The 70,960-nt window shown below is 35.3% G+C and overlaps 8 protein-coding genes and 1 long non-coding RNA gene across 9 annotated transcripts; 4 read left to right on the top strand and 5 right to left on the bottom strand.

Annotated features, from left to right (window-relative positions):
• Positions 1-5,966: 5,966 nt before the first annotated feature.
• Positions 5,967-6,356, bottom strand: LOC132034816 (uncharacterized). Its single transcript, XM_059425169.1, has one exon. It carries the CDS (start codon positions 6,354-6,356, stop codon positions 5,967-5,969), a length of 390 nt encoding a protein of 129 aa, XP_059281152.1.
• A 9,698-nt stretch (positions 6,357-16,054) lies between these two features.
• LOC132035347 (uncharacterized) lies at positions 16,055-17,197 on the bottom strand. The gene is made up of 3 exons (XR_009409221.1): positions 17,066-17,197; positions 16,895-16,970; positions 16,055-16,437 (listed from the first exon to the last, which is right to left on the bottom strand). It is a non-coding gene; the product is annotated as an uncharacterized LOC132035347 (long non-coding RNA).
• A 26-nt stretch (positions 17,198-17,223) lies between these two features.
• Positions 17,224-17,607, bottom strand: LOC132034815 (protein SOB FIVE-LIKE 5-like). Its single transcript, XM_059425167.1, has one exon. It carries the CDS (start codon positions 17,605-17,607, stop codon positions 17,224-17,226), a length of 384 nt encoding a protein of 127 aa, XP_059281150.1.
• An 8,188-nt stretch (positions 17,608-25,795) lies between these two features.
• On the bottom strand, positions 25,796-29,953 carry LOC132035346 (putative nucleobase-ascorbate transporter 10). Its single transcript, XM_059425606.1, has 14 exons — positions 29,830-29,953; positions 29,583-29,680; positions 29,283-29,459; positions 28,761-28,861; positions 28,561-28,636; positions 28,313-28,372; positions 27,877-28,052; positions 27,620-27,716; positions 27,355-27,441; positions 27,219-27,277; positions 26,984-27,075; positions 26,576-26,653; positions 26,337-26,497; positions 25,796-26,243 (listed from the first exon to the last, which is right to left on the bottom strand). The coding sequence occupies exons 1-14, from the start codon at positions 29,951-29,953 to the stop codon at positions 26,025-26,027; spliced, it is 1,605 nt and encodes a 534-aa protein (XP_059281589.1). The 3' UTR covers positions 25,796-26,024.
• A 4,082-nt stretch (positions 29,954-34,035) lies between these two features.
• On the top strand, positions 34,036-35,647 carry LOC132033480 (uncharacterized). The gene has a single exon (XM_059423461.1). It carries the CDS (start codon positions 34,322-34,324, stop codon positions 35,405-35,407), a length of 1,086 nt encoding a protein of 361 aa, XP_059279444.1. The 5' UTR covers positions 34,036-34,321; the 3' UTR covers positions 35,408-35,647.
• Positions 35,648-40,939: 5,292 nt separating this feature from the next.
• LOC132033477 (exocyst complex component EXO70I-like) lies at positions 40,940-44,328 on the top strand. Its single transcript, XM_059423458.1, has 2 exons — positions 40,940-42,045; positions 42,852-44,328. The coding sequence occupies exons 1-2, from the start codon at positions 41,239-41,241 to the stop codon at positions 44,193-44,195; spliced, it is 2,151 nt and encodes a 716-aa protein (XP_059279441.1). The 5' UTR covers positions 40,940-41,238; the 3' UTR covers positions 44,196-44,328.
• Positions 44,329-45,299: 971 nt separating this feature from the next.
• LOC132033478 (F-box protein At3g12350) lies at positions 45,300-48,358 on the top strand. Its single transcript, XM_059423459.1, has 2 exons — positions 45,300-46,396; positions 47,665-48,358. The coding sequence occupies exons 1-2, from the start codon at positions 45,521-45,523 to the stop codon at positions 48,136-48,138; spliced, it is 1,350 nt and encodes a 449-aa protein (XP_059279442.1). The 5' UTR covers positions 45,300-45,520; the 3' UTR covers positions 48,139-48,358.
• Positions 48,359-49,206: 848 nt separating this feature from the next.
• Positions 49,207-51,481, bottom strand: LOC132033479 (LIM domain-containing protein WLIM1-like). Its single transcript, XM_059423460.1, has 5 exons — positions 51,181-51,481; positions 50,398-50,494; positions 50,281-50,324; positions 50,107-50,196; positions 49,207-49,684 (listed from the first exon to the last, which is right to left on the bottom strand). The coding sequence occupies exons 1-5, from the start codon at positions 51,313-51,315 to the stop codon at positions 49,469-49,471; spliced, it is 582 nt and encodes a 193-aa protein (XP_059279443.1). The 5' UTR covers positions 51,316-51,481; the 3' UTR covers positions 49,207-49,468.
• A 5,642-nt stretch (positions 51,482-57,123) lies between these two features.
• On the top strand, positions 57,124-62,068 carry LOC132033476 (GPN-loop GTPase QQT1). Its single transcript, XM_059423456.1, has 10 exons — positions 57,124-57,270; positions 57,984-58,028; positions 58,161-58,240; positions 58,840-58,914; positions 59,825-59,928; positions 60,027-60,183; positions 60,302-60,389; positions 61,031-61,103; positions 61,200-61,331; positions 61,770-62,068. Exons 1-10 carry the CDS (start codon positions 57,179-57,181, stop codon positions 61,842-61,844), a joined length of 921 nt encoding a protein of 306 aa, XP_059279439.1. The 5' UTR covers positions 57,124-57,178; the 3' UTR covers positions 61,845-62,068.
• Positions 62,069-70,960: the final 8,892 nt, after the last annotated feature.

Raw genomic sequence — 70,960 nt, 5'->3', positions numbered from 1 at the left:
CAATGTAGTCATGGTGCAAAGAAAGGTAATAAATTTAGAATGTGTGTCGATTATAAAGATCCGAATGAAAGATGCTTTCGATGGATTCATTCCTCGTATGCCTCACATCGATCGAATGATCGATTCGATGGCCGGGCATGAGATGTTAAGTTTTCTCGACACTTACTCCGGGTATAATCAGATCCGGATGCACCCGGAGGATCAAGAGAAAATCGCCTTTATTACCCGATACGGGACCTACTGTTATAATGTCATGTCATTCGGATTAAAAAATGCCGAAGCAACTTACCAACGCCTAGTAAACCGGATGTTCGAAGAACAGATAGGGAAAACAATGAAAGTTTATATTGATGACATGCTAGTCAAGTACCTGGAAATAGAGGACCATTTAAAACATTTGCAGGATACCTTTGATGTTCTTCGCAAATAGTGAACCCGGAGAAGTGTGCCTTCGGTGTCCGATCGAGCAAATTTTTGGGCTTCATGATGTCAAACCGGGGAATTGAGATCAACCCGAACAAGATCAAAGCCATTGAGGATATTGAGGTGGTGAATAATGCCAAGGCCGTACAGAGGCTCACCGGAAGGATAGCAGCTTTAAGCCGTTTCATTTTGTGATCATCGGATAAAAGTCACCGTTTCTTCTCACCGCTAAGAAAGAAGAATGACTTCGTCTGGACACCAAAATGTCAAAGGACTTTGCAGGAATTGAAAAGGTACTTATCGAGCCTCGCCTTCGCACACACCGGGCGTGCACGAATAGTTATTTCTATACCTCGCCGTGTCCGAGTTAGTGGTAAGCGGTGTTTTGCTCCAGCAAGCAAGCACGCAATTCCCAATCTATTATGCGAGAGAACCTTGAGACGCGGAGACTCATTATCCACACCGAAAAGTTGGCTTTGGCATTAGTAAGTGCATCGAGAAAGCTAAAGCCTTACTTTCAATGCCATCCGATATGTGTAGTAACTACTTACCCGCTGAAAAATGTGATGCATAAACCGATGTTATCGGGTAGACTGACCAAATGGGCTATAGAGATTAGCGGGTATGATATCGAATATAAGCCTAGAATAGCTATTAAATCCCAAATCTTAGCCGATTTTGTGGCAGACTTTACCCCCGCCATGATCCCCGAGAGAGAAAGAGCTCTTCGTCGACCTCGGGAAGGCCGGTATCGGTCTCTACATACAAACGGGCATCGAACCCCGAAAGGCTCGTGGTTGGGCATTGTTCTTAAAACCCCGCCCCTATGATGTCATTAGACAATCGATCGAACATAAAATTGACTAACAATGAAGCCGAGTACGAGGCTATGATTGCAGGTTTGGAATTGGCTCGGAGTCTGGGAGCCCAAAAAATTAAAGCAAGATGCGACTCTTTCTTGGTCGTGAACCAGGTGAATGGCGTCTTTCGAGATCAAGAATGAGCGAATGCAAAGGTACTTAGAGAAAACTCAGGTGATATTACACCGATTCAAAGAATGGACCATGCAACACGTACTCTGGGGGAGAGTGTAACAACGAACCCGACGTGGCCAATTCGTGGGCTCTTTCTTGGCGAAGCAAAGGAATTGACCCCGATCGTAGTCCAATGATGAACTCGGCGGTAGAAAACGGTCGCCGAGATAAATACAGTGGGTCTAACTTGGGATTGGCGCAATAGACACATCGACTACCGCGATGGGAAGCTCTTGAGTGACCCAAAAGAATCACGATCACTTCGGACCAAAGCAGCTCGGTTAAGGTAGATTTACGGCTCTGACTGTATTGACGATCTTTCTTCAGACCCTTTGCCAAATGTTTGGGCCCGAGAAATGTATTACGTGACGAGAGAAGTCCACAGGTACCGCGGTAATCACTCCGGAGCGGAAGGATTGGTTCGAAAAATTATCAGAGCCGGTTATTACTGGAAAGGGATGGAGGAAGATGCGAAAAATTTTATCCGGAAATGTGATGGATGTCAAACGCACGCCCTGATGATTCACCAACCCGCAGTCGGCCGCACCCGCGATTTCCCCCCCCTCGTCGTTCGTGAAGCCGGGACGGACACGTCGGTCCTCTGCCGGGCACCGTGGCTCGTTTCATTCTCGTTTATGACCGACTACTTCTCAAAGTGGGTTGAAGCGCAGGCCTTCGAAAAGTTTAGAGAAAAGGAGGTTATTGACTTCATATGGGACCATATTATCTGTCGATTCGGCATCCCGGCTGAGATAACCTGTGATAATGACCCTCAGTTCATTGGCAAAGAAGGTCAATAACTTCCTCGAAGGGTTCAAGATTAAGAAGATAGTGTCGACTCCATATCACCCGAGTGCAAACGGGCAAGCAGAATCCACAAACAAAATAATAATTCAAAATATAAGGAAAAGGCTTGAAATGTCGAAACATAAATGGAGGGAAGTTTTGCCAGAGGTATTATGGGCTTACAAAACGACGTCAAAGTCCAGCACAGGAGAGACACCATTCTCGCAAGTCTACGGGGACAAAGCTCTAATTCCCGTTGAAATTGGTGAACCGAGCCTCCGATTCCAATACGCCACCAACGGGTCAAATAAGGAGGCTATGTCCGTAAAACTCGACCTGGCGGACGAACTAGCGAAAATGAGCTGGTTTGTTTAGCGGCTCAAAAACAAAGAATGGAGAGGTACTCTAACCAGAGGACTAATCTTCGACATTTTCGAGTTGGGGACTTGGTACTTCAAAAAGTTACTTTGAATACCAAGGACCCCAATAATGGGAAATTAGGTCCAAACTGGGAAGGGCCGTACAAAATAACCGGAGTAACGGGCAAAGGATCGTACCAACTGAAATCCATAGACGGGCAACTACCGCTAATAATGGAACGTGGCTCATTTGAAGAAATACTATTGCTAAGGTATGGGCCGTTGACCCTTGTGATCATTTTTTATTAACCTATCCTTTTTTACAGAAGTGGTATCGAGATTAACCCCGAGGGGGTGGAGTTAGGTCTAAAAACACGTGTTGCATCTCGGAGTGGGTTTTTCGACAAGGTTTTTAACGAGGCAACAAGTACAACGTGCTACTTTACGAAAACAAGGCAAAATACCCGGAAGCGGAGGGTCTACCCTTCGCTGGGGACTCAATAGTGCTTACCTAATCATATTGCTCGGATAAACACTAGGGGACTATCATACCCACATCAAGGCCTATCCCGGAAAGGTAGAATGAGTTCAACATACCGAAGAAGATGAAGAAACGAAGAAACAAGGCCTATCCTGAAAAGGTCTTCGAAATTTTATTTTTCTTATTTTTGTGTAAACCCGAACCTTTTGTGTTAGGTTTCAGTTTAAGGACCAAACGATCAAAACGAATCGTGTCCAGCTAGTATTTGTTACGGCAAAAATAGAAGGAAACAGATGAAATCCTTATATTACATACTTACAAGCACCGGCAATATAAAGAAGCTTTATGAAAGCATACGTCTCAAACACGTCTTTTTATTAAATACCGTATACCGGGGATTATTGTCAAAATTTGGCAAAGGCAATAAGGTCAAGATGAACCGAGCCCAAAATCTTTTAACACCCTCGAGTGGGGACAGTCGTCTCAAAATTTGACGAAGGCAGGAATTCAGGTATCCGAACCTAATCTATTATAAGTAGACGGTCGGAAAAGGTTCAAACAAATTAAAAACCTCAACCCAAAATGCTCAACGTGATTCGGAGACGTCTGAATTCACAAAGTACAAATTAGCCCCGTGAGCAAACCACTCTATAAAATCCTCAGTCGAAAACGTACTGAGCAGAGGAAAAGCCAATACTCAATGAGTTAAAATAGGCTCAATTCGGATAAAGAGGTAGCTCCGAACCTTGGCTATATTCCATACGATATGATCATTTAAGGCAAAAATCGTAGCATACGTTCGAATAAAAGAATGAAGAAAACAACAGCCAAAAAAGAAAATATGCATTTCATATATAAACCAAGGCTTTATACTTAGACTTTCAACACAAGTCAAAACAAAAACAAAATGAAGAGAGAGGCTCGTACAAAAAAGCCCTAGTCTACCTCAGACAAGGAACCGAAATTTTCAGAAATCGTTTGCTCGGAGTCTTCAGAGTCGGCATCAAGGGCTTTCTTGGCCCTGCCCTCGATTTCTTTGGCTTCGAGTATCCGGGCCTGGATGTCTGATACGCTTAAATTACACCTAAATTATGGCGTAAGGAGGTCGGTGTCAAATATAGTAACCCAACTAGGTTGTAGTCGAATCCCACAGGGAATATAGTGTGAAATAAGTACTAATTATATATGTTACTAATCTCTAAAGTCTTTCGTTCTATTCTGACTAGGGTAGAAAAAGGGTTTAGTTTGTATTCGCTATTTTGAAGTATTTGGAAATTGTTTGGATTAGAAGAACCAAAGTTGTGTTCCCGCTGTGATTAGATGTTATTCTATGGGTATCAATATGATATATTTCTAATGGGTGGTGGTTATGTATGCACTTAATCTCTAATGCACTTCATAATATTTTCCAATAGTTAGAAAGTATTTCTTTTCATGATTTTCCCAAATATAGAAAAGTTGCAAGTATAACCGATTAAATATGCCAAGTAGAACTCATCTTATCCCTAAGTGAGTTCATTAAACGAGGGTTAGCCGCCCGAGTCCTTGTTATATTATTTCAACTCAAACCCTAGTTCATCTTTTCAAGTAAAACTAGGGTTTGTGCATAAGTAAGTGTTTGCAACCACTAACTAACAATGAATATGAAAAATAATAAAACACATCACAACCCATTATATATATATATATATATATATATATATATATATATATATATATATATGTATGTGTGTGTGTGTGTGTGTGTGTGTGTGTGTGTGTGTGTATAAAATGTTAGACACCCACTGCATAGCACCCATCATTTGGGTCCACAACTTTGATTAAAGAAACTACTCACACATATTGGTCACAAAAGTAGTAAGCAATAATGGAGACATAAAGCTTACAAAGTGTAATAAAGATGGTGGGAATGAAATTTTTTTGTCTTCACTAAGCTCTAAAAGTGGTGTATTCAATGCTCAACCACCAATGGAAAAATGTTAAATGTTGGAGAAAAATCAGATGAGGTGTGTTTGTCGTAATGCCCTTTAACTCGGTGGAAGACGATGCACTCACTCCACGAGTTTCAAATTTCAGCCATCAGTTATACCCAAAGAATCAAACATCCACACAAACCACTTAGTCAGAATAAACTAACAACAACAACATAGCGAAGACGAGCAAACAACTATTATGAACAAGTGAACAAGCAATACATGATCTACATACCTTAAAATTGAAAGAAGACTTGATTTTAGAACTTAAGAAATGATGAACACACAAGTAGCCACTACTAGGGTTAGACACAACAGAAGGAGAGAGTAAACTAGGGAGAGAATAATGGTAATGAGGGGAATGGAGGTTGATGGGTGTATTGAAGAGAGAGGGAGGGGTAACGGTTATGGGAGAGGAAGAGGTGGAGAGAGAGAGAGACGTCGTCGGGTTATATTTAAAAAACACTAATCGACACGGCAAAAGGACCAAGCGATGAATGGTTCGACGTTCCGTCGAGTGAAACGTCGCGCCCCGTTCATTTATTTATTTATTTATTAGGGAGAAAATCGCCCGTCGAGCTGACCGTCGATCAGTTCGATGGAGCGTCAAACCTGTCGTCAAAATGCCATTATTTCCAGTGATGATCTTTCAGGTGGTCCACTTCGACGGTGCATTCTACGGCTCGTCGAACTGATCGACGGTCCGTCGAAGGCGCGCCGTTCATCTGCTTTCCTGGCAATATCTGGATTTAACACTTAGGTTCCTAGACACATCAACAAACATCAAAACAACACCAAAAAAAAAAAAAAAACCAACAACACGAAAAACATAATGCAAAAATGAACATGGGTTGCCTCCCAAGAAGCGCACAATTTAACGTCGCGGCACGACGCAGTACCACTTTTGGTGTCAAGGTCCGGTGCCATGTTTCAACTGGTGAGCATTGACAATCTTGTCCCCATCAACCATCCAATGGTAGTGCTTTACCCGATGGCCATTCACCATGAAAGTACGAGTCCTATTGTCGGACTTCAATTCCATCGAACCATTGGGTGAAATACTCACCAAAGTAAAAGGACCGGACCATTTGGATTTCAATTTGCTCGGAAAGAGCTTTAACCTTGAATTGAATAGCAACACCGAATCACCCGGTTGAAAATCTCTCTTCAAAAGTTTGACATCATGATAATGCTTCATCTTCTCTTTATACAAAGCCGCACTCTCATGGGCATGATACCGAAACTCATCCATTTTATTCATTTGAAACGGTTGCAACTTGCCTGCTTCGTCCCAATCCATGTTCAATTTTTTTAATGCCTACAAAGCTTTGTGTTCAAGTTCAACCAGTAGATGGCGAGCTTTGCCAAACACCAAACGATAAGGAGAAGTACTAATGGGCGTCTTGAATGCCGTTCTATAAGCCCAAGAGCATCATCAAGCTTTAATGATCAATCTGTTCGATTTGCATTAACCGTCTTAGCTAAGATACTTTTTATCTCCCAATTGGAGACTCCGACTTGCCCACTAGTTTGGGGATTGTAAGGAGTTTCCACGCTATGCTTCACTCCATATTTCTCCATGAGATTAGTGAATTGCTTGTTGCAAAAATGAGTGCCACCATCACTAATGATTGCCCTAGGAGTGCCAAATCTTGTGAATATGTTCTTTTTGAGAAAAATTTGTGACACTCTTGCCAATATTATTGCGCAATGCTACCGCTTCGACCCACTTGGACACATAACTGCAACAAGGATGTAGCGCAGGCCACGAGAACTCACAAATAGGCCCATAAAGTCGATGCCCCACACATCAAAGAGTTCAACCTCTATGACAAAATTCATTGACATTTCGTGCTTCCTCCCAATTGACCCTTGGCGTTGACATTGATCACAAGATTTCACCATCAAATTTGCATCATGATAAAGGGTGGACCAATAATAGCCACATTCAAGCACTTTGCTGCGGTGCGGTTCCCCTATGACGACCCCCCCCCCCCCCCACTGGAAAGTCATGGCAAACCTTCAAGATTTTCATGGCCTCGAATTCAGCCACACATCGCCGAATGATGTTGTCGGCACAAGTGCGGAATAAATAGGGCTAATCCCAATAGTATTGACGACTATCTCTCAAAAATTTCTTCTTTTGATAAGCTTTGATGTCGTCGGGGATAAGACTCGTCACCAAGAAGTTGGCGATATCCACATACCAAGGAGCAACTTCACAAGACAGCCAAAAGTCTTTTATCGGGAAAAGTATCATTTAATTCAAGATCTCCACTCGGTCTCCCGGCTTCCTCAAGCCTAGATAGATGACCCGCAACTTGGTTTTCACAACCTTTTCGATCTTTGACTTCAAAGTCAAACTCTTGCAATAATAAAACCCAACGAATGAACCGCGACTTTGCATCTTTATTTGTCATCAAATATCTCAATGCCACGTGATCCGTGTGAACAACCACTTTGGATCCCAATAGATAGGCCCGGAATTTCTCAAAAGCATATATAATGGCTAGAAGTTCTTGCTCAATAATGATATAATTCATTTGAGCACCATTGAGGGTTTTACTAGCATAATAAATTGGGAGCATGATTTTGTTGTGCCTTTGCCCCAGCACCGCACCAATAGCAAATCCGCTCGCGTCACACATGAGCTCAAATGGCAATGACCATTCCGGAGAGATAATAATTGGAGTAGAAGTAAGCATTTCCTTTAACTCATTAAATGCCTTAAGGCACTTCTCATCAAATGCAAACTTAGCCTCCTTTTTAAGAAGCTTACACATCGGATTGGCGATCTTTGAGAAATCATTGATAAATCGCCGATAGAAGTCGGCATGTCCCAAGAAGCTACGAACTCCTCTGACAGAGATAGGTGGAGGAAGCTTGGCAATAACATTAATTTTTGCTTGGTCTACCTCAATACCCTTCTCAGAAATCCTATGGCCAAGGACAATCCCTTCCTTCACCATGAAATGACATTTCTCCCAATTAAGTACAAGGTTAGTTTCTTCACACAGCTTCAATACCTTACCGAGATTGGCAAGGCATTCGTCAAAAGAGTCACCAACAATCGAAAAGTCATCCATAAAGACTTCCAAGAAATCTTCCACTATATCCGAGAAAATAGACATCATGCACCGTTGGAATGTAGCCGGGGCATTGCATAAACCAAAAGGCATTTGGCTAAAATCAAAAGTGCCATAAGGACAAGTGAAAGTGGTTTTCTATTGGTCCTCTAAGGCAATGTTAATTTGGTTGTAACCCGAATATCCATCCAGAAAGCCATAATAAGATCTTCCGGCTAGCCGATCAAGCATTTGATCAATAAAAGTCATAGGAAAGTGGTCTTTACAAGTCGCGGTGTTGAGCTTTCGATAGTCCATACGCACTAGCCATCCTGTGACTGTCCTTATAGGAATCAACTCATTCTTGGAATTAGGGACAACGGCGATGCCCCCTTCTTTGACACACATTGCACCGGACTCACCCATGGACTATTTGCAATTGGGTATACAACACCTGGATCCAACCATTTGATAATTTCCTTCTTGACCACTTCTTGCATAGGAGGGTTTAGCCTTCTTTGATGCTCTACACTCGGTGAACTATCTTCCTCGAGTTCGATTCTATGTTCATAAATACCGGAGGGAATCCCCCTAATATCCGCAATAGTCCACCCAATAGATCTTCGATAAGCCCGCGACACTTCAAGCACCTTTTGAGTTTGTTCCTCATTTAACAAAGATGAGAGAATAACCGGTAAATAATTATCTGGGCCAAGAAAAGCATACTTTAAAATGAGAGGGAAGTAGCTTGAGCTCAAGTTTTGGAGGCTTAATAATCGAAGGCTTAGCCGGAGGAGTGGTTCTTTTGTCAAGATCAAGAGATAATTTGTTTGGCTCATAAGAATACGAACCCTGACCAATAAGAGAATTTACCATTTCAACATACCCTCCATGTCATCCACCTCAAAATTCACCAAAATAGCCGAAAGTGCTTCGTTAAAGTGCTCCTTCTCTCACTTATGCTCCACTGCTTCGTCTACCACATCGAAAGAATCAATGACTGAAATGCTCTCATAAGCACTTGATAATTTTAACCCCTTGCCAGCTTGGAAGGTAACCTCTTCATCATTTATCTGGAATTTTATTTCATTCCTTTCCGAGTCCATTAAAGCTCTCCCAGTGGCAAGAAATGGCCTTCCCAAGATAATTGAGACTTCTTTGTCAACCGCACAATCAAGGATGACAAAATCCGCCGGCAATAAGAATTCTCCCACTCTAACAAGGACGTCATCAACAACTCCTACCGGTCTCTTGATGGTTCTATCGGCCATTTGGAGACGCATGATTGTTGGTCTAGGTGTCCCCAACCCGGATTGTTTATAGATGTCTAGTGGCATTAAATTAATACTAGCCCCATTATCACACAAGGCACGAGCAAAATCATGGTGACCGATGGTGCAAGGGATAGTGAAAGCCTCAGGATCTCCCTTCTTCTCAACCTTTGAGGACGAAATAATAGAGTTCACACGGTGGGTAACTTCCACCGTATCATGCTTGATTGGTCTTTTCTTCGTCAACAAGTCCTTCAAGTACTTAGAAAATTCCGGCATTTCTTGGAATGCATCAAGAAATGGGATATTCATTGACAACCCTTTCAATTGGCCATAGAAGCGTTGGCACTTGGCATCCTCCGTTCTTTTCAAAAATCTTTGTGGGAACGGGAGAAGAGATTTATATGTTTGAGTCAAGGGTTTAAGTGCCCCCGTGACCTTGCTCTTTTGAGTGCTACCCTCGGTAGTATTTTCGACACTTGGCACCTTATCACCCTCGAGAACAATAGGGTATTCCACCTTCTCTTTCTCAACAATAATAGGCATTTCAATTGGTGCCTCAGGTTCTTCTTCAATAACCTCATCACCAATCGGCTCGACAATAATAGTTTCAACTATCCTCTCATCCACCGCATAAAGAATTTTCCCATTTCTAGTAGAAATAGCTTTGCATGAGGCAATGTGATTACCTCCACTACCCCTTGGGTTCGAAATTGTGTCGCTAGGAAGGCCTCCTCTTTGTGGTGGATGTTGCTCATGAGAAAGGTCTCGCATTTGTGACTCAAGTTTTTGAATCGAAGCGATGTGAGAGCCTACCACTTAGGTCAAATTCGCTATCTTCTTATCACTTTTGTTTTGGTTGTCCAAGATCTTTTCAAGCATAGATTCCATTCGAGAGGTCCCTTGATAATTGGAAGGACCCTCTCGCCAATTTTGAGAGTTGGAAGAACGACCTTTCGGTGGAACATAGGCATTAGAATTCTGATTACCATAATTGTTGTTGTTGTAATCCCTCCTATCCGAACCACCATACTCATTTCGACCATATTGATTGCTTTGTTGTTGGGGTCTCCATTGCTTTTGATAACCCCTTTGAGAGTTATCGATATAATTAGCATCCTCACGTTGTGGTTGCCCCTCTAGATAAGTCTTCTCCGAGATTGATACATTCTGGGAGCATGAGATGGCATTTCTTCAACAACATTCACACCCTTAGATTCTTTCTCCGCAAGCCTCTTTAACAAAGAACCACTATGGTTTGCACCGAGAAAAAGCATGATCTCGCTCATGATTTTCTTTGGCCACCGCGGCAACAGAAGGACTACCATATGAAAAAACTTCACTATCATTGGAGTGCCAAGCTTGATTGTGGGTGGTGAGCTTATCGAGTAATTGGGTGATGTTAACAAATGACTTGTCCATGAAGCATCCACCAAAAAGATTGTGACAATGTTAACCGATTCATCGTATCTAAACCCTTGTAGAACTTCTCGAGAATAGCATCCGAAAACCCATGAGTTGGAGATTGAGCAAGATAGTACTTGAAACACTCCCATGCCGAATATAATTGTTCCCCGAGTCGTTTGAACTCAAAGATCTTATCTCGAAGTTCAAAGCTTTTTGCTCGGTGGAAACCATTTCTTCAAAAATGTATTGGCTAGCTCGCTCCAGGTGTGAATAGAATTGCTGGGAAGCTTTTCATACCATTCCCTTGCTTGGCCAGCCAAGGAATATTTGAAGACCCGTAACCGAAGTGCATCAGCAGAAACAACACCTTAGGATTGTTGAGCACACACATGCAGGAAGTTCTTCAAATGTCGGAGTGGATAATCCTCCGAAGAATTTCAGAAATAACCCTCAAGTTTCAACAGCTGATAGATAGAGCTATCGATTTTGAAAGTAGCATTTTCAGTCCTAGGAGGGACCACCGCAGAAGCATAATCAGCTTTATTAATGAATTCCGCAAATATATTCTCATCTTCCTCCTTTTCTGGTGCAGGTGGGTTCACTTGGAACCCACCTTGGTTTCCTTGATTTCGATTGTGTCTTCATGCCATTTTCACTCGATTTACCAGAAACAACAAACAAGTTGTGATGGAATAGAAAAAGTTTTAAAGAAAAGTACACAACAATTAGTAATTTCAAAACCGTATTCTCCGGCAACGGCGCCAAAATTTGATACGCTCAAATTAAACCTAAATTATAGCGTAAGGCGGTCTATGTCAAATATAATAACCCAACTAGGTTGGGGTCGAATCCCACAGGGAATACAGTGTGAAATAAGTACTAATTATATATGTTACTAATCTCTAAAGTCTTTAGTTCTATTCCGACTAGGGTAGAAAAAGGGTTTAGTTTGTATTCGCTATTTTGAAGTGTTTGGAAATTGTTTGGATTAGAAGAACCAAAGTTGTGTTCCCGCTGTGATTAGATGTTATGCTATGGGTATCAATATGATATATTTCTAATGGGTGGTGGTTATGTATGCACTTAATCTCTAATGCACTTCCTAATATTTTTCAATAGTTAGAAAGTATTTCTTTTCATGATTTTCCCAAATATAGAAAAGTTGCAAGTATAACCGATCGAATATGCCAAGTAGAACTCATCTTATCCCTAAGTGAGTTCATTAAAAGAGGGTTAGCGCCCCGAGTCCTTGTTATATTATTTCAACTCAAACCCTAGTTCATCTTTCCGAATAAAACTAGGGTTTGTGCATAAGTAAGTGTTTGCAACCACTAACTAACAATGAATATGAGAAATGATAAAACTCATCACAACCCATTATATATATATATATATATATATACACACACACACAATGTTAGACACCCATTGCATAACACCCATTATTTGGGTCCACAACTTGGATTAAAGAAACTACTCGCACATATTGGTCACAAAAGTAGTAAGCAATAATGGAGACATAAAGCTTACAAAATGTAATAAAGATGGTGGGAATGAAATCTTTTTGCCTTCACTAAGCTCCAAAAGTGGTGTATTCAATGCTCAACCACCAATGGAAAAATGTTTAATGTTGGAGAAAAATCAGATGTGTACAAAAACCTAAAATGTTCTTTAAATAGGCTCCAAAAAATGCACATCGGCAATTAGCAAAACGCTCGTGGCGAATCGACGGACCGTCGATCGCCCGACGGGCCGTCGATTCCTTCGTCTTTTAGTTCTTCAGTTTGATGGTCCATTCGACGGTGCCGTCGACCAGTTCGACGCTCCGTCGATTCTTTTGTCTTTCTCTCTTCTGATGGACAAGTTTGTTTGATGAGACAAACGACGAAATGTCGATCCATTCGACGCTTCGTCAATGGCTCCGTCCTTTGTCCTCTTCAACTTAGGCCATCACTGGAAAATTCAACTTATCGACGCTCCAAATGACGGTCCGTCGAACCTTCATTTCTGGGCAATTTTATCGACGGACCGTCAAATCTTCATTTCTAGGCAATTTTTCCTTTTTTCTTTGTTTTTTTGCTTTTGGGCCATCACTTTCCTAAAACATAACGAAAACACATTAAAATGAACCAGACTTACTTGAGAACACCCAAAATCCATAGTAAAAAGGCATCGAATGTGCCACAAATCTGCGGCACATCAACGTCCCCCAACCCTTTTTCAACTTGTTCGAGGGTAGCCCGCTGGGATTTCCACCTTTTGTACTCGATCAAAATCGTAGAACGAGCCTCGGCAGCCTCCATATCTTTAAGAGACTTTTCTAGATCGGCCTAGGCTTTTTTCAATCTAGCCTCTAGCTCGGACTTCACTTCAAGAAGAGCGATTCGAATTTGATTGGCCGATTCAAACTAGACCTGAAGCAGATCATTGGCCTCAGTAGCCTCCTCGAGATTGCTCTCGAGCTCATCACTGATCCGAGCTCGAGTCTCGGCTTTCTCCTCTGCCACCCTCAATTTCTCCTTGTCATTGGCTCTTTCGGATTCAAGTTGGTGATGTCTTTCTGGCACCTTCACAGCATCAGCCTTGACCAAGTCAGATGAATTATATTATCTAAAATAAATAGTTGAAAAGTCTAATTTTTCTCCAATAATAATGGTGTGAAATGTTTGAGGCATTCAGTGTAATTAATTTAACCCTCTCCAATCGATTATCCTCCATCTCTAGCTATTAGGTTATGGATCCATATTTAGTGTACGCGCCTACATGGAGTTAACAATATTGATCAAGTGAATTAATAGTGTAAATAATTTTATACGGTAACAAATTAATTAATATTACTTTCCTTCTGAAGTAACATTTAAATTTTAACCATTACTTATATTTTAAAATAAAAAGAAAAAGCAACAAATAGGCAAGTTCCTCCCATAGTTCCATGGAATCTCAAAATACGCCCTAAAGTGCGGTTGAAGTATCGTGTCCAAATTTTGCTAATTGGAAGTCTTAAAAATATATTTCTTAATTGACATTCTTCATGCTTATCTTCTACCTATGGTTTCAATACAGTGCGTATAATTTAGGCTGCTTTGATATTTTTATTGTCCTAGCAACTACTATGTTTCTTCCTTTTTCACATGTTCATTTACTAAGTCACGGTATTAATTATTAATAAATTGAGATTGGTGAAGATTAGTGTTTTTTCCTTCTTTAAATATGCATGAAAAGTTTGTATTTATCCTTCAAAAAAATAAACACAATTCCTCGAGTCTTTCGACATATACGTGCACGTGTGCGCACGAATTATTGACTGCTTCTATAATAAAAAAATAATTGTGTGTAAGCAACCGCAAGGCCTAACTCTTTGCTTTTTTCCTCTTATTATTACTTTTTTTAACATAATATGTACAAACATTTGTGTCAGCATCTGAGGAAGCTTTTGACTTAAAACAGAACAAGTTAGTAAAGAAACCAACAAATTTTTGTTAAAGAATATGCACCACAAGTTTCCATTGAAATCAAGCTGACAGCTACTCTTCATCTAATATAACTATGCAAGCATGCAACTTCTCCACAATTATTGCTAATTTGTGTGTTCATTATATATGAAAAGACAATATAAAACTTCGAAATCGTCATGTCAATTTTTTTTTCCGACATTACTCCAACTATCCCGTTGGAAGAATAATTTAAAGTTATAGAAAATCCCGTTGGAAGATTAATTCAAAGTTATAGAAAATCAATTTTTTTAAGAATTTAATATTTATGGATTATTTAATTTATGTTCAAATAAGATGTATAGAAATAGGTTTTCTAATTTTAATTAAAATAAATTTCATGCTAATATAAATAGGGCGTGCTAACTATTTTCATGCAGCGGAGAATTTTGAATAAATTATATTCCTTCATACCCTTTATTGCCATTGTATTTCATCTAACCATAACTCAACACAAGTTGATAAGACTCAACTATAAGCGACGTGTATATGAATTAATAGTTTCAGATTCAAGCTTTGAGAATGTAAAAAGAGATGTTAAAGAAAGTTTTTTTCGTTTTAATGGACCGGTTATATGCCACGTGGACTGGTTATATGCGATGTATATATAAATTAGTCGGACCGGTTAATTTTAAAAATCAGATAGTTATAGAAAAAAGTATTTTGAAGCATGCATTTAGGGTTTTAACAAAATGCTTTAAAAACCTAAGCCACACATTAAATTAGCAGAGACAAAGGGCACCTTCAATCACATGGAACCTGCAAGAATATCTACCTACATATGAAAGGTGACATCTGGTCTTTCTCATTTAATGGTTTTTGTTTCTGTAACAGCAGGTGGCAATTCTGTAACAAGTGCATTTGTTGGATCAAGATGGAACACATGGAGAATATCAACCCTCCAACAACAGGATCAATAATTATTGAAAAGAAGGAAGACATAATTAAGCTTCCATTAATTCATTCTAATTTGAGCAACATTTTCAATAATTTCAAACTTTGTGAAAATGTTCACTGTTAATATTAGTATAACAATTATTAGTGTACCAAGAAGGGAAATTGTCAGCACTCAGAACACATAGCTGGAGGTCTCGTCTTTTTCTTGAAATTATGTCATGCTCCAAGATATGGGTGGCAATTCTCAGAATCATTAGACCTTCAATGTTACAAGATATTGGGAAGGTACAAAATATAACTAAATTTAATTAAAAAAGAATATTTTTTTAGTTTCCTACTCGGTGTCTGGTGCCTGCATTGGGCCCGACAAAATCCAAATTCACGCCTACATTGGGGGCAAAACGTGTAGTAACAAAGTCGATTTCGTACCCAGCCTGGTTAAAGATGAAAAAATACTTATCAATATTCTATCACAACCATTATTGCTGCAAAACCAATAATTGCACCCCCAAAATTATGTATGGATCATATTTTTAGTAGATAGTTTATCATAGAACTAGGTGGGGTAGTGCTTTTTTGGTCCCTTTTGGTAGAAAATGAAACTTGAAAGGGATCAATCTTTCATTATTCACAATGTCTTGTTCTAGTTTCGAGTATATTACATTTTATCAATTTGAACCTACTCAATCAGTTCATCAAATTCCCTAAGCTAGGCTGGCAATTCTCACAGTTACAACTTACAACAATAAGAATAATAGTTCATATTTTTTTTTCTTGGGAGATTCTTTGTTACAAGTTTGTAAAGTTAAATTAATTTATTGAAGAATAAAAGAATATGAGATAGTGTAAAGCTGTAAAGAGGTGATGAAAAATTGAAAATGGACTAAATATTATTGTTATTATTATTTTTTCTCCAGACTTATGTTTTTTTTTTCTGGTGTAGGAGAGAGATAATAAAATACAGACAGTTTTCTCCATTCTTCTTTTTTTTGACATTTATATTTTTCTGTTGTTTCCCACTACATAGACAGGAATAATAGTAACTAGGAAGAAGATTAAAAATAATATAAAAAGAAAAGAGGATGAAAACAAGATCCTCAGAAATCTAAAGCCCCTTTTTTCCCCTTGTCATGCCCCCTATTCACCCCTCAAACATCAATCTTCTTTACTCTCTTCAACTGCAGCTGCAGACACACACAACATATACTCTTTTGCCAATTCTTATTGCCTCTTCCTTCCCTTCAATCCACCTGCCAAAAACACAAAGCCAAATCAATTAAAATTTGAAAAATATTTAGTGAAAAATAAGAAACTAAATAGAAGGAGAACAATAGATGTTGGTAATATCAATTAGTTGGGATTAAATTTTATTCATGTTAGAACGTTTATATTTGGTCTAAAGTTCATTATGAGTCTTTTCATCTTGCCAGAGAGTTATATGTCGGTGAAAAATGCAGAAATGTTTTAGTTAAAAGTTTTTAATACTATTTGATTGAGATGAGCTTAAAAACAGAGCGATTTAGACAGTAAAGATTTATACAAAGTAAAGATTTATACAATCAATTTTAACTTATTTGAGACTGAGGCCTAATTGTTATTGTATTAATATCAAGAACAAACTAGGCCCTGTTATTCTGTTTTGTAAATGGACTTCAGATTTTTTGGCAGCAGTTATAAAGAAAAGCGGTATAGTTTCTTTTTACTCACTAGATTTTTCTGATGAAGTTCTTCCACTGACAGATGTTTTCAAGAATCCAAAGTGCTTCCCTAAAACAGATTTACCCTGAATAGATAACACATTCTCATTGTTAATTCTATAGTTAATAAAAAGACTTCAGAAGAATAATCCAAGAAGAAAATAATAAAAAAAAGAGTAACCTTTGAATGCGTTTCAGAGAAGCCAGTTACCATCTCCATGGAAGTTCTATCATTATAACATCTGTCATCCTGAAAAAATAAAAGTATGCAAAAAGGGTATATGTCAAAATGAAATATAGGAAAAAGAAAATCAGAATTTGAGACTAATAAAAATGTTGTTATATTGGACTTGCCTTGGGGGAGTTAGAGAATGGAGAACTGGCAGTGTCATCAAGATAAAGATTCTGATTTTTCCCCTTTTGCTCTTTTATTTTCTTCTTCTCTTTGGCCTTTGTGTTTTCAGAAGCTGATGGATAGAAAATATATCCATTTTCATCAACGCAATATTGTTCATGAAAATGTGGTGGACCAGAAGAAGCATCAGAAACCATAGACATATCTTCATCTTCTTGATTTTCTTCATCAACATACTCTGTTTTATATATGCTATGATTAGTATTATCTCTTCTGTTGTATTGATCTCTAGAATTTGAGAGTTGATCTAAGTACATTGTCCATCCAGATTCACACCCACTGCTACATTCAGAACCTGATATATTCATTCTTGAAATTTTTATGAAAAAAAATATGCACCTAAGGGCTTATAATACTTGGTGTTTTTTGAATAAAGAGAGGAAGAAAAGTAAAGGTTTGGTTTTTAATAAAGGAAGATTAATATGGGTTGCATTATGTTTATTTGTTGTGTATTTATAAGTGGGAAAGAGGAGAAGAAGAAGAAGAAGAGTACGGTTTATATAAAACCAAACTTAGCACACTCAATGGTAGACTAGCTTTGTCCTTTGGCCTTATTTTTTTTCTCAATTTTGTGAAGGATCAAAACTTGCCAGTTGGCAGTCATGGGGTAGGAGTGGGGGCGGGGAGGGCGAGGGGGAGGGGAGAGAATGAGTTTTTGGCCACTTGCAATTGATATTGGTACAACATGGTGATTGCAAGAAAATCATATGTTCAACAATATTTGTGCAACGGCCAGCCAGCAAATGCCAACCATTCCCTTCCATATTGTGCTTGTTATTTACCACACTCCATTTTTTACACTCTTTACTTTCTTTTTGAAGTTCTGATAATTGAATTTTTACCACATCCATGTTAAAAGTGGATATTTATTCGATCCACGAACAAGTGAAGGGGTCAGAGTTATTCCGAAAATAGCAAGAGTAACATATGGTTTATAATGCTACAAAAACATGCTCCCTCTTCCCATTTTAACCGTTGCTTTAGGTTTTTCACGCCCATTAAAAAACAATGAGTATAAGATATAGTTTACTAAATTACCCCTATTCAATAAAAATAGATTGGTTTTTCCTCTTAAATATTATGCATACTTCTTTAATATTAAGGGTATAGTTGGAAGCAATTGTTAACTTTAATCTTTAATTCCTAAGGTGATTATTATTTTGAGACAAAACAGTAGTCAAAATGGGATTGAGGGAGTGTATAGTAAGTAAAATTATGCTAAAAAACAAAGGGAATATGAGATAAACATAACAACAATGTAGGATAGGACCTTAAAGTATCTTTAAAATAAGAGTTCATTCCTGTATTGAATTGGTCTTTATTTATTGCAATTTATAAAGGATAGGATTAAACAGTAGTCCTAGTAAATCATCACATGCAAGAAACTTCCAAATTGTGGATAATATGGGATTCTGTTCATATTATGTATTGACAAAGTTAGTGAGAATACTTTTGTCAAAAAGCCTTTGTCATTGGAATTGAAGTTCAGAATTGTCTGCAAATCTTTTTAACTCTGCCAAATACTTAACAAGATAACAAGATTTTGAGCAACATAAAACAAGGCAGTGAGTCAGTAGCAGCTTCATAAAGTGCAGGCAGTTCCGCTACATATGAACTTATTAATAAGATTCAATTGAAGCTTTTTCTTGGATCACTTGTTGCTGACATAAGATAAACATTTAAAAAACAAAGCATCTTGACTTCATTTGTTTTCTAAATTGGTCGTAATTGGAGGCTTGGTCTTGGCATTGTTTAGTGTTTACCAATTTTTCTTAGCCCGCACAGAATTTAAGCAATCTCATACTGTTGTCACAATTCGGCTTGTATGTGAATATGTGCTTAGGATTATGTTGGTTTAGAACTTTGTTTCCTATCTCAAATTGATATTACCTTGCAATTTTGCCTATTGAATATTTACATAATATTTTATTTAAAAAACATAGATTTATACACACATTTATAGACAAATACTTAGGTGTCTCCACCACTGAATAGTCAAGTCTTCTTGACTTATTGAAAATCTCCCGTTCAACAAACCATAAATGCCAATTCTTGAAAAGTTTTGTCAGTGGCACATCATTAGGTAATACTCGTACATATGATTATTGAGCTATATAACACAGCAAGTTACAATCTTGGCCTTTCTGCAAAATCCAGAAGCCAAATAAAAGAAAAGTTTTACTGTAGACAGAATTATTAGGTACTACCCTAGTTGAGAACTTGAGATATTGGAGTAATTGTAAACTTTCTGATTGACGAAGACAGACTTTTGGCCCAGGGTGTTCAAAGTTTAATGTGTATGTAGCTATATATAAAGGTAATTTTTGACTTGTATAGACAATAATATAATTTTTATATATTCAGAATAATTTTTTAATGTAGGATGTTTAACTGATCATCCTTCAAGAGATGTCATAACGGGGTTTGACTCGAAGTTTTGGTTAAAAACCAAACCAAATCTATTAAGTCGGTTTTCTATATTCAAACCAAACCAAACCATTAAAGTATAAATTCTATCGGTTTCGATTTTGTTGGTTTTATCGGTTTGGTTCGGTTTTTGCGGGTTTTTTTGGATTTTAAGAATGTATTAATACAAAGAATTTTTTTAAGAATGTATTAATACAAAGAACCTTTGAATCAAATGGTAACTAAATACGGCTTTGACAGTGATCCATTCAAATCTAAGAATCTTCTTAACTAATTCATTAACTTTACATAGGTATAGGCTTATGGCTATAGGTATAGGAATTATAAAAGCATAACATTTACTTTTCATGATTGTAGTTACTTCCATATATATATATATATTTTGATATATATATATCGTGAATTACCGTCCGAAATTTTTGTTATCTAGATTATCGTGTTTATGAAGCATTGAGAAAGCATAAAAGTTAAAACAAAAAATGATAAACGTAAAGACAAAATCATCTACCAAATCTTTTAAATTCCAATTGTGTTGTTTTCTTCCCTTTAATTTGTTACGGATAAAATGCTAGCTTATTAGTAGTAATTCAGATGCCATGTAAATGAGGGAATCGTAAAACTAAATAAGGGAGAAATTCTATTTTACCTTTAGCAAATTTCTTTTTATTTTACCTTAAACTTAAATGGGCTACACTTTTCTTACTAATTATTTGAATTTGTATTGGACTTAATATATATATATATATATATATATATATATATATATATATGTATGTATGTATCGGTAAGAAAAGTGTATGTATGTATGTATCGGTTTGGTTCGGTTTTGATTCGGGTTTTTTTGGTTTAACACCAAACCAAACCAAACCAAATGTTATCGGTTTTTTGAAATTTAAAACCAAATCAAGTCAAATCAAGCCGGTTTTCAGTTTATCAAGTCGGTTTGATTCGGTTTACCGGTTCGGATTAGTTTTTCGGTCTCATTTGAACACCCCTATCCTTCAGTCTACATGGCTACGCCTCTGCAGTTTAGTCAGGGTAAGTATCTCTGTTTATATGTAAGGGTAGATACATTAATTACAACTTAAGTTACACAAAGTACAACACGCTAATCTAACATGAGAGATGTGCAAGTAGTTTCGAACACCATAGTTACTTAAAAAAAACTAGTAGTATATTAGGGTGAAAATATAATTGGAGTAGGCAGGACATAATAATAACGAAGCAGCACACTGTGTGCCGGCCTAGGAAGAAACAGTTGCTCATTCACACCACAGGGAGATAGAGAGGTGTCCCAAAAATCATGTCATTATTATAGGGCAAAAAGGTAGCTCATATAAGGCTAAATTATGGGATTGCCAATATAACCACTTAGTTGTGTGTATTCAATTGGTTGTGGCGGCCGGGGGGGGGGGAGATGCAGGGTATACTTTTTTTAAGTCGTCTGGTCCCAGACTTTAATCTCATCTGCACATGCCCTTTGCTGGCTTCTTGCCCCGCCCAAAACCTTCTTTTTGTATGATTTATCCCACTAGCACTTGTACTATTTTTAGTCCTTTGCTAAGTTGATTTCTTTTTTCCAAGAAAAATTCTGTATATTTCTCCTTTGAAAAAAACTTGTTTAACCACTTTTATGGAACAACTAATTGGAAAACATTAGACCTACAATTTTTAAGTAGGTGTTAGCGCAAGACAAGTTCCAAGTAATTCCAAGTAGCAACCATGTAAAGTGAACTATCCAATTTTGAGAAATAGGTGCATATATATTGTGACGCCTAGCTAGCGAGAAAGACTAGTCGCAACATAGGGTGGGACTTAATTCAGCCCAAGTAAGTTAAACATCCAAGGGTCCCACATCGGATATAAAAGGGAGGTCGATCCTCGACTTTTCACCTCATAAGTTAACTTTTGAAATCAAAATTACACATGTGACTGAATAATGGTGTACGCCAATTGAGAAAGTGTGGTCGCCACACAAGGGTAGGACTTTGATATCAAGTGGGTGAAGTACCCAAGAGTCCTATTGTCAGGTAAGTAAAGGAGGTATGGACCACGGGCGGATCCAGAGTATGGGGTGTGCGTTTCCGAAAACTCACTAACTTTTGCTCAGGCCTGTATTTATATTGAGAATCCATTAAACATATAACAACTTTCTAGTTTTAAACTCCCTGTAAAAGTGGACTCAATTGGTTAGCAACAAGATTTTCAGCAAATACAATAATTTTAGAAGTATAGTGAGTTTGGTTCTAAGGACTTTAAATCTATCAAGTTAGAAGCATGGGTCTGTCTCTGTAGACTGATTATAAGTGGTTAGCAGCCGTATATCTTGTAAGCTAATTTTTGGGGTTGAAGTTAGCAAGGGAAATACGATAACTTATAATTGGTCCGTAACTCTTCACCGCACAAGCTAACTTTTGAGGTGAAATTCTGCTCAAATTTTAAGTGAGGGATCGACTTGTTGACCTGGTCTTTTATCCAATTTTACTCCACATGAGCATGTAGTCAACTTCAATTTCATAGGTAAGAAAAAAAATTGGAAGAATGCTCTACGATGATTGATTTTACAAAGCTAAAAGCATGGTCGTTTTGTACCTTTTTTTCCACATATCATTGACTTTTAACCAGCAAAGAGTGATGATGAAAAGTATGGGCAATACAGCAAGAGACTTGCCTTTGCCAATCCTATGTGGTCCGTTGAAAAGGTTAAGATTTTGTCACTCACTGCCTCATTGTTTTATACTCCTTTGTAAGAGTCGCACTCTAGCAAGTCACAACTCACAAGAAGACATTTTTCAACATCTTTCTTTCTATCAATGGAGCCAGCTAAAGACAAACATCAAAGTCCACATCAATGGAGTCAAATCTCCCATGCCTTATTATCTAAATGTAAAAGTCTCCTTTTCCCCAAGGAAAAATGGAAAATATCCCCAAGGAGTTAACCTTCATGTCTAAAACTGCATTATATTAGGGAAGGTCTTTATTTTCTTCTACTTCTTTGTTGAAGATACTAGAATACTTATACTAATACTAAATTTGTTTGTTCTGCTTGGGAGCTTCCTTTGCCAATTGGTGAATGTACTTCGTTACCCTACCTGAAATTATGCTTGATCACCAGCTTCTTCATCTGGAGCATTAACCATCAATAATCATGAATAATGTGATCATATGTTGGATGTCCTTATTCTAAAATTTTAATCACATCCATAGAGTCTGTTTCAATCCCCAAGGAATAATCACCTGAAATCTTCAACATCAACATACTTGAAGACAATTCTCGTAGAATATTTATTTCAATTACGTACTAGAATATGCAAATCCAAATGATTTCTCGACATTAGGGGGACAAGATTGATACAAAAATATCAAAGCAAATTCATGGTTATGAATATTCCGCGAGTGCACAATCTTTAAAGTGACGTACCAATAAACAACAAGCCCCTTTATTCAAAGGGTCTACTTTCTAATTAATTGACATTTATCGTTTAAAAAAAAAAAGACATGGAACTTATAGTTATAATCACAATTGGATTAGCATTGTGCGTCTAAATGAAGAAGGGTATAGATGCATCTGAACAATAAATGCGGAAGTGGACCTAACAAGACGGTGTAGGACTATCGTTCTCACAATGACAGCCAAAATTCACCATTTACACACAAAACAATCTCCTTATGTCCTTTTAGGAAAAGTAGAATTTGGAAAAGAAAAAAAAAACATTAAATTTCAGAAAATTGGTTCTGCCATAACTATTGATTTTTCTGTTAGTTTCAATTTGACAAACATTATCAAAATATTTCAAATTACTACTTATTAATCTTCTATGGAAAAGGTTCAGATTTACTTTTGTACTTTGTGAAAAGGTTTAATTTCTTCTTCATTCGAAGTTTGCCTTATCTATGTCATCGCCTTTACAATTTTAGCTCGAAGCTGCTCTTAATCGCTAATACACAGATATTACATTGGAAAAATGTCTAGATTCAGCATCGCTGCATCTCTTGCTTCGCTCTTATGGTTTTTGAAACATCTATTTTGCCCTCAATGGATAACAAAAGAATCCACTTATTTTCACCGTACGTTCCTTCTTTCGCTTTAATTTCTTTCTAACCCCAGTTTTAATCTGTTTATCTAATCGGTATAACCCTTTCTATCTACTGAATATATGCAAACTTCTTTTTTTCCTAATAGTAACTGTTTTGCTAGTAAAAGGGTAAAATCTTTTGTCATTTTTTATCTTGTTGAACTTTACCATGTACTTTAAAAAAAATATATATATATTGCTACAAGGACAGTCACAATTTGTCACTAGTCTGATGCGTGTCTAATGTTAAAAGACATTTGGTATCTATCGAGGTTCAGTTATGAGAGGTCAAGATTAGTCGCCGTGTCTAAAAATCTTGCACCATCTCATATTCTAATTTATTAGTATGAGAGTACTTGAAGAGTTGTTACATATTTTTCTAAATCACTTTTATCGTACTACTAGTAACTGGATATCTGATTACGGGACCAAACTCCGTTGTCTTATCACTTGGCCAAGCACATGGCTATAAACTCTCGTGTCGAAATTTGAATTGTTGGGACCAACAAAGAATAGTACAAGTCGAAGTAGATCCACTTTACTAAAACAACGGTTGTGATAACTCTTTTGTGATGAATGAAGTGTCTCGTAAACATTTCATAATATAATTTGTCAATTCCCGTTACTCCTCGATTTTTTTTTCTCTTTTCAATTATTTCATTATTTTTCTGGTTTGTTAGTAAAATTTAGAAAAAGAAAAAAGGATAACGGGATAGTACAGCCAATTGTTTTTTTGTAAAAACTGAGGTGGACCAGCATCGTACTGGATACTGACTTGGTGAAGTCCATGGCCACACGTGTGCTGTTCCAAAGCCATGTGCATCAGTATCTTGTTTCAACTAAAATTTTCCATTTAACTCTCTGCTTTATACTAATTTCAATATTAAATATCCAAAATTCTCTGAATCAGTTAAATGACCCCAAATTAATTAATGGATACGTATTCTTTCGGCCCTGATATCCGGAATCTGGATTCCTATATTCAATATATTATCCCCCATGACAAAAATAAGTTTCTCATAACATTGTTTAATGGGGAAATTAAAGAAAATAATGGTGCAATTGATTTGGCTCTGGTTTAGTTTACAAAACTAGGGGGAAAAAAAGGGTTTTACAAAACTAGGTTTGAGAAAATGTTTTTTTTTTTTTGTGGAGAATATTTGTACTCCTACTAGTTTTTGGAAAAGCCTATTTTTTTGGTAAAAATTTAGTTTGATTTTTATATATACAGCACACGATTTGATTGTTTTTATTTATTTTGGAAGACTAAATTTTGGGAAATAATTGTGTGAAACCTAAAGTGTATTTGTAATAATTCTCTTGAAAATAAAGAAACATTTGTGTTAGTTTTTGTAATAATTTTCACAGGATATTTAGATTTGAAAAAACTTTTCCTCCAAACAGTCCCAACTTGCTCTTGTTTCTGTTTGTTGGCCTAAATGAGCCTGAGGTCGACTCACAGTGTTTTTTTTTTTTTTACTGCAGTCGAACCTTTCTATAACAGTTTCATTTTTTTGAACCATTTTTTGCTTGTTATAGCAATTGGATATTATACACGAATAACACTATTTGACATTTTAATCTTATTTAGCTGTTATATAAAAAAAAATCCAAAAATTCTTTTTTCAACTTTTCTAATGTTATAAAAGACTGAGTTTCTAACATTCTAGATTTCCCGCTTGCACTTAAAAAGTTAATTAAAGTTACGTCTCCAATAAAATATAATCAATAGATTACTTTTTTGTTATAGAGAGGTAATTTTGCAGAGCGTACCGTTATAGTAATAATTAGTGTTGGTGTTATATGTAAAAAGCATTATAGAGGTAAAAAGCATTATAAAAACCAATTCAAAAAAAATACTTGCATGTTTAGTGAAATACTATTATAGAGGGTGAGTCTGGTGACTGTTATAGTTTCAGGCTTTCAGCAATGAAACGAATATCACATCAATTGACATTCTCTATGAACTAGAAATTCATATATCCAAATATATGGAACCTCATTCTTTGAATGAAGTAACAAGACTTGGACACTGTTTTTGCAATAATACAATATATTAATCATCTTTGACTGAACATTTGAGGCAACAGAAATGACAAATAGTTTGAATAAGAAGAACAAAGCAAAGGAAGAGTTCAAGTAATGAAATTTTACAATGACAGAAAACATATTGTTTGTGAAAGAAACAACCAACAATACTGTGATGGCATATCTTTTTTTGACTAATAAGGTGGGAAGAACCTATTAAGTTGGCATGGTAATTTATAGAACTCATCATTTCTAACATCCTTAGTGTATGCCACAAACTTGTCCCACCAATGCGAGCCATTATCTTTATGAGCTTCATCGTTACTAAACGGAAGAGTCCTATCCAAAAATACAGCAACCACAACAGCTATCGTGCCGTGTGACATGAAGATGACAGACATTGTGTCATTAAACTGCAATTTAAGAAAACAAACATTAGTAGGAGCTTGTTTTGTAATGACAATTCAAAAAATGACCGAGTTTAGTGGATGAAAAATTGTGGTTACCCATCTTGAATGTGTATGAAGAGGACCAAATCCAGAACATAAGCGATGCTCTCTGAAGTACTGTGGTAGGGACAATCCCAGGAAAAGTGAGAATCCCAATATGAACTTTGTTCTAAAGCTGTTAAGATTACAGAATTGGAGAAATCCAAGACCAGCTGATGCTGCAATTCAACCGGTGGGCCAAATGTCATTTGGAAACTTACATTAACCAAATGGTAAAAAATTTAAGAGATACATACAGATATATCCAAAGAAGATACAGTATATTGCAGCCATGATTGATGCAGGTATTGAAGCAAAGATTGCTCCAAATTTTCCTGAGAAACAATAAAAATTGAATCGATACATTGGCATTAGCCAGCAAACAGAGAAAAAGAAGTCTAATTTTGGTAGAAATTCAACTAGTCAGTCCTTCTCCATCAACTAATAAGATAGAAGATTCAAAGAATTAACTAAATAGCCACCTATCCAACTGTTTAAACTAAAAATAGCCAACGGACGTATACGATATGTAATAATCCATGTATAATATGTGTATAGCCATGTATAATCGGTGTATATTTTATGTATACCGGTTAGGATAAGTAAACTGTGAATCCGAAACACTAGATTCTTGTCCTTTGAATCAATGCGTTAGATTAGCATACCTAAGATGGAGAAGAAAATCATAAAACCAGCAGATATCTGCACGACTCTTCGGCTTCCAACTCTTGTCATTGCCAATAGACCAGCATTTTCCCTGTGAGTCATAGTTAATTGATTTCATTTCACATGAAATTTCAAGCACGGATGAGACTGTTTGTATCCGTCCGTGCTTAAGTCATAGTAGGAGGAAATTTAGATTTTAGATTAGAAAATGTTACAAAGAAAGGAGATTCTTACGCTGTAGCAGTGCAACCAGTGACACCACCAAAAAAAGCATTTAGCATAGTCCCAATCCCCTGCGAAGAATTAAGATTCATGAGGTAAATGAAAATCGATGCAGAGATGATACCCGAGAACATTAATTTGATCTCACCAGCCAGCCAACACCCCGGCTAACGACAGAAGGTGGCACTGGTGTTGCGCTTCCATATCTCGCTGATGCATGAAATACACCAGTTGACTACAAAGCAAAAATTAATTCAAGAGTAGTTTTCACTATACAAATGGAAGAACAGTGTGCCAAAACAATTCAGAACTTATTTCTAGCAGCCAATTTCTTTTTAAGAACATTAACTATGAAGACTATGTGTTACATATAGCAATAGCAAACAGGATAAGTAGAGCTTCATAGAACAGACCTCCACAGAAGCAACAAAAGAAGCGACCGTCATAGTAAAAGCATCTCCAGAATTGAAAGTTGGAACCCCCCATTGGAACGGATATGGCATGTCGATCCTGCATAAAGTGATGCAAGTTGCAGCATAAGACAGTGTTCACTAGTCCTATGAATAAATTTTCTTCAAACCAAACTCAATAAGATTACATATAAATAAATAAATAATAACGAAATAGGAATTGCCGTTATTAACGTGAATATAAGTGAAAGAAATCTCACCAAAGAGAACCAGAAATGAGTCCAGAGCTATCAGTGCGGCAATTTGCTTCATTTGCATTCTTGTATGCACCACTCCATGTCAAGATTGCTGCATAAAACCATACAATTGCTATAGAGAAGAGCATTGCAAACCGGTCACATATGGGCCTCTTTAATTTGAGATATGTTGGTAGATACTGCAAGAACATTATTACATTAAGGGAATCAAGCGTGAGTTGGAAGAGGATAAACGACATGAAATACTGTTACCACGACATGTCATATGAGAAATCTATAAGTTAAGAGAAAGTTAAGCTTAATGCACAAAAGTTGAAGTGTGTTGACGAAGAGAATACACTATAGTCTAATCTACAACAACTCCATGAATTAGAACAAGGTACTCATAAAAAAAGATATCCAAACTTAATTATATTGAAAAGTGAATGGCATTACTTGCCTGTGTGATGACCACCATGAAAATTAATTGTGGTATCCCAATTTCGATACATTCTGCAATCTACAAAAGAAAGGATACAAAATATAATCAGTGAACATGTTTTCAGCAATCTGATAGCCGACCCCAACTTGTTTGTTACAGAGGTGTAGTTGTTGTTTTCAGGAATCTGATGTTCTCATCTTTCCGGAGAGCAAATTTTAAATCAAAAGCATATAAATATAAGAGAAGTCTACGGTTAGAATTCTTACCAATGGGAAGCCAAGATGGTAGAGCCCCAGTCCGGTTAAGGCAACAAGTGGTGCCACAGATAGAGGGCTAAGTAACCTAAATTATAGAATAAAATTGAGAAATACAGAATTATGCAGCAAATAAATTAGATGACCTAAAGTTGATTCCATATATGCTCAAGACTGGAGAAAAAAAAAAAAGGAACATAATTAACACACACCTTACAGCATTTCTCCACAGGCCAAGGAAGCCCAGTAGAATTTGGAAACCAGAAGTTACAATAAGGGCCCCCTGTATGCTCCTCATTGTGTGCATAAACCTCTGTGCATATCAGTCATGAAAACAAATTCAACGTGTGCATATCAGTCATGAAAACAAATTCAACGAACATCATCTCAAGATTTAAGTTTTACAGGTTCAATCTTTAAAGTTTTTAGTATTGAACCCTCGATATTTTTAAAATTTATGGTTTCAGCCCTGCTGTTTGTTGCAATTTTAATGGAGTCACAACCCACGTGGATGGAGTCTGGTTCAACCAGAACCCAATATCTTCCACATAGAGCGTAAATATATGTATGTGAAGAATCACTAAATTTTCAACAAATATTATTTTCCGAACCCATAAAATGGATTAAACAAAGAAGAACTTAAAGGTTGAACCCAATCAAGTTTAAATTTTGGATCCGCCTCTGATCCCAAACCCCTCCCACCTGAAAAGAGAGAGATAATAATGTTACATTACCAGCTCAGGATCCTGAAGAACTGCGAACCTATTAGCCTGGATAATTGAGCTAATTGGTATCAAGTATGCATATGAACCACCCACTACCAATGGCAATCTGGTCCCCAATAAGGACTGTAGTAATGTATTCACACCTGAAGTAAAAAGCAATGTTTGTACTACTTTTGCCTTCTCATCCTACAATGTAAGACTTGATCAAGATCAGTTGAATCAACAAAAAGGTAGTAATATACAAGATCAATTAACTAGTTGATAAAAAAGAGAACTTAGTCATAATGTTAAGAAGAGAGAAATTCTTACATTGCCACCACCCATTTGAGGAACTATGATACTTGGAATTAAGACAATATTACCAAGACTAAGTATGTAATGCTGAAATCCCAAGAACAATGCTTCCCCTGCATTATCATAAATTAATCATACTTACTTCAAATCTTTATTAACAACAATTGAAAAAGGAAAATATAACTGGTTAAATTACATTGCCAGTGTAAGAACTGTCGTCATTATATATAATTTAAATCCTAATTTCTAAATTTTCACGTACTCCAAGGTGGTGGGCTGTTAACACAGTATTGGACATTCTTAAGTTGCTCCATAATTGGATGAGCATGTAATTCTTCAGTTTTTTTAGCTCCACTAGCACCACCTCCATTGTTGCCACTAGACATGATTGAAACTTAGAGAAGGCTATTACGCAAAGTTGAAAATGGCTCTATATATTTCTTGCATGACCTTTTTTTTTTTTTTTTTTTTTTTTTTTCGTAGCAAACAAAAGATGAACGTTACAAATATGTTGCTATAATTAGACATACTGATATGAAACTAATTGAGTATATTTCCGTTACCAATATTTTTTTCTTTAGTTTTAAAGAGTGAAAGATATGAATTTAATATCTGATACCAAAACAACTCACCCTCATGTATGAAAAAAGCCCTGTGCTTCAGTATCTCGTGCTGTAGCTCCTACTAAAGACTAATTTCAATGTTAAAATCCTCTAAATTCTCTGTAATTTGTAAAGGTTAAATGAGATTATTAATTGGATACGGATTATTTCATCCCTGATACCCAGAATCCCGGTTCCTTAATCAAAATCTTAGTCCGGAAAAATCAAAAGCACTTATATCAACTAGTCAAAAACACTTATTCCTTCTTCATCTAAATAAGTGCTTTTTATTTTTAAATATATGCATTTTTGGCCTTTCAAAACCTTGTCCAAACGGACTATTAATTTTATCAATTACAAATTAAAATAAGATTGTATATTAATTAACCATATTGGTAAATTAAAGTGACAACTGTATATATAAATATATTAAAAAAATGTCTTGCAGTAATGATTTCGTGATGAGCACAAAGTGCGCATAAGTTTTTTGCCCGCGCTCTTATTTCTTGTTTGTTGGTCTAAATTTTCTGCAAATATTGTGTCGCACTACAAGTGATTTTGTTAATTGTAGAAGTCCAGGTAGTTCAACTCTTAGTGAAAGCATTTTTTAATATCATCACCTAGATGTGCTTTGATCACTTTCTCCTTAAAATGTTTTAGAGTTTCATCAGGAAGAGCCAACGCTTTACAATTACTACAAATGAAGCATCATTCATTTTCTTTTTAAAATCACCTTAGAACTTGTGTTCATTTGGATCTTTGAGAACTTGATGTCTGAAGGAGCATCTTGTAAGTTATACTTATTATTTTTAGTGTAAGAAAAGTTTATATTAATAGATCATTTTTACTATTATACAAGGAAATGAGGAAATTGATGATGACGTCACACACCGTATTGGTGCAGGGTGGATGAAATGGAAACTTGCCTCCGAAGTGTTGTGTGACAAGAAGGTGTCACCAAAACTTAAAGGCAAGTTCTACAAAGTGGTGGTTAGAACAACTATGTTGTATGGGGCAGAGTGTTGGCCAGTCAAGAAATCTCATGTTCAGAAAATGAAATTGGCGGAAATGAGAATGCTGCGATGGATGTATGGGCACACTAGGAGCGATAGGATTAGGAATGAAGTCATCCGAGACAAGGTTGGAGTAGCCTCAATGGAAGACAAGATGTGGGAAGCGAGGCTGAGATGGTTTGGGCATGTGATGCGAAGAGATGCAAATGCCCCAGTGCGGAGGCGCGAGATGTTGGCTAGCGACGGTTTCAGAAGAGGTAGAGGTAGGCCGAAAAAATATTGGGGAGAAGTGATTAGACATGACATGGCGCATTTCCTGCTTACCGAGGACATGACCTTAGATAGGAGGGTATGGGGACTCATATTAGGGTAGAAAGCTAGTAGGTAGTCGCGTTTATCCTTTCTTACGAGTAGTTATATTGCTCTATAGTTTCTTGTCTCTTGATTTCTGCGAGTATCTGTTGGCGCTTTATAATGGCTTATTTACTTTCATTGTTTTCATTTTCATAATTGCTTTGATTTGTTTGCCCGTATTTGACCTTTCATATGCCTTTTCTTGAGCCGAGGGTCTTCCGGAAATAGCCTCCCTACCTAAGGTAGGGGTAAGGTCTGCGTACACTTTACCCTCCCCAGACCCCACGTTATGGGATTCACTGGGTATGTTGTTGTTGTTGTTTTGTTTATGACAATACTTTATCTTATTTTGAAGATCAAAAATTCTTATTTTAAGAAAGTTTATGTAAATATTATTTAAGTCATTTGGTATTATAAATTTTTTACATGGACAAATGTAAAGCGTATTCGTGCCTCCAAAAAGTTGGCAAACTCGATAAATTTGATCTAAAAATATCTCTCGATCAAGAATCACTACAATCAATCTTATTTTGGGGAAAAAATAATCTTATTTTCCATTTTGATTCGATAATTTGACGTATTATCTACGTAGGGTAAGTCGGCAGACATTGGACTTATTAGGGACAAACCAGTGAACTAACACAGTCACCGTGAGGAAGTATTAAGGTTCAAACAAAATACTATATCATTTCTTTTGTCGCCATTAATTCTAATATAAGTTTAAGTTATATTCATCATTAATTTTAAAAGAAATATATTTTATGTCATCTTTATTTATCTTATACATATTCTTTAAACAATCAATCTGATAATGTAAATATTTTCTTCACTAATAATAGATAGAACTTACATTCAGGGGTGAATCTAGGGTTAGGGATGAGGGTTTTCGGGAACCCAATAATATTTATGTAAACTTTATATTTATATTGAGAAATTCATAAAATATATAAATAATATTCGTTGGGTACCCACTTACAATAGTATGAAACGCTTTCTTGTAATAACTTTCATGATAGGATCGTAATCGTAATTTACAACGGCATCTTACAGTATAAAAGTCTAAAACCACACCACCAAAAGGTATATCACGAAAGCAAGCACATTTTACAAGTATTATTATATGGAGTTAGTATTCAAAAGGAACTTAGCCTTTTCAGTGAGGTGGTGGCACGTGTAACATCCTTGGGTAATCTCAAACCCAGTCCTCCGAACTGTTAACTTCTCTCTTCAGCAACAGCTAGCTAAAACATTCGGAAGAATAGTAGTAGAAAAAATCAGAACGGGGGGTTTATTTTGTAAATCATGTAACAGTAATGAATCATACAATATTTTTTCCCCCCACACATTCTGAATTCTGATGGTTCTTTTTTTCCTCCATTCGACCTCTGATCACTTAAAAAACACAATTCCTAACTCTTGTTTCCCTATGTCTCATTAACATGTTACTCTTTTCAAATCTATTTCAAGAAAAGATAGTACACTTCACTTGTTTATACTAATTTCTTTAGTCTTGACCTTTTCATATTGTATTCAACCACACTTTCTTCTAGAATGACACGACAATCGGCATATGTTAAGGGTCATTAGAATTTTTTTATTACAATTAAAATATATATTTTAATTTGTTGCTTAAACTCTATACTCATAGCTTTTACTTTTGTATTTGTCATATCTTTTTTTCAAAAAAAAAAAAAAAAAAAAAAAATTAAAAACCAAGAGTCTATCGAAAATAACCTGTCTAACTCACAGGGGTAAAGTTTGGATACACGCGACCCTTTTCAGACCCTACGTGTGAAATCATATTGGATATGTTGTCGTTGTTGTGTTGGTTAAACTTTATAAGAGTACTCATCAATCAAACTGTCTTATAAAATGAAGAGTACAGATATAAGATTAATAATCTTAAAAAGTGAATAAATAATCTCCTAAAAATATGTTTTTACAGTGCATATATTCCCACCCTCCCCCCACCCTTTTTTTTAAAAAAAACTCAGTCGTCACAACAGTGCATATATACTCCTTTTTTTGTTTTTTTTTTGTTTTTTTAAACTTAGTAGTCAGTACAGTGAATATGTATATATAGTTGAACCTTTCTCTTTTCCAAAAGGCAAAGAGTGAATCAAAAACAACAAATTCTTGATAGGTGTATTCATGCATGATATCCACGTCCACACGCGTTATCCTACAAAAGGTCCTTTCTCTTCGGTGCAATGAGATGAGCGCCCACCGCCTGATTGGTAGCTGCCCACTGCACCCACAGCATCTGCCTCACCTCTACTTTACTTATTACTAAACCAAAACCTATCCTTTTTCACATCAGTTATGCTTTTTTTTTTTTTTATCCTTAAAAAATGAAAAAAAGTAGGCAAATGAATGAATGATTGGAACAAATGTGTAATTAGTTATCAATGAAGTTTTTAAGAAAGTGTCTTTTCCCTTCTGATACTACTACCCTACATTCATAACCGAAGGAGTAAGTGAGGACTAAGGCTTAGGGTGTGATAAGTGTAAAGCATGCATGCAAGTTCAAAACCCTCTTGTAATCCCACATGTCCTCCTTCTTTAAGTTTCCCAAACACGTACCCACCGTATGTTTCCAAGTGTCATATCTTGCTTTTCTCTACCTTCATGTTTTGCCCTTCTCTCATTGGCTTATTCCACCCTTCTTATACCTCTACCTCAGCCCCACCAAAATTTCTCCCCAACTCTCCTCTCTGTAACTGAATTTGGGATTTTTTTTGGTTAAGAGGAGTTTTAAAAGAGTTCTTTTTTTCCTTCACAAATAATGCAGGCTTTGAATCCTTACCCTTCAACCTCAAAAACAGCTCAGATCATGGCTAGATACAGACCCATAGCACCAAAACCAGAGGCTCCAACAAGTCCAGTTTCTGATGAGAATAATCCAAGTGGATTGCCACCAAATATTCAAAAGTCTCCTTTCTTGAGGAATGTATGGCCTCACTTGCAAGCAAGGCCTACAAGGACTAGGAAGAGAGGAAGGACTACTCTTGGCCCACCTCCTATGAAAAGAGCCAGGGCTAATTACTTCCCTTCTGCAGGCCAGTTTCCTACGTATCATCAGGTAATGACTGCTTCTCCTGCTCATAGACAAAATGTGGTTCCTCAGTTTACTTTGATCCCAAATCTTGTCCCTCTTAAATGTGGTTTGGGTACCCCTGTTACTACTCCAGCAAATTCCATAACACTCCCTCTTCTTACTTGTACTACTACTACCCTTCCTATGCTAGTGGAGAATAACGCTAGTGGAGAGGAACTTAGAGGGATAGATTTGAATTTGGCAGCTGATGTCCCTGAAGAATTAGATTTCATGTCCCAATTTCAAGGTCCAAAGAGTCCTGGAGTTATAACACCACAGCCAGTTCGCCCGGTTGGGTCTAGTATTTCCATTGGTTGTATCAATGAGGAAGAGGTTGCAGATGTTGGTGGAACTAACAAGAAATTTATGAAGAAACCAGAGGAGGTGGAGGAAGAAGTTGAAGCAGAGGCCTTGCCAGCTGTCATATCAGATTCGAATAACAAAGTAAGGCTAACAAATTCAGCATATAACGAGATGGTGGGTCAACCTGAATGTTGCTGGTTGGATTACATGGTTGTTGGCAATGCATGCAAGAGAATTGGTGGGGAAGTGATGCTTGAGTTCTCTGATTCTTGCAGTGTGCCAATGTCATCAGATGGATTTACTTGCTGGGTGAAGATAGAATGGGGAGCTGATGCTCAAGGGAAAAAGAATTCTGTCAAAGCCTTCTGTAATGCTGTGAAGTTGGCTTGCCAGTCCAAAGATTATGCCTTTGAGTGGAGGTTCCACACCACAGATGATGATGCTCCTGAATCAGCTGCTTCCCATAATTAAACAGTTTTTATGATCAAATTGTGAATACAGTTTAACTAGTTTAATGTTGTAGAGTGCCGGTTAAACCTTATGCAATATAGTAGAAGCCTAGAGAAAGTAGGAAATGAGTGTAGTTTAATTATGTTTAGTAGTTGTTTCCAGCTTAATTAAGTACGACATGCAAGATAGTAGATCTGCAATGATCCTACATGTACAAAGCTATGTGCCTATTGTCAAGTGTATGTTTCTTAGTTTCTTGCTTCTTGTTCTCTGTCTGTACATATTTTACTAGTTCAGCACACAATCAATAAACAAAACAAACGATAGACTACATACAAGTTTTAAAGGCCATGTTAATGTAATACACTTTGTTTATTGGACGATGATAAATTCTATAGCAAAGGGATATTATTGGCTGAATATGTGTTAGAATTTCAATGATAAAAGGATTTCCACCTGTCAGAAGTGGTATCTCTGGAAGGCAGCGGTAGTACAAAATATATCCATTTTAATCTCCCTTGGAATCTGGTGGGGTCCTTTCCATTTGAAGTTGTCTGCATATGATTTTGGCTCTAGCAAGAATTAGAGTGGATAGACACGAGATTCATTGTATTTGTACCTCGTAAATGCTCAAACTAGTCTCTTCAATAACATATGGTGTAGAGAAAATTCAATACCTTCAATAATGGTTTTTGAAAACTTAACCTACAAATCAAGAGAAAAGTAAAGAAATCATACTTCTGTCAAACTATTCTGAAAAAAAAATCAAATAAAGATGACATAGAGCAATAGGTAACTAACTCCCTATAATAAGTTTAATTTGGCATTGTAGAAAAAGTAAATGACCTGAGGTAACATGTTAAAATGTAATGGCCACGTAAAATTTTATTTGATAGTGTATATAAATAGATCAGTCTTTGAGTACTAAAAGGTCCTACAGAAGGTAAAAATGCTGGCAGTATATCTATAATACTCCTATTAAAGAGCTACTCCACTAAACAGAGTAAAGACCAGTCCTGCATTCCAACCTCGAAGTTCTCTAAGGGTCATTGTCGATATATCCAAAGAAAATGCACTTGGTAAGGTCTTCAAGTATTGTGCTTCCAAGTATCTCTGTCCTAGTAAGATACACCAATTCTGTATATGGCTTATTTCATACTGCTAAACCTTCCCTTGGTCCACAGTCAAAACATGTACGTTTTGTGTTCCCTTTAGCTATAGTGCTATATCTTTACAATGAAATGTACTTTGGTACTTAGTTCTTAATTAACACGTGAGATTATTGCTAAGTTAAAAGGAAGCTTAAAATCTAGTAACTCACTCTTGATAATCCAGAAGTGTTCATCCCTTCATTATAAAAGCTTGAATGATTCAAGGAACTTTATAGCAATGTGTGCCTGCTTACAAGGCGAATGCTAAACAAAGCTCTGTACATTAGTGCGCAAACAAGACCAACAAAGTTGGCCTCGAACATAGTCAAGCTAGTGTATCATGTAGTGACAGTGTGCCTAGAAAAATTTTGATTCTTCCCAAAAGTTGTTCCTTTCATGCTGAAGTGAACAGGGGAGGTATCAGCTACGGCTAAAAAGCGGTCAATCCTGTGAATGAATAACATTCATAGTTCTCAAGGTGAATGTTAAACGTAGCTCCGTACAATAGACTGCAAACAAGACCAACAAAATTGACCTAGGAACATAGTCGAGCAAGTGTATTATGTAGTGACAATGCCTGCTTATAATGTGAATGTTAAACAAAGCTCTGTACATCAGACTGCAAACAAGACCAACAAAATTGGCCATGGAACATAGTCAAGCTAGCATATCATGTAGTGACAATTAGTACGAAAACCGATTTGATGTTCAAGTTCCAGTGAAGCCAACCTCTAAGCAATCAGTACTTCAGCGTTAAAGTTATTAGTCATTACCGAAGATTAGTCCTGGCCGGCTCCCTTTCGGTTCCTTCTCTTTTTCTTTGTTATAAATCTGATCATTTTTTTCTTTTACCATTGTTTCTCTTTCACTAATTTAACTAATACCTCAGGAACTCGAAAGAGAAGTACTATCCATAATCTAGTACTCTTTCTACATCATAATCTTGTAAGCATGCATGCAACATGTTTGTTAGATGGAAATAGCAACAAATTGTCTAAAAGCATAAGAGGAGCTACGATGCAATATATTAATGGAAAAAAAAAATGGACAGTAGTAGACTAGTAGCTCTCAAAAGGACTTACAGTGTACTCCCAACCATGTTTCTCAGCAAACGCCTTTGCTGCGTCTACACTATCAAATGATAACCCTGCCTCACCAACGTATGATAAAGGGTCTCCAATAGATGTCCATCCCATCAATGGATTTTCCCACCTAAAAGATGCAATCAAAGAAATGCCTGACTGCTGTTGTATTAACTAAAAATGATCAGAAATAAAAAATCTACATTGGCAACAACGAAGCAGTTTTCTGAATTGCTCTTTTCAGGTATCTGAGATGCTGGAACTGCTAACGAGTTGTCCAAAACGAACTTAGAAAATAAGTTCTGTCATACAGAAATACAAGTTGCGAGGATTTGTGTCATGAAAAAGGTAAAGGGTGGTGCATACTTCTGAGTAGACAAGAAATATATTATCCACTTTCCTACCTTTCCAGAGCCATGTTGAGTTGCAGTTCTTGCAGGTGAATAAATAATGACCTGAAGATGCAATGTACAAATATCCCCAGCAAAAAGTTAGACTATCCTGAAAAAGAACTAACCGTCTTTGTTAATGAACTCGAGGTATGACCTATATACTTCTTTGGATGAAAAAAGAGGATATAACTATTGATTTTTTTTATTTTTTTTCATTCTTGAAGAGGTGCATATCTTGCCCGGATCTTCTTCCATAATGGTACGGAACAATACTATCGTTGGGTTAGATACACAAATCACCTTGAGATCAAGAAGTCTCACCATTTCTAAGATTCATGGACCCAATTCAATTCAGCGGGATCCTTCATTCACATTTTTTTGTAGAAGGCATAAGTATCATCTGGCAGAATAAGAACAGTAATTTACAGTAAACAATACTTAGTAAAATATTACAGTGTTCCCATGTTTTTCATTCAAACATAGTAAACGTAAAAAACCTCTGAGAATAAGCATCCCAATCTCTTCTCTATTTTGTCAAAAGAAAAAGGAAGAAATAAAGAACAAACATGAAATATTTTAGTTATGTTTCTGGAAAGCATCCTGATCCACATTAAGAGAAGGGCACAATTGGCATCATCTATATACTTTTCTATGGAAGATTCCAAGATCTGAAGAAATCAAGCTATGTAAGTAATGAAGTTTATAAATATATGCAAAATTCTATATCCCTGCCTACTTTATCTTGACATTTCCGTTATGGGCTTTTAGGTTAGTGGAAATGTAGTTTGTCAATTAATCCAAGTTACAGATATACTCCAGTGCAAAAGGTTATCATAATCTCCCATACAACAGTACCCAAAACTTGTTCTTATACATTTTATATGCACCTTATAGATACTAGAGAGACACACAACAACGGTCCAAAAAGTGTACCAAGTCTAACTTCTTAACGTCTTAATCCACTACGCTTCTGTTATATGTGATTCGACATTGTAAATCCCTTAAAATTTAATATCTCTTCTCATTAGCTACTGTGAGTTAATTGAATCAAGAAAACTCAGATAGCTGCATTCCTAGTCTATAAAGCTCTCTACTTGACGGCACTTGAGGCAAACAAACTGTACCACTCTCGTGGAGTCTTTAGTGTTTATTCATTCTTGATTGAGGCACATATTAGAGAAATTTGATATGTAATATAGAATATGCCCTTAATTATTCCTTAAAATGAAATCGAAATCTATGTACAGGTTGAGGTTACTAACTACTCAAACTATAATACTTCTTCTATCTCAAGAAGCATGTCAGTTTCCTGTTTCCATTCCGACATTAATTTTTTAAAATAATTTTAACATATTTAAAACTACATAAAATACTTGAAAAGTGTAGTAAAAAGAGTATAAGGATTAGTGGTCAATTAGCTCAGTATCTGCTCATGAAAGCAAGTCACATTTTTTCTTCTCAATGAAACATAAAATACTCTCTGTGTTAGTTTAATTTAATCTAGAATTATCATCATAAAACGACCTAAGTACGTAGTTCCAACTGTTGAAGTTGAAATTCTAACGGGTAACGGCCGTACAAACAATTAAGAGTAATATAGATATATTCGGCACGAATAAAGAGCAACATCAACGATTCGCAGTGGCATAAGGTTGATAAAGCACTTAATCTGCGACGAAGGTAACTTCGCCGTGAAGATCAGAGAGGTTTCGCCATAGCAGAACCAAATCAGAATCGTGTGAAATAACGCTACGAATGAGCGGGAAACTGTTGAAATGGACAAGTTAGTTTCTGGCAGGTGATATACCTGGTGGCATAAAACGGTTTGAGCTGCTTTTGGGCTTCAATTGGGCCTATTCTGTGTTTTGGGCCAAGCAAAAAATTCAGGTAAAATTCATAAATAATCCAGTTATTTTTGTGCGGATTATCCGTCAAAGGCACTGGTCTTTAATTTTTTTTATCCTTTCATTTACTACTAAAGGTTGATCCGACCCCTTTCAGAAAAATAAAAAATCACAAGGCAGAGTTTTGCATGCGAATACAAACTCTACCTTGTGATTTTTTTTAAAAAAAAAATTGACTGAGCGGTGTTCGAACCCGAAACCAAGGGATTTTTTGCGAAGGGCAAACATTAAACACCACCAATTTGAGGGGCAAAAATTGAGGACCATTTCCCTTGAAGGGAAATCGTGCAAATGACCCGTTCACAAATGGTCTCCATAAGGAGTGCTCTTGATTTTTGGCCCCTAAAATTAGAAATTTGCTAAGCAAAGCTATTGTTTGTGGACATAAATTAGTTTTATCTATAAGGAAGAAGTTCATGATATTTCAAGACAGTGAATCTGCTCAATTGACCATAAGTTTTGTGTTATATGCAAAAGTTAGAACTTATGTCTGATGAACAACATAGGCAAAGCTTTTGTTGTCTATCAGGCATAAGTTTCGGCTTTTGCCTAAAAGGCAGAAGTTCAGGATATTCCAAGACAGTGAACCTGCTCAATTAACCACCACTTCTACCTATAGACAAAAGCTAGAACATATATGCCTAATGAGCAACAAAAGTTCTTCCCAACAAATTTTTCAAGTTAAAGTTATTTTTTAAAGATTTTGTTAAGTGAAGACAAAAATTCAAGACCCGGACATTTTTGGGGATACCACGTCATTTCCTGTAAATAATCACCTCTGCTGATCCGGTAGGAATTATAAATAACTTGTTTCAAAATTACGACATAGTTTATACTAAACTCCTTGGGAGAGGATTTATGGCAAGCCATCCATCAGAAAATTCTGGTGATCCACCAGAATTTATAAACAAAATAAAAAAAGATTAATTGAGCTGATTGTATAGTTAACCAGGTCTCTTGCTAGTCGGTGTTGACAAGTATTGGTAAAATCATGAAGTGTATGCAAACTGATTTTAGACATCATTATTATTAAAAAGAAAAAGGAAGTCACCAAAGGTTCGCTTCCGACAAGCAAAGACATATAGAATATGATCAGACGGCAAATTCAATTAGGAATGTCCGAATTGTGTCGCTTTTGTCATATGTATCTTCCAGCTCATTGCCATTTGGTCTTTCCTTCTCATCGAGACTTGGTCCTCGGTTATTTCTCTACTGTCTTCTTCCTCTTTTTGCAACCATTTTGATACCTTCAATGTTCCATTTCAAAGCTGCCCAAGTAATTTGAATAAATTAATTACACCCCACAAATCAAGAATCATCACAATGTCAATGGATGAGCTAAAAGAAGATGATCAAATCCTTTTCAAACTTAAACAAGCTTGTTCTGATCTCAAGAACCTTCTTCAACTCTCATACAACGTCGAAACAAGTTTAGCAGAAATAGAAGAGAAATTTGATGGTATGCAAGAAAATCTATCAATAACTTCAAGAAGAATAGCTCCATTACAATCTCTTTCTATTGCCAACAAGGCCCTTGATACAAGGATCAACAGAGCAATTTCCCCAGCTCTTTCACTTCTTGAAAGTTTCAAACTCTCTGAATCCCTCCAGCGTAGGCTTCTTGAACTTGCTTCTAAATTAGCTAACGAGAAATCATCGAATAAAAGGCTCGAAAAACTGATCAAGTATGTGGACACAGTGGACAATTTGAATGAGGCAATTAATTCAATAAGCAAAGAGTGTGAACCAGCTATTCAAAAGTTGCAAGAAGTGGTGGAGTTTTTAAGCAGGACTAAAGCTACTGATCAATTCAGGACGCATCGGTTGAGAGAGACTTTGATTACACTTAAAGCTCTTTGTGAAACTGAAGTTGATGCTATGAGATTTGATGGACTGCTTGATGACGCTTTGTTGAATTTGCAAGATGAATATGAGAGTTTGTTGAATAAAATGAGGCATAGGAGTTTTATGGAGGTAAAAAGTGATTGTGATGATAATCAAGATGATCTGGCTGCAGATATGGTGCCTACAGATTTGGGAAGTGAATTAGAGGTTGAAGTGCTTACAAGAATCTCTGAGACTTTGGCTGCAAATGACTGTCTTGACATATGTATTGATATCTTTGTGAAGGTAAAAAAATTCTTTTTTTATTTTCTAGCAGCGTTTTTAGCCTTCTGCTGTTTGAGCCGAGGGTCAATCGGAAACAGCCTCTCTATCCCCATAAAGGTAGTGGTAAGTCACAGACATCTTACCCTCCCCAGACCCCACTTGTGGGATTACACTGGGAATGTTGTTGTTGTTGTAGTAGTTTTAGCCTTTTGCTATCTCACAGAACCATTGATCGTTGATGTCTATATGTTATATAATGTGATCGTCTCATCTAAAGGGTTAATCTGTTACAGAGAACACACATTTTTCTTACTTAACGAGGTCTTCAACCCTACATGTATGACTCGATTCCTTTCGGTAGTTATTGGACTAAAGATAGGCCTTGAAATCATACTTAAAAAGCTCTAGTAACTTATGTCTTATTCAGTAGATATTAGCTTGATTTATCATTGATCACTTTTTCTATCTACTTATGCTCTTTCGATAAGCATGAACTGAGAAAGTGAAATAAATAGGAATATTTCCTGATCTAATGAATTACAACAGGGACTGTCTACATTCTCAGAGATTGTTTCATCAAGAATGACTCAACAAAACTATCTGATGATAGTTATTATAATTTCATTCCAACAGTTTTCCAGTTTGCTCAATGGCTTAAGATTTAATGTATATGGATACTAATTATGAGACGAGGTCTATCAGAAATAGCCTCTCTATCCCACAAAAATAGGGGTAAGGTCTGTGCGACCCCACTTGTGGGATCAAACAGGGTATGTTGTTGTTGTTGGATACTAATAATGATTATGGTATTCTTCTTCATCCCACAGGTAAGATATAAAAGAGCAGCCAAAGCATTGATGAGACTGAATCCAGAGTACCTAAAAACATACAGCCCCGAAGAAATAGACGAGATTGAATGGGAGAGCCTGGAGACAGCTATATCCCTTTGGATCCAACACTTTAAACTTGCTATCAAGAATGTATTTGTATCAGAAAAGAAACTCTGCTGCCAAGTTTTAGGCACAATAATGGATGGAGTAATATGGCCTGAGTGTTTCGTCAAGATAGCCGACAAGATAATGGCTGTCTTCTTTCGATTTGGCGAAGGAGTTGCACGAAGCAAGAAAGAACCCCAAAAGCTCTTCAAGCTCTTAGACATGTTCGAATCGCTGGAAAAGTTGAAACACGAATTCTCAGAGATTTTCACTGATGAAGCTGCTGCTGGTGTCTGTTCGCGATATAGAGAACTTGAGAAACTTCTAGTACATTCCTCTACCAAAGTGTTTTTTGAGCTTGGCCTTCAAATTGAGGCTAATCAAGATGTTCTTCCCCCTCAAGATGGTTCAGTTCCAAAACTTGTTCGTTATGCCATTAACTATCTCAAATACCTGCTAACAGCTGCCTATAGCGCAACAATGATCAGAGTCCTCAGGACTGAACAAATATGGAAAGCTGGAATACTTTCAACACCCGAAACGGATGAAAACTTGCTCAAAGGTGCAATGTTCAACATCATGGACGCCATACGGAGGAATGTTGAATCTAAAAGATTGAGGTATAAAGATAAAGTATTGCCTCACGTGTTTGTCATGAATACTTATTGGTACATTTACATGAGGACTAGGAATACAGAACTCGGGAAGCTCATGGGAGATCAGTATATGAAGAAGGCATACAAAATTGTGGCTGAAGAATCAGCTTATTCGTATCAAAAACAAGCATGGGGTCCTCTAGTGAGGCTGCTGGATAGAGAAGAAATTAAGAGAGTTGACAAAGACGGAATTACTGCTATGGTACGAGGGAAAATGGAGGCGTTTACTAAAGGAATTGATGACATTACTCAAAGGCATAAAAGCTTTTATCATATCCCTGATGTAGACTTAAGAGAGCAAATAAGAGAGGCCACTGTGAAACTTGTCGTGCCTGTATATACCGAATTCTTGAACAATTTCGCGTCTTCTTTACATGTCAAGTCCTATCCTTCACCCGAGTACATAGAAGATTCACTGAATCAGATGTTTGAGGTTGCTGATCATAAGAGTTCTGGAAAATCATCTTTCAGGCTGCGACACAAGAGAGATCCTTCGGATGGTAGTAAATCATTATCAGGCGAACAATCTCACAGGAGCAAAGACTTTAGGAGGTCCAAGTCGAGCGTCATTGATAACTGATAAGTTTTTCAAGTAATGTGACTTGAAGGACAACCATTTGTTAGAAGAAATGTGATAGCATCTTTTGTGTTAAGCTGTTGTTAAGATTACCACCAAAAAGTTGTGTGCAATTTAAGGCAACTTGAAGGTGAACCCGTAAATTCATTCTTTTTCATTACTATTATATTATGTATGGCGTTTTTAAGTTTTGTTTTTTTGAGCACGCGTGTCTCCATTTCAAAAAAAGATGTATATTGGTTTGAGGAGGAAAGAAGAGTCATGTGTTTTCTATTATTCTACAAAGAACTAATGAGCTGCGAAATTCCTCTAGTTTTGTTTAATTAATAAAGGTTTATTTACATGCATTACGGTATGTTTTAAAAGAAAAAGAGCACAAACAAAAAGTTTGAAATATGGTAAAGCATTTGGTAACAAACCATTAGTACTTTCAAGTTAAAAAGAATACGATCATGACACTAGAAAAAAATGAAAAAGGAAATTAAGAACTGGGAATTGTTTTCAACAGCAATAAGCTAAATTTAGAAGAATTATCAACTTAAGAGTTAACTATTTTGGAAGAAATTGTGGAAATTATGTGACAAATGTAAGAAATAAGAAAAAGTAGATCATGCAAATTGCCAAAAGAAGAAGCTGCATACGTTAGTGGTGTTTAAAAGGTTAACAAACGTGAATTAGTAACTGCTTTCAATTTCCAAATAAACATTCTAAATTGCATCGAATTTTCAAACACGAAATCTCCATGAATAGAATCAAACCATATTCCTTGATATCTCCGTCAGGTTATAAAAGTAAAGTTTATTCCTTGATATCTCTGTCAGGTTATAAAAGTAAAGTTTATTCCTTGATATCTCCGTCAAGTTATAAAAGTAAAGTGAGATATCATAATTAAATTATAAAGTTATTTTCTTTTGCATTATCAAAATATTTAAAAGTTAAATAATTAAGTCAAAAAATCGGGTTTATCTCATATAATCTTTTTAGTTACTATTATTAAATTATTTAAAATTGAAAATTTAATGTAGTTGGTAACCAGCAAAACAAAATACTGTTAAATCCTAAAAATGAATTTACTACTCCACAGAGTATATTTTTGTTTACTTATTTTTTTCCGTGCAAGTTACCCTTCAAAGTTCCCCAGCAAAATCACAGATCATCAGAAGCTAGAATAATCCCATATCCTAAATAGAATCATTCCATCATCAAAATGTCCTCCTACTATTTTATCCTCAAATAAATCTTCTCTCAACCAAAACTATTTCCTTAAAAACAAAAAAAATCCAAATCTTTCCTTCAAATCCTAAATCAAACCCCAAATTCTCACAAATATGGCAAACCCAGATGAAATTGACACCATTTCCTCCTTATCATTCACTGATTTCCCTGAAGATGTTCAGCTCAACATCCTTTCATTTCTCACTCTATCAGATATCTCCAATTTCGCTTGCACTTCAAAACGCTTCGTTTCTCTTTGTCGTGATGACCCGAAACTCTGGTTTTCAATGTGTCAACGCAAATTCGGATCCAAAACCCAGATTAACAAATGGGGTAATGGTAAAATTTCATATAAACTTCTTTACACTACCCTTTTGGTATATGAGAATTTAATTGGTTTTTGGAGAAGAAGTGGTGCTGAATGTGATTCGCCATTAATCTTTTTTGAATGGGGTCCATTTTATTTAGCTGGTTCTAGGGTTAAACCATCAAGAAATGGTAGTTATGAAGTGGTAAAGTTGCCTTTTTTATGGATGGGTATTACATCTAAGGGTGAAATTGTGAACTATCTTGATCCTGATGGGAAAGTTGAGTTGACCGAAAACGCGATGAATTTAGATGATTTGGGTTTTGCTGTGAGGGAATTGTTGATTCCGGTTAACGTGAATTTTATGGGGAGAAGTCATATTGTTGTGGAAGAAAATGGGAGTGCATTTGGGTATTCTTGTAAAGTTTCAAGCTCAGGGAATGTGAGGGAAGAGGAGTATGAGGATTTATGTGGGTCCCCGGGGAGTTTGCCAGATAGATTGATGTCTGAGATTTATCAGTATTTTGCGAACAAGACGAGTCCTGGTGGGAATGGGTCAGCAAGGAGGCAAAGAAGGAGGGAGAGGGAAAGGCTAGGAAGAAGGAAGTGGGAGTCTGAAGATTATGTGAAAATAGTGAATAGTTCGCCTACGCCAGCTAAGCCTTTGCAGGGCTTGTGGAAGGTATATAATTTGCAAATTAGTTTTTGTGTTCTTGGCCGTGGAAGTATTCTGTTAGATAGAACTTGATATTTATTAGCAGCTCTGTATTTTCATGAAATTAAGGTTTGGCCTTTGGTTCGTTCTTGAGGATTTGCATGTGTGTAAGTAAAGCATCAAACTCTATAGTGTTACCAAATTCTGACCTAAGTAATTTTAAGTAATAGTAAGTAAAGAATAAAACTACATAGAGACGACTAGGTAGCCTCTCTACCTTCACAAGGTAGGTGTAAGGTTTGCGTATATACCACCCTCCCCTGACCCCACTTGTGGGATTACATTGGGTATGTTTTTGTTGTTGTTGTAGAGATGACTAGGTAGAGCCTTGATTTTTTTACAAGGTGAAATCGCATGTGATTGTAAACCTGGTAATATTCATGTATGTATTGTGAGTGTCAAATTGACGCAAAGTATTAGTCTTCAGTGAAGTGTAAGAGCTAGGTTGTATGGCGTTAAAACTAAAAGCACATCAAGTATTAACATTTGAAAGCCTAGTCGCAAACCAGTTAGGGTAACTGTGCTTCAAACCCCCTAAGCTTTGGCAAACTAGCACTAGCTCTATAACGTTATGAAGCCACTAACCATTGACGACGTCAGAAGGACTATTTCTAACTTGGTTTACCAGAATCCTTATTACATTTTCTGATTTTGGGACAATACCCTGTTACCACAAGGGATCCAAGTACATTGTACTGAACCTTAAGGGTAACTTCTGCGTCTGAAATCCCAAGTGATTTAAGTAATAATTGCTCAACCAAGGCATATATCTGGACCTGTACTTTTGAATTAAATGATGGATATGCTTGAAGGTTTAAGCGTTCCACTGTCTCTACACAGGAATTTTCCTGCTGCAGGTGTTTCTGCTGTATCCCTTTTTGTCCTTACCCTTAAAGATATAGGTTTTTCTAATTCTTCCATTCAAGGATTAGCTTCACTGTATTAATTTTTCTCCAGATCTTTTAAGATTCCTTCGGCAGTCATTTTCTATGAGTCTTAATCAAACTTGTTTATTGGGCCGTATAGCTTATATATGGCGTATTTATTACATCATCCCATCATCCTCATGGGTAACTTCCGTTGACTTATGATGAACTGCATGAATCTCAGGACTATTTAGTTTGCCAGTTTGTACATCAGCGTACTTCCTTTTTGCTGAATGGTAACGTCGAGGGCATATGCTCATTTACAAAAAGCCTCGTTATATGATATTTTGGTTTGACTTTTCTCTGCAGGGATTTTGTGATGACATGACTTTGGAGTTCTTCCTTGTCTCATATGATGATATTGGTGGCATTGCTTGCAGAAAAGTTGCGGAGTTATGTAAACCTTTCTCTGCATATGCCCCGGTATTTTGGACTTCGAATACCATATTCATTAAGTCGCCTTTATCTTCAGAAGAAGAAAACATATATGAGAGTCGCATGCATATTCGGCCCCTTGCTGAAGCTGATGACCCATGTGAGATTTTGCCTAGTTCTGATAAGAGAGCAGTCTTGAGCATGCTGTGCATGAACTCAAGCTACGACTTGGTTATTCCTGATTTGGCAGGAGACACTGTAAATCCTAGGCAGGCGGAGGGAAGGATTTGGCAGTATGAAGATGGGACCTTTGGGTTTGGGTTTCTGCGAGACGATTACATTATAGACTTGAGGTGTATTGCTCAAAATGGTCAGATATTGGAGACAGCAGATTTTTGTAGTGATTGATCTTGCTGTGTACATTAATAGACAGAGATAGAAATGCAGCAGGAAATTTCCTATTTATATTCTTGTACATATTCGTAGGTTTCTTTTCGCTGGCAAGATTCTGGTTCTGTTGTGTCATTTGTGACAATAAAATGTTGTTTTCAATGTAACCTAGGTATTTTCAAGCTTCCTTTTCTGTGACTGGATTCAACTCTTTTCCTACTCTTTGTTCTTTCCCTTTTGGATTCATTCAGTTTCATTTTGGCATGGCAGGGTGTAAAGATGATTAGCTGATTACGTCATTATCTATCATGTTGAACTTTGATATACTCACTCATTAATCAGCATTTTAAAGTTTTCATTGTGCATGTAGCATTTTATCTTTGCTCCGTCTCCCACAAATGCTGATTGTAATTTGTGGTTAGCTACTGGCAGTTTCTGTTTCACGACTCTCACCAAAATATTGATTCTAAGGACTTTCTGAATTGAATGGCTGGTGAATTTTGTGAACTTTCAAACATCCTGCTGATCACTGTTGCTTACTTTTTTTTTTTTTTTTGGGGGTATACTGAGAAGTTTCTGATTCTTCACAAGTACTTGTGTGTTTGTTTCTATATCTTGCCTTATGTGGAAAGAGTAACCGAAGATTTGTATCTTGTGCCAAATTTTGCCTTCTTTTTACAAAATTTGCTACTCCCATGTCAAGTTTCCAGAGTACTATCCCTGCGGCGAGCAACTTGGTAAGGTTGTTGAAATTTTTGAAATTCTTCAGTTTATTTCTCAGTTACTAACTAGTTGTTCTGTTTTACTAGCAGCTAGACCGGTCTAGCCTTGAGAAACTGGCAATGAAGAAATGGTTCAGTTAGAACGTTTCTTTCGACTTGGGTTAAATTGTTAGGGTCTGTGCTGTTGCGGTATCTCTTGACCTTATAATGAGAAACTTAATACCTATATTTACTCAAAAGGATCTGTATAAAGGCAATGGAACTGGAGAAGAATCGTCTTCCATCATTTGGATCATGTGAGATACAAAGAATTCCATATCTAGTTTGAGGGTAGAAAGAGTATGTTGCGAAGATCTGCATGGCGTTGGATAGGCAAAGCTGTATTATATTCAATCTCATTTAACACCCACACAATAAAAGTGAAGCACAAGAAACAAAGGTCAAAAATCTTCACACAGAAGTAGATTATAGTTCAGCATCAATTTAATGGAAGCAGATGAGAAAAAGCATAGGCTGTGGAAGGAAGTGCATTAATGCAAGCTGAAGAAGGCTTCAGATTCTTGAATATAGCAGACATGTAAGACCTGATAGCGGAAAGCTAATCAACGATCAACTGGGTTGGCTCTTTATGATTCTGCAGTAACTTCTGTTGTTATCACGGGAATCGTCTCATGGTCACCCTCAAGCTTGCTTAAGTTGCCTTTCTCCTTGATAAGTTGAATATGGTGATGTTTACAGTAGAGGCGCCCTTCATGTGCGATATAGTTGGAAGGGCTGATTGTACAACCTCCATGGCTACATTTGAAGCAGCTCTTGTGGTATGGTGTACCATTAACTTGTACCTATAAAGTATGAACACACAATCGAGTTTTAATGTAGCATGTATTGCACTCGTTGGGTTGGTGGTTAGAGAGTGAATTATTCAGCTATTAAAACAAGTTAATTAACTTGTACCTATAAAGTATGAACACACAATCGAGTTTTAATGTAGCATGTATTGCACTCGTTGGGTTGCTGGTTAGGGAGTGAATTATTCAGCTATTAAAACAAGTATAACTAATACCATGTTTGGTAGCATTTAGTTGCTACATATAAAATTCAGCATTCCAAGTAATACAATCCCGCATAACTAATACATGTATAAGTTATGAGGGAATCTATGTATTATTTTATGCTATACACGAATAACTAAATCCTACATAACTCTAACCAGCAACCAAACGGCCCCAAGTTTTGGTAAAAGATTATTAAATGGTGGTGTTACCTTTTCTGTTGGATAGACAGTTTTCTTGCAGCCAAAACATTTCTCCCTTGTTCCACCAAACATGCTTGTCACTTTAGCTACCTGTGGTTTCTGTTTCAAAGATTCAACTTGCATTAAGTAAGTATAAACCTAATATTATGTGTCAGCAAAGCTTGATGATTCATTCTCCATTACCTCACTGTCAATAGGTTTCTGTGGCTTCACAATTTTTGGTGTCCCTGTAATATTTTGAATTGTCAATAAGTTTCTGTTTTGCAAAAGTTATTTGGAATTATCCATGTTATCCTCTACCTTCAAAGCTTTTATCCAAACTGCCAGTCTGTTTGAAGAGCTGATCAAAGTGTGGTCTACAGTAAAGAACTCCTTCAAAGGAATTGTAGTTGCCAAGCTGCCAATTGAATATAGTTGAAGATTAGTGTAATAGTTAAGTCCAATGCCTTGAATAATAAGTCCAATATAAACTGATGAAATTTGTAGCATCTAAATAGTGAATATGCATATAAGGTAGTAATACTGAATATAAAACTCAAATCTACTTCTTTTGACTCTGAACAAGTCACATGAACCTTATCCAGAGACCATATTACAGTGTATTACATGGTTGTATCATGCTCCCTCCGTCCCAATTCATGTTGCACAATTTGGATATCTTAATTTTGACCGTGAACATTCTTTATTTTTTTTAAAAATGAAATTCATATATTCAGAAACTACATAAGAAGTCCTACAAGTCAGAATAAGTAACTCAAAATATCTAAAAGGCATATTAAAAATCACGGTCGAAAAAAAAATTCATTTGACTCTCAAAATCCGAAAGATGTCACATAAATTGCGAAAGGAAGAAGTATATAATTTATGCATAACCTGATGATTGCAATCAAAATTGAAAATGAAAATTGGAGTTAGACCTTGCAGAACCTGTGTATGGAATAGGGAGGAAAAGGAGAAAAACACTTTAAGCTGAACAAAAAATTCGTATGCCAGACAGATTATCTCTATGAGATTGCCATGATAGACAAAATAGAAGTTAATAGGTAGAATTACATGAAAATAAAAAAAGGATTAGGAAGAAACCTTGAGAGTGCCCTTGCAGTGATGGCATCTGAAACAAGCTTTGTGATAGATTCTGTTATCTGCAGTTAATTTGTCAACCAGATAGACAGTTTTGTCACAGGCCATGCACTTTTGGGTTGTTCCGGCAAATGCCATAGCTATGATCAAGTTATAGAGAAAACAAAAAATGGTCTTTAAGTTTCTTCCCCTTCCCTTCTTGTTTTTTCTGCAGCAGAGAGCACTTGGTTTTGGAGAAAAAGAAAGAGAGAATGGCTGTAAGATAAGGATGAGAAGGCAGATAAAATATGATGATGAGGCTGAGAACAGCAATTTAAGTAATTATAGAAATGGACATTTTATCATCTTTGTCCCCAGCATACAGCACCTAACAACTCTGCAGACTTTTTTCTCCAATATTTTTATCAATTTTTAAAGCTTCTTATCTGTAAATATATACTCTTATTATTTTTTTCTTTTGAAACTACAGAAAGTTGAGGCTAAAAGAAAAATATTTGTATTAGCTTTGTCCTATGATTTAGATGTAGCGTATTGGTACGAAAGTAGGTTACTTAAAAATCAAAAAAATAAATAAGTTATTTTAAAATCGATCCCAAAAAATAAATGATTTTCCCGTGGGTATGGAGAAAAATCGTTATTCTTTTATTAATCAAATTCTGCTTGGTAAAACCTCACAAAATAATATAATTGGTGTAGGATGAAAATCGATAAAGACCGACATTCCTCACATGCTTGTTGGAGTTTGTTTTTTTCTCCCATCCCACCTCCACAACCTTGCACCCCATAAATGTTTCCTCAGGTTATATGTAAATAAATGCTATTGAGAAAATATTTTCTTCTTACTTATTAAAATTAATAAGAAAATCGGTTATTCTTTTATTAATCAAATTCTGCTTGGTAAAACCCTTCATTAGTAAATAATATAATTGGTGTAGGATGAAAAAATCAGTGAAAATAAAGGAGTGAAAGAAGTGATTGTTCCTTGCATAGGCCTCAAAGCTCACATGCTTGTTGGAGCCCAGTTTGGTAGAATAAGACCTTTTCTTTGCTTTACTGAATTGGCAGCACCACATGAATTATCAATCATCATCATATCACTCTCATGAAATATCTATTTGCTGGCAAAACAATTATCCACTGTGAGATTACTAAGTCCTCTGATTTTTTTTTAAAATTATTTATAATTATTTGGCGGACTATATTCTTATCAACAATCTAAAAGAAAGTTATGCTGGACCATCTTATGCACAGATCTAGTTGTGCGAGACATGATTTTCAAATACAGAACTTAACCCCACCCACACACAGGAAAAAAAAAAAAATATTCGAAGGGAGGCACATGGCATAATCATATTATTGATCTGTCAACGCCAGCACTCTTTTCTTTCATCGATAGGAGAGTAGAAAAGAATTAATAGCAGTAAAATATTTATTGACATATATATGAGAGTTCGAAATTTCACCAGTATAATAAATGATAACCTATTGATTTTTTGAGATAAGAATATTAAAAAATAAGTCATGTATTTACGGGTATATACGGGTAATATAAAACCATTTTACTATATTAATAAGTTTAACCAGTTACTACTTTATTTTTCAGGTGACATATGGGGTTTGATAGGGAGAGTTACCTATTACTATTGGTCAATTTAATCTTAATGTAAAAATTATTTATATTAGTGTACAAAACATAACCTCTTTCTTACTACTCTTAATTGTCACACTAGTATGTGAATGTTATCAGGCAAATTAAAACAGATAACAACGTCATTGTTTGAATGGGTTTCCATAAGTGAAATGTTATTCATAAATGTCAATTTTGATTTTTGAGCATTTCAATACATTTTCCTGAAATTTTACAGGTCTAATCCCCTGTGTCACATTCTTAATAGTAATGGAGAAAGACATAATTCCAAATTAAGTGTTGAGAAGTCGAGGTCCCTTAGAAATACAATAATTTAGTAACCATTGTTCCTTAGAACCTAAAGTACTTTGGTAAAAGAGGAGTTTATCCTTTCAGTTTAGTAGATTTATCTAATGACAGACATGGGAATTGGCACGATTTCAACTTTTACTGTTAGTGTAAATTGACATGCTAATAAATGTAAAACAAATATAGTAGTACTAATAAGTATGAAGTAACTACTAGAAGACTCAAATAGAGACCATAATAGCAAGAGTACTTGGTATAGACTATAATATATTGAATAAACCACTTTTGTTCTAGACATAATGATAGGTCAACAAATGGTAAATTAACATATATGTAGCAAGAGAATTGTACTTGGTATAGAGTATAATATATTGAATAAACCACTTTTGTTCTAGACATAATGATAGGTCAACAGATGGTAAATTAACGTATATATTAATGTTAGTGATGGAAAGAACTGAGAAGGGAAGTTTAAATATACGTAATTAAATTAAAAGATGACTTTTAAGTTTTAAGGTTATGTCCATTAGAAGAAGTTGTGTATGTTAAAGAATAACTATCTTAAAGATAGCTGAAAGTATTATGAATGCCTTTTACCTCCTAAACCGATAACGTGCAACATACTAGATTTGCCTAGCATCGATTAATTCTCATCTTCGCAAAATACTTACATTGTTGTTCTTGGGTGAAATTTAAGTTATTGGTAAATTTATTTTAATCTCAATTTCGACCAACTGTGCAATTCTTTTAGTAATTCTGTCATAAAACCCATGCAGTAACATGTGAGAGTTTAAATTTCTTAACAATAAAGAATACTCCATCAAAGCCTTTGATTTTCTGTTCCCCATATCTAATTTTCCTAACAATTAAAACGGAAAACAGGTAGAGTTGATAAGTAACTACCAAAAGACACATTTGATATCAATGATATTGAGTAAACCATTTTTGTTCTAGACAAGATGACATCTCAACAATGGTATATCGACATATATTAATAAACGTAAAGTAATTCGTAGTAATAAAGTAGTAAGTTGTCTCCACTTTATTGAGTGTCGAAAAAAGACATCACATTGGTATTAAAAAAAAATAAAGTTACTTTATAAGGTGTTGAATACTTTCTTAATGATGTAGAGTTTTTGGGGAAAATTATGCGAGCACTTTCACATCACGTTAGACGATATCGCATCGTATTAACACTCCCTCCGTCTCTCAATTTATGTGGTATCGTCTGATTTCAAAAAAGTCAAACTTTTTAACTTTGACCATAAATTCAAATTTAGAGTTTTTAAGGTTTTTTAATTAAAAAATCACATATTTAAAAAATAAATAAAAAATAAAATAACTCACAACAATTAATAATTCAAAAAGCATATGGAAAGATCATAATCAGAGAACACTCGATTGACTTATGCCACATAAATTTGGAAGGAAGAAGAAACTACTAGAAAACTCAAATAGGGATCATTAATCATAGTACCATGAGAGGTGCAATTGGTACTAACAATTGGAACAGAAAAAGTAGTGCACGAGAGATGATTTGATTTCTGTTGGCAGAATTTCTCCCACATCGGATGCGAGCAATGAAGCGAACAGCTACACCCCTTATTTAAAGTTGGATCCAGCCAACAAAAAAATTCAAGCAGCCACGCAATGAGCACAAAACTATTCTTTCGCCTTTTGCTAGAGGGTTTTCTTTTTCAGGGAAATCCCTGTCAAATCCTGGTTAAATTGTTTTTGGGTGAATAATGTTATTTTATTACGGAAAGTGTATGGTTACAGCTTAAAAATGAGCAAGCCAGGGGAAATAAGGAACTGGGATATGAATTACCCCAAGTACCAGATTCATCTACTATACACCAACAAACGTAGTATATTATCTAATCTAATAGAAAAAAGAATTGTTTCTTATATTTTAATTAAGAGTTCTAATTGAATTTTAAGATCTTCTCGCTACAAAAGGGTGTGATTGGCTAATTATTATGGTTTGAATCAGAATTTTGAGGTCATATAATACGATTCATGCAATATATTTAAGTTTTATTACAGTAATTTGGTGTTAAGTGGGTACTTAATTTCGTTAATGAATTCATTTGAGGTTAATGACTATTCGACATAAAATTCACACTATTTAGTTACGCAATAAGATCCTAATATTTAATATTTTAAACTTGTTTAGATCGTGTTAAGGAACTGGACTTTTTTTTTTTTTTTTTTTTTCTTCCGGATCAGTTATAAGCTGGGATATTAAAATATATTAGCATCACAAAGTATGCTACACTGAGAAAAGATTCAAATTCATCCATGGAAAACTCGATTGTCCTATATTTACGGTCCATGAAAGTATAGCTTTGCACTGTTAATTTCTTCCATTTGCACCTTCCTCTAAAGTCCATCTTGGTTCTGACATGTGATACGATGGAACAATATAGATAACTAAAAAAATTAAAATTACCACTAAATAAATACCTTTTTCATATTTTCAATTCGTAACCACATTAGGCATTTTTGATGTATTTGATGTATTTCGGTGTATTTGAATACACTGTTTAGTTGTATCTGATGTCATATATGTATTTGATCAGTATTTGAATGTATTAAGTTTCAATTAGAAGAAGTTGAATGTATTCATCAAAGTTTTATGAATGCATTTGGATAACGTATATATTTCAAATACAATGCAAAAGGCTAAATACATATGAGATACAATATGAGTCAAATACATATGACGGAATACACTCAGGCCAAATACATAAGACGAAATACACTGGGAAGAAATTAGAAAAAATAGGTAAGAAAAATAATGTAAAGTAATTCGTAGTAATAAAGTAGGTTCAACTTATCGTGATCAGGGAAGAGCCCACATCTAAAAACCACTCCAATCACGGCCGCTTGATGTATTTTGGTATAGATATGAATGGTAATTTTTTTAATTAAAAATCACATATTTAAAAATAAAACAAAAATAAAATAACCGTAAATACTAAATATAAATAAATTAAAAGGTAGTTATTATCAATAATTATCTCTTAGAGAAAGTAGTGCACGAGAGATGTTAAGCAATTATTCCTTATTTAATTAGGTAAAAGAAAATAAAGTAAGAGAGTAATTAAAGGAATACTATTTAACTTTTGCCCTTCACCTAAGAGGAAGTTATTTATGTAAGTTTCCCATTAAATAACTATTCTATTTCTTACGGGCAATTTGCAGTAATGACCTTATTTTGGGGTGGTCTTTAATTTTTGCCCATCAAAATGAAAGTATTTAACTTTTGCCCTTCACCTAAAACTCGATTGTTAGTTGTTAATTTCTTCCATTTGAACCCTTGCTGACTCGGGAACGAAAATTAAAAAAAAAAATTCTCTAGGCAAAAGTTATTTGATGTATTTCGCCTCGCTCTCAACGACAATCGGGCGTAGTTTGCAAAGCAAAACTTTCTTGGGCGGTAGAGTTTGAAGGCAAATAATGCTTGATGATTTTGTGGTTTTATAAATTTAAAATTATTATCAATAATTATCTTCAGCCTTATTTAATTAGCAGAATTTTGCCTTCCGAATCCAAACCTCTGCCTTTTTTTTTTTTTTTTTTTTTTTTTAATTGAGCTTAAAATTAAAAAAAATTCTAGGCAATTTGAATCCAAGGCATCCGGGATATTAAGCGAGGGACAAAAATTAAAGACCACCAATTGGAGGGCCAAAAATTAAAGACCATCCCAAAAGAAGGGACAAAAATTAAAGACCACCCCAAAAAAGAACAATCCGCGCAAAAAAAAAAAAAGATTTCTTACATAGCATGAAATAGAAGCCCAATGGAACCAAAAGCGCTTAATTAAGCCTTTTAAATCACAGCCCAAATACCCTAATGCTTATCCCATTTCTGTACAAAATCAAAATCTTCTCAATTTTGCCTTTAAAACAGAAATTTGCAGAAATTCTAATTATTCTTAAAACCCATAGCTGGGGTTTAGTAGTTAATGTATTTTTTCCATCGAGGAACAAACGTAAACAATAATCCCATTTTGTGTTGCTTCTCAAATTGAATATATCTTTAGAATTAGAAGTTAGAAGAATGGTGTTTGGTCAAGTAGTTATTGGTCCTCCTGGTTCAGGCAAAACAACTTATTGCAATGGAATGTCTCAGTTTCTCCAACTCATTGGACGGTAATCTATTTCAATCTTTTGGGTTTTCTGTTTTTTTGCTTATTTATACAATATTCTATGATTTCTTGGAATGTTTCTACTTTTTTTGTTATAAAGAACAAATTTTTATGGTTCTTTGATTTTTTTTTTTTTTTAAAAATCATGTGCAAGAAAGATTATTGATTGTGAGTGTTAATGGTACTCTAGTAATTCATGGTTCTAAGATTTAAGAGAACAGGTTATTTTTTATTTGTATGACTTTTTAGTGTAGTTAGAGACTTCTTAGTCAGTAAGGAGAAGAGTAAAAGACAATTACTTAGTAGGTGTTTGGCCATAGATTCCAAATGTGTTTCACTTTGTTTGGAGTTTATGGAGTTGGAGTTGTGTTTGGTTGTACTTTTTATAAAGAATATTTGGAATAATGTTGATGTTTGAACGTACTTCTCAAATTTGAAATACAACTTCAAGTTGTATTTCTGATTTTCAAAATAAAGTGACACTATTCTGGAAAAAAGTGAATAGTTTTTATGGCCAAACATGTCCTTAATATTGGAAGAAAGGATCAGACTAGAGTGGAATGGATATATTGGGTTCATTTAGTTGGAAATGGAGGCGTAGTTGACTGATAGATTGATAATGATAGGTAATTGCCAGAGATTGGCGGCAGACGTTTGAATTGATGGTAATCTGATCACTTACATTGATATAATCCCTCTTGATTGTTTAAATTGCAGGAAAGTTGCTGTTATCAATTTGGATCCTGCTAATGATGCTTTACCGTATCCACTTTAGTTATGTTTCTTTGACAGTGTCTCAATTACATATTTTGATGTCTAATTCAAGAAGATTGTTCATGTATAATTAAATAGGAAAACAGTTTATATGGTTACGTTCTTCCTTATCTAATAAAGATATGAGTGTGCTGTGAATATTGAGGATCTAATTAAGCTGAGTGATGTAATGGCTGAACATTCTCTTGGTCCAAATGGAGGTAAGTCCGCGTTCTCACTTCTATTGAGACTAGTCTGCTGCCAGTTATTTAATAAAATAAGTTCAGGTTGCTAAACATGTGGATGTCACGATCATATTATTTAACCCTGTGTCGGTACAATACTTTACTTCAGATTCGGGGCTAATTTATGTAAGTAACTAATCTATGGCAGGACATCGATGGGATATTGTCGAATTACCTTTGGGACCCTAGTTAAAAGGAGCATGTGCACTATGTGTCAAGATGACTATGTATAAAGTATTCCATTAGGGCTATGCTATTAAGTTGTCTCTGTATTTCTTAGTTGCTTAGATGAATTGTGGAACCCCCCTCCTTCTTCCTTTTTATTTCTTCTTCCCTTGGAAGTTTTGATTACTAGTTTGGGGAATTTATAATACTTCGGAGATGAACTCTTGTATCTGTGTGTGAAATTCCAATTATCCATTTGAATACGATATGGATTCACAACAGGCTACCTCCATTACCTATTTTTGGTGCAAAGTTCTTGTTCAATATCTATATGAAGGTTTCGTTCCTTTGTGTTATTGTCCGATGCTTACTTGTTTTTTCTAACTCATAGCTTTTTTATTCCTCTGTAGGGCTTGTATATTGCATGGACTTCCTCGAGAAGAATATTGACTGGTTAGAGTCTAAGTTAAAACCTCTCCTTAAAGGTTGTTACAATTCAATCTAAAGATTAGTAAATTTTGGCTGAGATCAATGCAGCTCTATGCTTGGTAGTTTAGAAAATTTCCTGACATCAATCTATACTTCTGTTTACACTATCATTGGTCCAATGAAGACGAAAAGGAATTGGCTTTAGGTTCCTTCCTTCATAGAAGCATTTATACTACTCTGGTGTTATCTTGTATAACAAGGGAAGGGACAATTTGTTGTTAAGGGTCTCAAAGTTTCATATCTACGTTACCTTATCAAAAAAAAGTTTCATATCTGTGTGGGAAGTGCAGTCTTTTTGCATCAATGCAATATTATCTCTGCTTGTAAGCCAACGTGTTCATTTTCTTCTCTGCTCCCCCTTTTACATCCTTCTTACCAGGTTACACTTCAACCTCCATTTTTAGTGAGTACGCCAGCAAAAAAGAAAATTCATTCAGGACCAACAGGCAGTGTACTTATTGCTATTACTGCTTTCCTATTCTGCCAGTGCCTTGGAGCTGCCTTTGTCACTTCATGTACATTTTACATTTAGATTTTAGAGAGTTGATGATTTTTGGTATTCACTAATAACGCTTTCTGTCAATCTAAACTTGAACCAACCATTGAATGTGATGGAGCAGCAACACATCTGGTCAGGCTTGGCTAAAGAAGCACTGCCAATGTATGCTCATTTACTACAATGTTTTGCTTGCTTTAGTTTGCTTTCTTTTAGTTAGTTAATGCATGGAGTTTTTGTTGAGTATGGGCATTCTTAGATAAAGTTGTTTGAGGCGCCTTGACTTCTTAAGATGCAGCACATTCGTTGAAATTCTTTGACACAGTTTACTCGATGTCTTATATGGAAGTTGCAGTATTCCGAGCGTCTCCCGAGCTTATTCTGATTTTATTTATTTATTTATTTTGCAGAGCACTATCTTCTCTTTGATTTACCGGGTCAGGTAGAACTATTTTTTCTTCATGAAAATGCAAAGAGTGTGATAATGACTCTTATAAAGAAGTTAGATCTTAGGGTAAGTCCCTTTTTCAGAACTATCTCATCTATTTCATCCTTCAGTATTATGCTTCCTGTTAAGATTTAATTGCTCATTGCTTGGTTTATTTAATGCAGTTGACCGCAGTGCATTTAGTCGATGCTCATCTTTGCAGTGATCCTGGGAAATATGTGAGTGCGTTGCTCCTCTCGTTGTCAACCATGTTACACCTGGAGCTTCCTCATGTCAACGTCTTATCTAAGATTGATCTTATTGAAAGCTATGGAAAGCTAGGTTAGTTCATCATATTCGTCCGGTTCATATTTTTTTGGAACATTATTTTGGAGATTAGAGTTACAGGTATTTGTAGCTATTATGGAGTGCTTATTCTGTATTTCTCTTGTTCTTGCAGCTTTTAACCTGGATTTCTACACAGATGTCCAAGATTTATCTTATTTGCAGTATGAGCTTGGTCAGGATCCTCGCTCCGCTAAGTACAGGTGCTTGAATCCTTCACTGAAGAGCACTCCCTCAAAATGATGATTTTTTTTTTTTTCCCCCAACTCTTCTTAATTCTTGCCGGCGCAATAATACACTTCTGTCTTTTCTTTGTAGTAAGTTATCTAAATGTCTACTCATCAAGCTAAAGGAATCTATTGTTTAGCAACCATGTAGCAGGATTTTTTGAAGGGTAGTTTCTGGATGTTCTTATGCAACTAGGACAGAGATTTTAGGAAATCTTTTTGGCAAAGTACAGTCTTTTCATACAAGCTTTAGGAATGAATAACTTGATGCTCTACTGTTCCAATTTTGAAGAATGAGTTTAATGTTTTTGTAAATGTTGTGTCAGTTTAATGTCTTGGGCTCTACCTTTGGCAGAAATTAATGGAGGGGAATGGTGTTCTTTCCTGTGTTCCTTTTTATGTTTAGTTTTATATATATCATCTCTATTTTAAGGCATTCCTTTCACTAATCTTGTTCCGGAAGGTGGTTGTGATCATAGTACAAGACCTAATCAAATAACCAATAAAGGATCATTTTATGTAAACTTTGTCCATTGTCTAATACATAACAATTGCAGAGTGTTTAAGGATCTTTTATCTAAACATAGTGTTCTTGCTCTGATGCTTAAAAATGACAGAAAGCTTACAAAGGAACTATGTGAAGTGATAGAAGATTATGGACTCGTCAACTTCACGACTTTAGATATCCAGGTATGATGGGATTGAGAGTGTCAACTTTATGGCTTTGAGATATCTTCTGTACTCATATTCAACATGGTTTAATTTTGAGCTTATTTACCATTTCAGGATAAAGAGAGTGTCGGGAATCTAGTTAAACTAATTGACAAGACCAATGGATACATATTCGCTGGCATAGATGCAAGTGCTGTTGAATTCAGCAAAATTGCGGTTGGTCCTGTTGATTGGGACTACTACAGATATCCTTTTTATCATTGTTTAAGATATAAATGGACGCCATTCATTGAAGTCGTAAATTTTAAAAGTTTGGCAGGCAAAATAACATGGTCTTATTTCCTTCCACTTGCACTCACTGATTTTATGAGTTGTAGATCATTCATTTGGCCTTGATGAGGAATTAGAGATTTTTATTCATTTCTTCATGATTCTACACATTCCAAACCAATTTTTTTAATCAAGTCCATAGCCAAATGTTGACATTTTGGATCAGTTTCTTGCTTGTACATTCCTATCTTGGCCTGTTAGTTGTTAGCTCTATTTCTGCTAGTCCTCAATATCATAAACAAAAAGCGATTCTTTGGAATATACATTGTGAAAGATATTTGATTGATTTTGTAGTACAAGGTTTGATTTTCTGCTGGCTGGTTCCCATGGTTGACCTTGACAATCCAATTTACAGTTGCGGCAGTGCAGGAGAAATACATGAAGGATGATGAAGACTCTGATATAACAAGGAGCAGTGATGCAAAATAGTTGGTCCACTAGGGAATTGCGCGGTTGTGACAATTTCTAAATACTGCATCTTTTAGAAACTAATTATCCTAATGATGGTAGGATGCAACCGTCATATTGTTCTTGCGCGTGCATGTATTTACTCATATTACGAAACTTTCTTTTTTGTACTGAAAGATGGAACACCTAGTCACTTTTTATGAGGCCGTCAATTGTACAACAAAATATATACACTCCCTTACAATCATCTGATACAATGTGCATTTTCATGATCATATAGGGCCTAGCATTGGCACTGATGGTTGATCATAATCGTTAATTTGATTGTTCTTTGGGCAATGTTTTGGTGACATTGTTCAATCTTCCAGCTGCGAAAACTTTTGAAGTTCCAAGTGTGGCAATTTCTACTTTGTAAGTTTTTTCTTGTTTTCCAACCTCAAGATTAGAACATTCAGTGACAAACAGAACGGAACAAATGCTAAAAGAGTTTAAGGCCCAAACACAAAAGTAAATAAGACCAGCAATATCTTACTATGATGAATCATAATTCGTTATTATCCAAATAAATGTTACACTTCCTTTAAAAACTCAACTAGAAAGATTAGTAAATAATTTTTTCTTAATCTTTTCTGTAGTTCTTTTGATTAAAGGGGAAACTCTTGGAAGAGGGCTGCAGTTGGCACTGAAAATGTCATCATGTATTTTCTTTTAGCATATATATACATACACACATTAGGAAAGGTAACAGACTAATATGAACACTGTAACATTCATTTCGTCATCTCTCTCTCTCTCTCTCTCTCTTACACACACACACACACACACTCTTCTAATTGTTATGGCAATAATCTAATCGAGATCTTATTCGCTTCCAGAAGCCCAGATTTATTTATATTATAGTGTAGAAAAGATTAGCGGTGATTTAATTTACTTAACTTGCACCGAAGGGTTCTGGCCAAAATGTCATCAGTGACGACACCCTCGTCTTTCCCCCTCACTCACCGTGAGGAAAAAGGAAAGGAAAAAATAAAACAAAAAACAAGAAACTTTTGCAATTTATGAGGTGTTCTTTTAGAGTGTGTTATGTATAATGTCCGAAATTAATTAGGACTTTGGACAGAAATTCTATTTCTTTCTAGAAGGCTAGCAACTCTTTAGTTGTTTATATACATCCAGTACCAGATAAGGGAAATGGACCAATAATACATTCTTTGTAATAGAATTTATAGACGAGCTAAATTAGATGACATAATATATAGTCATAGTCATCACATTTCCTACGAACATTACATCAAATTATAATAATAATAATAATAATAATAATAATAATAATAATAATAATAATAATAATAATAATAATAATAATAATAATAATAATAATAATAAGTACCTTTTGTAGTGTTTGTGTCTGCAAATTCAGTAGTTTTTCAAAATTTTAAAGAATTTGATTTCTTTTCCTAAAGTTCGGAAAAAAGTAAAGCAGTACTACTTTTAACTAACAAATACTTTGCAAACGCAGAATTGGAAAAGCCGAAAAAAAAATTTCAAATGATTTCCAACCAAATGCCTTAGCTAATGAAAACGTTGAAGAATGTTCATTCTTGACAAAATTGAACATGTTACAAGACAAGAACATGTTAAATTGACCATGACTTTACCTAATTGTCTTTTTCTTTGTAATTTTCCAAATATGTAGGCCGATGTAAATTGTAATCCATGTCCGAACCCTTATCTCATCTTTGATAACTATCCACACACCACAATTTCAAGGGGATGATACGTTTTCGTCAATGAGGATATTTTTTCCCCTGATAAGTGACTTAAATTAAAGAGAGAAATTAAAGTCTGCTTAGATCTCTTGACAAGGATGTTTTGCACTTAGTACCTATATTGTTCATGAATTATGATTTTATTGCTTGCATCGTCATATTTAACACCATTGAACCTTCAATTATGCTAACGTAAACTAGTAAACGAAATATCTAGTAGTGGTTCCTAGAGTTTTATTTAATTTGTTACTATTGTTAAAGATAAGACAACATCTTAGAGTGTAATAAGGGAAAGAAATTCAAGAAGAGGGAATGATTTTTGGCGTGATCTTATGAATCATAAAGCTTGAGTGATACCGATAAAATTACAACCACAAAAGTTTCAAGTGTGCTCTGATTTACTTTTTGCTGTTATTGGCAATTACAATATTTGATTGGTTCCACTTGAAAATCGATTATTCACACGTCTTCCACGTACGTATTATTTCTTGAACTAATTAACTACAAAAGAGGCCTAGGGATTTAATTGATCTTATTATATCTATAGGTTAATTATTTGATTTCTGGGGGCTGGTTCTATGGTTGACGTCGTTGACTAGGTACATGCCAGTATACAGCTGCAGAAGTGAATGACGAAGACTTTGAACAAGGACTAATGATTTAAAATAGTGAAACGGACTAACAACTATTAGTGGTCCTCGTTTTTTGTACCATATATATCATGTGCCTGAATAATTTACTAGTAAGGAAATATTTGCTCCAAGTCATATTTGATAAATTAGAACAATTGTGAACTCTTCTAGAAAAAACCTCGTTCTGGATATGCTACTTTAAATGCGAGTTTTTCTTTCTTTCCCCTTCTTAAAATTAGAATAATTCAGTGAACCCAACAAGTATTGTAATTAAAGGAACGAAAGCATAATGCTGAAAGTTTAAGGCCCCAAACAAAATGAATAAACAAAGCAGCTCTCTTTTCATTTCACTTTGCAACTTCTTCAAGGTAGGATATGCTGCATGAGCTAGCTGTGACGCAAAGGAGAACTATAATTAATAACATAATTAGAATAATTTGAAAACATAGATGCTTAATATTAGGTTATAAGAAATTAAGAATAGTTAGAGAAGGAATAGGTGTAAATGCAAGATTTAGAGGGTGTGCTCGACGGATACATGTAGAAAAGGAGCAGATGTGTACCTTGATAAAAAAATCAAGTAAATGGAAATATGGAAGTCCATAGAGGACCTTTTGGGCATCCTTTCTAGAAATCTTGAAAATTTGGGTTTTATCATCATTTAAATAGTTCTGACAAAGTACGTTGCTTCTTTCTTAAACGTAAAATCAGAAAGGCTAGACTATAATTTTTATTTATACTTTCACTGTTAAGAATGGATCTTGGGCCTAACTCAACTCAAAAGTTTAAGGATTCATGATATAAAGGGATTGCAGCCATATAAGCAATTCACCCATCTCATTAACCACCGGATTTATGACTTTTTTCATTCTTCAACACCCCACCTCACGCCAGGATCGACATCCCATGCGTGGGCAATTAATTTGGGGGCCCACACGGTGGTCACTGCCGTCTACGATACCATGTTAAGAATGGATCTTGCCTAACTCAACCCCAAAAGCACTACAGGAGGATTAAGTCGTATAACATAAGGAGACCACCCATCTCATTAACCACCGATGAGGGACTTTTTTTCATTCTTCAACATTCACAATATATATAATGGGAAACTCTTGGATTTCTTTCAAAATCATAGTGCAGTGACAAACTAATATGTACAACTGAAAATTAATTGATTTCCTTTCTCTTTCTCTGGTTTATTTTTCTATTTTGTGACACAATAATTTAGAAGAAATCGATCGATCTAATGCACTCCCAGAAGCCTATAATATTACAGTAGTACATATATAGGAGTACTATAAAATAGTATAAATTAAAGTGTGATATGTTGAATTGCAGAATTTCTTGCTTTCTACTGAATCCCAAGGAAAAATTTGTGTCCAAAGTGTCACGAGTTGACTTTCTCTCAACCTTGACTTACCAAGCCAGTATTCCATCAATCATATACATATATCAAATTAAAAGAGAGCTCGCAGAGTAATAAAGAAATAGCACATGTTCCTTCAACGTATACAATATCTTCAGTACGTCTGGAATGTATGAGTAGTGATCGAGTTAATAAAGTCTTGTCTTCTAGAATGTATATATGATGGATCAGATCAGATCTTAATTAGTTAGATGCTCTTCATCAGTTTCATTTATCACATAATATACGCCAATATATAAATGAAGATGCATGCATGACTCAATTAAGTTCATAAATGAGGTCTTCATCAGTTCACTGTGCATGGAAATATTGAAGTTTCTAGATAACTTGTTCGAGTTGCTATGATCATGATCAATCCACATGACTGATCTTTTACTTCTTATTTTTCCAAACAATATGCCATAATATATTTGGTAACTTTTAATCTCAACATTCTCTATATAACATGTTTAAGACCACAAAATTCAAATTAAAGACATTTATTGATATAAATACATATTTATATAGATACATCTTTAATTTAAGATTACAAAATTCAAAAGTCTTCTGTAATTTTCTGAAGTGTCTAGTGAAACTAAGACACTTAAATTAAAATGGTGAGCGTACTAAACTTCCTTGTGACGGGATAAAAAAGGCTCTAGCTAGCGAAAATGCCAGGTTATGATAGCGGTCCAAATTAAAGAGAAAAATCAAACTTGAATCCCCTGTTACATATACTAGTAGTAATTTTGAGTTATCTCGGTTTATATTTCGTATGGCAATTTGTACTTTGTATTTTCAAAATCACGTGCTTCCTGCGATTCAATTCTTCAACGGATGCCTTACTAATTTCCTTATAACCTGCAGTAATGTTTGATTGAAGCCAAATATTGTATTCAAGGATAAACCAAACAAGTCATTGTTTTTATCTTTCTGGATAATGTTTGAATAAGCTGAAACAATATACATTTTCCTAAATATTGTAAATTCTAATTAATTAATCATCCAATACCAAACCATGCATGCAAAATTATTCTGTCTGTCCATTTCAAAAGCTAATAATTCGTAGTACAAAATTAATGAGTTGTCAATTCAAATGTGAAATTTGTCTTTCGTAAACATAGACAGTATTTAGGTTTCTGGGGAAAAAGAGAACTTTCGAAAATGATTTGTGGAGATTTATAGAAGGATACTAGTGTCTGGACACGAGCGTTGCACGTGTATTCCATGCCAATGGGTACAACGTTTTAAAATAATTTATTTATATTAAAGCATACATGTATATGATGAGCGACACAAATTTAAATGCAAAATGATTAGATATGTAAGTTGAATAATTATATTTAGTTAGGCAAGTTCAATGTGTGACGCTGTGTAAAGAGACTAATTTTGATATTTTAGGTCCTTATATTACATAATACTTTCTTATAGGTCGACGATGTTTTTGATATATGTTCCATTCTGACTTCTTGATTGTAGGTTTGCTTGTCGGTCGGTTCTATTTTGAAGGTCATCGGGTTTAACTTATTGATTATCGGTATGTAGATATGTTAAATCATTATAAAACCGTTAAGATATCAATTCATTGGTTAGTCAGTAATTGATCGTTAACGCTTCGGTTGAAGAAATAACTAAGCATGCCTACGGAACCATTAAACACTAAAGTACTCTATAAGGGACCGTTGGTTCTATAAAGTTTTTGCTCTTTTTTTTCCAACCTTTTTCTTTTACAAAAATAGTTTGGTTATATATTGTAGTTAATTTTTTTCACTCTGACTTAAAGTTGTTTTGCAAAAATAAAAAATTGTTCTGACCACCTTTTCAAGTAAATTAAATCCAATTAGTTTATTGTAATAACAAAGAATCAGAAAAATAATTTCGAATCGATTTTTTTACTTTTGTCAGCCGAAAAGGATATATTTGAGTCACTTGTGTAATGGCTAAGGTATAAACACACCTCTTTTTTAACGGATGGTGTATTTACTCTAAATCGTATAGTATAGGGGTATATAATTTGGACATTTTCCCTACAAAATATAACACATGTTCCTTCAATGTTTACAAGTCTTCACCTCTAGAATGCACAATTAATGGAGTGGAGAGTTAATAAAGTATTCACTCGTAGAATGTACCAGATAGATAATTAGATGCTCTTCATCAGTTTCATTCACATGGCCCAAGAGAATGAAGACGAGTCAAGTTTTCATTAATGAGTTCTTTGGAGATGGAGCTTCTAGATATAACTTGGTCGAGCTAGGGGCTACGACCATGATTAATTTTGGATCCATCTCCCCATATACACTTTTTTCTTTAAAGAGTTTAAGTTCTATGGTATATAAAGTCTCTCATTTTTAGATACTTCTAGATAAATTTGAACCCTTTTAGATTGGAAGATCGGTTCAAAAGGACCGAGATGGATCTCAAATTGGATTCAATAGAGTTTTATTATCAAGAAGAATAAGACGTGGGAAATTGTTAATTTACCTCCCGGAATGAACAAGCAAAAATACTTATATAATTAAATCACACATAAAAAATTAAATTATATATTTTATAACAAATGTTTAATGATAGTTCAATAACATGAAATAGATCGATTGCCTTTCTTCCTTTTAATCTTGTTTACGATTTGTGCACCATGAATCTGTTTCAATGTCATCATCTTTAATTGTCTATATTTGCGTGACACAAGTTCTATCGTGTCTTATTAATATTCAATGAATCTATCCTCCAGTCTCATTTATTTTGTGGCCACGAGGAGTTTCAGCTTCAGACTTTGCATATGTTTTCCATTGTTACTTATTAAATTTTTATTTATATCCGAAACAAGATAGCGATTCTATAAATAAGTTGTCAATATATTCCATGTCCAAAAACAAGATCTCATCTTTGAGTATTAGCTTTTTAGAAAAAATAATTACAATATTCCAAATATTACAATTTTCGTAAACCACTCACTAGTCCCCTTGCACTAATATAAGGCAAACTAGTTCTCATGAAATTTTTAAACTAACTCTGCTTTCATTAATAAGTGAGTCCTTGAGGTATCAGTTAATAAAAGTTATCCATATCGCGTGTTTAAGCCATATCTTACTAATTTATCAACCATGATAAATTAAGGTAAAAATCTATAATAATTAGCTATGATTTTATGATAATCATGTTTGTGAAGACATCTGTTATATAGAATTGATTTAAACAACTGTGCGGGTAAGTATTTTCCATACCAATGACTGTTGGGTGCATTTGTGATCCCCGAATACTAGTGGTGGTGGCACATCAGGTAAGACAATAGAGCCATTCTTTTTAAAATCACGAATAATTTGAGGTATAAAACTGTGATAAAAGTGCAAATACAGCCCATAATAAATGTATATATATATATATATATATATATATATATATTAAAACTTCATTAGCACTATTTTTGAGCTTACAGCATCGTTTGGCGGCTAGACCGTTAGGGAGGGCTCTGCACTTGCCTTAATGACATCCACAATTAACTTATTTTAAATTAATTGGTAGTTGTACCGTACATGTTCAATTATGTTTTAGACTCGATAAAACTGAAAGATAACAATGAATAAAAATAATCAACCTAATCGTAAATTTCATATGTATACATAAAGAAAAGATGATATTGTTTCTTAGTGACAGAGTTCATATTTCATTGAGAGGATTCAAAACATAAAAAGTAAACACATGAAAAAGCTAAGGAGATTCAACATCTTTTATTTATATATACACATTTAAATAAAACATTGAAACTTATGTGTGTGTGTATATATATGTATAATTTTTTGACGTTGCGGCACCTGGCTCCACAACAGTTTCCTCTATCTAATAATATTTAGCGAAATATTTATTGAGACTATGTTGATGGCCTATTTCACATTTATTTCTTTTTATCTAAAAATTTAAATTAATGGGTGCTAATTTAATTTCATGCCGCCTAGTCCATCACGCCCCACCTATGGCTATGACCTAATAATAACTATTTAAGACTCTATATTACAAAATATAAGGATACTTTTTCTTATTTACAAAACATACCAACAAAATTACAAAGTATACCAGATTAGAGTTTAATGGGATACCCACGATTTTAGGCTTTTTTTAAAGAAGAAAATCTGATTTTAAATGTGGACTTAATTCTATGATACTTACCATTCAACTTCTTCTTCTTTTTAAAAATATCTCTCTCTCTCTCTCTTTCTCCCTCTATGATAGACACCATTTTCATACCTAAAATCCATCTTCTCTCCTAATATAAATTTTCAAATCAATATTACAAAGTATTTTTGATTACTAATTTGTGTATTAATTGTATATAAAAATTGATTTGTATCGTTTTGAGATATATACGATCATTGTGTGTTTTGAAAATCTGTATCAATTATATAAACTGTAGTTTTAAAAAATGTTGAAAACTAATATATGTATGAAATGCGTATGGAGTCTGCTATATGTCATTTTTTAGATATATGCGACACAATGTGTATGAAATGCGAACAAATTCGATATCAATTAGTCTTAAAAATGTTGAAAACTGATATGTGTATGAAATGTGGATGGAATTTGGTTTGTATCAATCAGAAAACTTATTATGCATGTATACTTTCTCATAATATATACATATTTTGATTAGATTTTATTCAATTTATATGTACTTTATCATAATCACAATAAACATACAACTTTTATACATATTTCATATGTAGAAATTATAACGAATTTATACATTTATACATATTGCATATAAAAATTAATATATATTAATTTTCTGGTGTATGAACTTTGTATAGAATCTGGTTTGTATCAATTACAAGTTTATTATACGTATTTTTTTCAAAATTTATACATACTTTGATTAGATTTTATACTATTTAGGCCAAACCCATCGTCAGACATCTGTGGTCGTCCACTTCTTTCACTTGAACACCTCAAGTGACCTTTGTTCCATTTAGACACCTCAGGTGGGCAACTGATGGTTCATTTAGGCGTTTTTCGCTGAGTTGGAAAATTGTGTGACCTTCACACAAAACAGGCGCGTGAAGAGCTTAATTTTACGATTTTTTATTTTATTTTTTATGTCTTCTTCTTCCTTCTCTTTCATTCCAACACTTCCTCCACCATAAACCATCAACTTGCTACCGCAACACTACCACCGGATAAATTTTTTGGCATAACAGTGATAACAAATTGACAAACCCTTCCACTACAAATTAACAAATTGACACCACCACTGGTTGCAAATTTTTTTTTCACTGTGCAATAAGTTCCTCATCAAACCCAACTCCAAAAATCATTCAAACAACTTTGATTCTCAAC

Source organism: Lycium ferocissimum, chromosome 10, assembly GCF_029784015.1.
Source record: "Lycium ferocissimum isolate CSIRO_LF1 chromosome 10, AGI_CSIRO_Lferr_CH_V1, whole genome shotgun sequence".
In the NCBI taxonomy this organism is placed as follows: domain Eukaryota; kingdom Viridiplantae; phylum Streptophyta; class Magnoliopsida; order Solanales; family Solanaceae; genus Lycium; species Lycium ferocissimum.
The sequence above is the reverse complement of the archived record's forward strand: the minus strand, read 5'-3'. Positions and strand labels throughout refer to the sequence as shown.

Excerpts from the sequence above, each read along its gene's own strand:
- LOC132033479 (XM_059423460.1), bottom strand. The coding sequence starts at position 51,315 with ATGGCATTTGCCGGAACAACCCAAAAGTGCATGGCCTGTGACAAAACT. Across the intron at positions 50,495-51,180 it reads ACTGCAAGGGCACTCTCAAG|CTTGGCAACTACAATTCCTT; the intron begins GTTTCTTCCTAA and ends TTCAATTGGCAG. Across the intron at positions 50,325-50,397 it reads TTTGGATAAAAGCTTTGAAG|GGACACCAAAAATTGTGAAG; the intron begins GTAGAGGATAAC and ends AAAATATTACAG.
- LOC132035346 (XM_059425606.1), bottom strand. The coding sequence starts at position 29,953 with ATGTCTAGTGGCAACAATGGAGGTGGTGCTAGTGGAGCTAAAAAAACT. Across the intron at positions 27,442-27,619 it reads CTTTTGTTGCTTCTGTGGAG|TCAACTGGTGTATTTCATGC; the intron begins GTCTGTTCTATG and ends TTTGCTTTGTAG. Across the intron at positions 26,244-26,336 it reads TTCATACACATTCAAGATGG|TTTAATGACACAATGTCTGT; the intron begins GTAACCACAATT and ends CTTAAATTGCAG.
- LOC132033477 (XM_059423458.1), top strand. The coding sequence starts at position 41,239 with ATGTCAATGGATGAGCTAAAAGAAGATGATCAAATCCTTTTCAAACTT. Across the intron at positions 42,046-42,851 it reads GTATTGATATCTTTGTGAAG|GTAAGATATAAAAGAGCAGC; the intron begins GTAAAAAAATTC and ends TTCATCCCACAG.
- LOC132034816 (XM_059425169.1), bottom strand. The coding sequence starts at position 6,356 with ATGGATTGGGACGAAGCAGGCAAGTTGCAACCGTTTCAAATGAATAAA.
- LOC132034815 (XM_059425167.1), bottom strand. The coding sequence starts at position 17,607 with ATGAATATATCAGGTTCTGAATGTAGCAGTGGGTGTGAATCTGGATGG.
- LOC132033476 (XM_059423456.1), top strand. The coding sequence starts at position 57,179 with ATGGTGTTTGGTCAAGTAGTTATTGGTCCTCCTGGTTCAGGCAAAACA. Across the intron at positions 57,271-57,983 it reads TTTCTCCAACTCATTGGACG|GAAAGTTGCTGTTATCAATT; the intron begins GTAATCTATTTC and ends TTTAAATTGCAG. Across the intron at positions 58,029-58,160 it reads CCTGCTAATGATGCTTTACC|ATATGAGTGTGCTGTGAATA; the intron begins GTATCCACTTTA and ends TATCTAATAAAG.
- LOC132033480 (XM_059423461.1), top strand. The coding sequence starts at position 34,322 with ATGCAGGCTTTGAATCCTTACCCTTCAACCTCAAAAACAGCTCAGATC.
- LOC132033478 (XM_059423459.1), top strand. The coding sequence starts at position 45,521 with ATGGCAAACCCAGATGAAATTGACACCATTTCCTCCTTATCATTCACT. Across the intron at positions 46,397-47,664 it reads CTTTGCAGGGCTTGTGGAAG|GGATTTTGTGATGACATGAC; the intron begins GTATATAATTTG and ends TTTTCTCTGCAG.